Source organism: Plectropomus leopardus, chromosome 18, assembly GCF_008729295.1.
Source record: "Plectropomus leopardus isolate mb chromosome 18, YSFRI_Pleo_2.0, whole genome shotgun sequence".
In the NCBI taxonomy this organism is placed as follows: Eukaryota; Metazoa; Chordata; class Actinopteri; order Perciformes; family Serranidae; genus Plectropomus; species Plectropomus leopardus.
In genome coordinates, this window is record NC_056480.1 from 6661012 (window position 1) to 6718813 (window position 57802).

General features: G+C 38.4%; 2 protein-coding genes across 5 annotated transcripts; one reads left to right on the top strand and one right to left on the bottom strand.

Moving 5' to 3' along the window:
• Nucleotides 1–236: 236 nt before the first annotated feature.
• LOC121957609 (prolyl endopeptidase-like) lies at nt 237–39957 on the bottom strand. Of its 3 annotated transcripts, none has more exons than XM_042506275.1 (16): nt 39940–39957; nt 20651–20806; nt 15056–15130; nt 14829–14962; nt 14102–14232; nt 13782–13991; nt 13549–13670; nt 12288–12393; nt 10786–10977; nt 6631–6828; nt 5333–5436; nt 4600–4736; nt 4169–4263; nt 3902–4033; nt 2431–2587; nt 237–1090 (listed from the first exon to the last, which is right to left on the bottom strand). In XM_042506275.1, the coding sequence occupies exons 2-16, from the start codon at nt 20729–20731 to the stop codon at nt 796–798; spliced, it is 2169 nt and encodes a 722-aa protein (XP_042362209.1). In that variant the 5' UTR covers nt 20732–20806; nt 39940–39957; the 3' UTR covers nt 237–795. The 3 variants fall into 3 exon arrangements, with proteins under 3 accessions (XP_042362209.1, XP_042362210.1, XP_042362208.1); XM_042506276.1 differs by lacking the exon at nt 39940–39957 and adding an exon at nt 20889–20906; XM_042506274.1 differs by lacking the exon at nt 39940–39957 and having other exon boundaries at nt 20651–20879.
• On the top strand, nt 38337–50382 carry LOC121957610 (PR domain zinc finger protein 1-like). 2 transcript variants are annotated; one of them, XM_042506278.1, is made up of 6 exons: nt 38337–38522; nt 43204–43323; nt 44871–45111; nt 46902–47815; nt 47914–48042; nt 48506–50382. In XM_042506278.1, exons 1-6 carry the CDS (start codon nt 38352–38354, stop codon nt 49067–49069), a joined length of 2139 nt encoding a protein of 712 aa, XP_042362212.1. In that variant the 5' UTR covers nt 38337–38351; the 3' UTR covers nt 49070–50382. The 2 variants fall into 2 exon arrangements, with proteins under 2 accessions (XP_042362212.1, XP_042362211.1); XM_042506277.1 differs by lacking the exons at nt 38337–38522; nt 43204–43323 and adding an exon at nt 44370–44456.
• The last annotated feature ends 7420 nt before the right edge of the window (nt 50383–57802 follow it).

The window sequence follows — 57802 nt, forward strand, 5'->3', positions numbered from 1 at the left end:
TTTTATTTTGTGGTCCCATACTGCCTCTTCATGGAAGATGTGAGAACTGCACCCTACAGAAAAAAGCTCTCTTTCCAGTGTTGTGTGAAAGACAGTTTCCCTGCCAATACGTTTTCTTTCTTCAGTTCTAATTATGTTATTGTGCATTTTCTTTACTTTTCTAATGACCAAATTAACATCTGGCCGAGGGACAACCGTTGAAAACTGGGCTTCTGGCTAACACTGGCACATTTTGATTTAATTTAATTTCAATTTTATTTATAAAACACAATATCACAGATCACAATATGCCTCAGAGGGGTTAACAAGAAACAACATTCCTCTTTTTAGATGGGTAAAACTTTTTTAGCTTTTATCTTTAAAACATCATTTTTGATACTGAATTACTGTTACTTTTACTCTTTTAAATAAAATGCTTCTGAATACTTCTTCACCAATTATGCTGAACAACACATATCTAATTTGATCTTGTTTAGAAAACAATATTTACATTTGGAATATTATGGGTTACAACACAGATTTTATTCAAATTCTTTTGTTCAATGTTAATATTCAGTATCAAATGTAAAGCATGCAATTAAAACAAACTCAATATTTTAGTGCATTTGACTGGTTAAGGTAATCTACAGTCAAGAGTTGTTTCAAAAAGGCACTTTACCTTGCATATCTTTTTTTTCACACTAGTTGCTGGTAAAACTGTATTTTCTTAACAATAAAGAGCCAAAATCATTAATCCCTTGAATACCCTCCTTTACCTTTACCTTTACCGTGTATATCCTTAACATCATCATCTCTTTAATCATTCCAGCTGAGCCCAAGTGTCTCAGCGATGAAGGAGAAGATGTGTGTGTCCTCCAAGATGGCTTTGGAGGTGGGTTTCCCTGCACCGTGCCCACTGCGGATGTCTACCCTGACCATCAGAGGCTGACGCTGCACAGAACTGCTGCCCACTCCGTGCTGCAAAGCAGCGCAGTACTTCAGAGTGTGGAGAGGCACCACACGATCATCGTGATCTGCTGTCAGAAGCAGGACAGCAGGGTATGGAGGGCCAGAGTAAGGTGGCTGAGGGAGATTATGAAGAGGAGAATACCTGGAGAGAAGGTGAGACAGACAAGTTCGAAGGAAACTGTGAGGAAATCAGAGAGAAAACAGAATATGGGAGAGATTCCTGAACTTAAATGTGTCTCAGATGCTCTGCTGCTAATTTTTTGATGTATGTGGGAGAGTGCAAAGTTGGGAGGAAACCAACACAAACTTAACACCCAACTCACAATGACTCCTTACACCAACATACAGTTCTTCTGTCTGAAGAGTCAGATTGAAGAAAATACTGAACTGAGTGAATACAAAATGACAACAAATGATGAGGGATATGAAAAGAGATGTGCCCCGAGTCTGCTGGATCCCAACCTAGGGGTCCAGACCCCTATTAGGTGTTACCAGAGCTTCACAGGGGGCTGCGAGGCCTTCTTGATTTAAAGTTATGTTTAAAAAAAAACCCAAAAGCATAAAAAATATGCAGTTCTGACTTTTTAATGAAAACTGAATGAAATTGTTATATTTAAAGTTTAAATTATTATTTAAGATATAAAATGAAAAAAAATTATATAATATTTACAGAAAAAACTCTGCTCAAAATTTATGCAAATTGCTCAATTACAAAAAATTCATAGTTTTATTTACTATTTAAGTTATTGTAGAGTTTATCAGTTGTTCAGTACTGTTATGAATTGAGTATAATATGAAAATCAGTAAAATATATCACTTAGGGTCAACAGTTAACTTAGTGATAGTAAAGAGGTTTGGCACTAAATCCAGCAACAAGACAAGTCCGCCTGTCTGATTGTACCAACATAGAAACAGATCAGACCATCAAACAACAATTTCCTTGCTAGTTTATGCCACAATCAGAGCAGCAACGGCAACAAAATGCACTTTTGGATGAGATGGTGGATGGAGGGATGTGGGCAACACGGACTAAAAACTTTGCAGAAGAGCAGGAGGTGAGTGAGCCTCAGGTGAGTTGTAGCTTTGCACAGAAATCTGGATGAACTGTGTTATAACCTGGCTCTCATTTTCGGCACAGTGCACTATTTTATTGTTTGCTTGCAGTTTTTGGTTACTTTTTAACTTTTCTTTTTTTTTTAGTCACTTCTTCCATATTGTTGGTTCTGATTCAAGCTGTAGAAATGTTAATGTGTTCTTAATGTGAATGACAGGGAGCAAACTGATTGGGAAATAACTTATAAGAATCATGAAATGCTCAGATCTCAGATTTCTTCCTTTATGGCTACTTTTATATATTCTGTTTTATTATTTAGTCAATTTTATTGCCTATTTTATAGTTTATATTCTATTCTTATGTAAATTTTTGATGAGCGGTGATACGTTTTCTGTGTGTGCAGCATGGATGTGTGTGTTTTGTCGTACTTGATGAGCCAGTTGAACTGCTCTGGGTCGTCAGCACAGCCGTAGTCAGTGGTCCAGGCGTGTCCGATGGTGAATTTGTGGAATTTCAACATGTCCATCACCCCCACCTCCGCCACAGCACAGCCAAACAGGTCCGGACGCTGGTTCACGCATGCAGCTGTGCGTTTATGAGAAATTTGTGTCACATTTTTCATTTGCTTTCTAACACACACACACACACACACACACACACTTCCCCTTTACTTCACACAATCACTCCTAAATGGCCACTTACACACCAGGGAAGAAGGCATTAGTTGGGTTTGTGCGGTGCCATATGGCAGCCAGCCTTTGGTAAATGATGTGACTAAGCACTGTTTAATGTGCTGTTTAATGGCTAAATTAATTGAAGCTAAGCAGCTAACTACTGTTTGATGAATTTGACATTTGCAATATTGCCAAAAATGTAATTAAAAGAATACAATGTATGGCGATCAATGCAGCTGAGACGAGCAACGGACCAGTGATCTTAGCTGGCTCTAAGTGGGCTTTGAAAGGTGCGAAAACATGGAGGTTTACAGTAAATGGATTATGAGTTGCCTTGAAGGTTGAACTGCACTGGAAATAGGAGCTAAACTGTCGAGGTAGAGGTAAAGCTCCATTAACACATTTAAGCTATAAAAATGAAGAACAGGATTCCTCCACCTCCGCTGAGCGAGAGTGCCGAAATTCTGTCTCCCCCCTGTGGCAGTGAGAGTAACTACACAATTACTCTGTTAAGCATGCTTGTGAAATATGTAGTGCGCTCAACCCTTTTTGTGAAAATATTTTGACTTCTATCCTTCTTCTGGATGCCAAGTTTCTTTTTCTCTGGACCATCCACTCTAGAAACTTTTAATTGGACGCATTAGGATTTTCTGCCATAATTCCTATGTCCTTTGCTATGGTCTTTCCCTCCTCTAATTTTTTCTTTTTTAATCTTTATTTCAATCTGTCAGCATACATAAAATCAAATGTAATGTAATGTACTTTACAGTTACAATCATCTTGAGAAAAGAAACGGAAAGCAGTGCCAAACAGAAAAGAAAAGAGAAAAAAAGATAGTTCTAATGTTAAATAAATAAGCTCTCTCCCCTTCCTGCCTCCTTTAGCTCTAGCTTGATATAAAGTGCATCACTTGCGGTGCATTGGACACCTGACACTAAAACTCTGAAACCTGAGAAACAACATTGTGTGAACTCTTCTGAAATGGACTAGAATATAATGGACACTCTTTAAAACGTCCCCTACTTCATCTTGAACGTGACGCATATATCCAGGGTATTCCTTCACAACGCTGTCACTTTTTCTTGTTCTCCATTTCCGGCTTTCACACTAAAACACATTAATGCATCACACACGCACGCACACACACACACACACACACACACACAAACACACACACACACACACACACACACACACACACACACACAGTTGATCCTGTACTCACCCACTAGCAGCCCTCCATTAGAAGCTCCATTGATGGCGATGCGCCTGGCTGTGGTGTACTTCTCCTGGATCAGATACTCTGCCGCACACTGGAAGTCATCGAAGCCATTCTGCTTCTTCCCTAATGTTCCAGCTGCAAACACATGACACAGCAGGAGAATCAGACTGAAGCAAACTTATTTTAATTGTTTCTTGATTAACTGTCTCTCTCTGACACACTCCTTGGTACAGTTATGTCTCTCTGGGTGCATTCCCTGGGTGTCTGTACCTTTGTGCCAGGTGAGGCCGTACTCTCCGCCCCCTCTGATGTTGGCCACGGCCAGGATGCCTCCCAGGTGTCTCACATACAGCAGGTAAGCAACACTGACCAAAGAGAAGTAGAAATTATGCTGTAAGTGATGTTTAAGTTTAAGTGATGTTTAATGATTTGACATAATAAATGCAGCGGCATAAGTATGATACAATTAAATGTGTTAAATGATTACTTTGAAATATTATTAACATAAAATTCCCCACAATATATTTGTTTTTAGATTACGTTGTTATAAAACTCTGTAGTGTATTTATTACTCCTTTACACACACACACACACACACACACACACTTTGGACATTACTTAACTAAATATTGTTTAAAAAAGAGTGAGCTTAAGAAGGTCACACTGATTTTAAAGATTTCCAGCAGAGCAGTTGTACTCACTTGTAGAACGGTTGTATGGAAGTCTCAAAGCCCCCATAGCCATAAAGGAAGACAGGATGAGTCCCATCCTTCTTTAGGCCCTTGGCGTGAACTAAGAACATGGGGATCCTGGTTCCATCTTTACTGGGATAAAATACCTGTAAATGCATGTGCGAAAATACATTAAATCTCTTGGTCTGTTTTCCAGAATGTCTATAGCCATATCTCCCCTCTGTATTATTAACTGGCAGTTGATCTGTTCTTGTTTTTGTCTTAATTCTTTATTAATTAGATCAAGGTCTTTATGATGAATATTTGAGCAGAAATTGGGAATATTCATTTTTAAAATTAATATATATTTATAACATTAAAAAAAAAAAAATTTGCGCATTTGCTGCATTTGTCTGATGGGCATTCTGGCGTAGTTTTTATTTCTTACATTTTATTTTGTTTCCCTGTTATATTTGGCCTGATCGAAATAAAGATCTAATCACTAACTACGTGAATGTTTTCGATAAGTTTAAAATTAGCAGTGCACAAGCACCATTTACCACTTCCTCAGCCAGAGTGAAAGAGATTCTGGTAAATCTGCATCACTATATGAATATGCAATAAGTAGATATGATAAAAAAACAGGAACAAGAGTAAACGGAAAGATAAGAAAATAACAGACCTCAGAAAAAGTAATGAGGAAGTCTGAGACTGTAGACGACTTGTACTAAAGAAATAAAGGAGATAAAAAGGAGGACGTTACCTGTTTGGTCTCATAGTCCTCTTGCTTGATGCCTTTTACCTCCACCATTCTGAACACTTTAGGCTCAGGGTTGGACTCGCTCAAATCACAGTGGTAAATAATACCTGGGCACCGTAAAACAAAAGTTAAATACTTGTTAGAGGTTACTGTGGGGATTTTAGATAAACTGATTGTTCATATTTAGTTAGAAAATTTGATCATAACATACAAATTAAATTGAAAATCACAAAACAGTGACATAAAGTTACAGTGATGTCAGCTATTTTGATGCAGTAATTGGTCTCAGTATTTTTTGAGTATTAATTTGAGTCTGAGTTTTTTACTAATATTTTATGTATTATTTTTGACATTTGATGTTTGGAAGAGTCGCCTTTAATGTAACGCGTCACAGCCGTAGAGAATGGCAACTGGAAGAACAGCTAAGCCCAAACTAAATAAAAACTAAATGTAATTTTGTTTTATACATTTTCTGATTATTACCTTTGTATTAAACCAACATTTGAACAGTTGCTTGGCTGAAATATTGTTGCTCTGCCTATTTGTTAATTTGTTTATTGCGGTTTTAGCCGTGTTACAACCGTAACTCATGCTGTTATGATTAAGATTCACATTTGAAGCATCAGACAGTATCCACTTTTAGTTTCATTTATCAGCTTGTTTTCTCTATTAAAAGCTTTAAGTGGGATAGCGGGTAAATGTAGGTTGTTTTCCAGAAAATACACACATGCAGGCAAAAAAAAATCTGAGTAAAAGAGTGAAATGTGAAACATGTCACAATTAAGGCGACTTTCCCCTATAAGCATTAGAAGTAGTTGCTGAAGACAAAGGAAGTGAAGCACTTGCAACAAAATCTGATTTAAAATGTAGATCTACTATTTTTAGAGCAAAAACAACTAGTGAATTGGTGTGGCAACAGAAAATTAAGCAATATTTATTTTTAATTTTTCAGGCAAAAATGGCAAAAAGAATCCATAGTAACAGCTTCTCAAATATTAGGATTTCTTGTTATTTTTATGTTAGTGATCCAAATATAATTTGGCTTTTTGACTTTTGGATGGACAATACAAGTAATTCAAAGACAAGACCTTGGGGATTTTTCATTCTCTGACATTTTATAGGGAAAAGGAATATTTTAAAAAAGTTTCTCTGAACACTGATGGTGATTTTAATGGTTTTTAAAGATCATTTAAATGTTGGATTAATGACATTATTTTATAGTATTTTATGTTTAGATTTTAAAGCATTCATTTTGCAAATTTAAGACAACTAAAACACACTTTATGTAATGATTGAGTTACCAGGTGTAGTGAAGGAGGTGAACTTGTAAAAGACGTCAGAGTGTTTCTTCTTGCAGCTCACTCCGACCACGGTGCCGACATCCAGCGGCAGGTCCCTGACCAGCTGGCCTGTGGACAGCTCATACACCTGCAGCACGTCCTTCACGTCATGGACATAGTTGACCAGCAGGTGGTGCTGGTTCACACAGGAGACATCGCCTGCAGACAGACATAAAAAGGAAGTGATAAAGTTTTTTTAAAACACTGAATCTAAGAGAAAGAGTATCCTTGTTGTCTGTTTTCCTCACTATGTTACTACCAATGTAAACTTTTTCTCAGCTAATCCTCCCAATTCATCTTTATACTATGGCATCATCTCGAGATCCTGCAATGACAAGTGAATGGATATAGTTTGAAAATGACCTAGTTCAGTTAATTTAAATGTTACAGCACAGGTAGTGCAAGGAGTTATACATGCATGGACTGTGGATCTATTCACTGATAAATCTCGGCAGCAGCCAGCAGGGGGCAGTCTAATATACTGTAAGTGAATACCCATGAATGCAGGACATGCTTCTCAGAGGCTGGTTACTTTGTTTCATAAACACAGTAACTATGATCCCATATATGGCCTTTTGCCTTTGAGTGGTGAAGAAAACAACAACACAGAATAAACAGATGAATGAGTGACTCAGGTCTTTGTGTCACTTACATTACATTCAACAGTTAATTTTGACCAGTGATGAAAGAAGTGAAATAAGGAAAGAACGCCTTTATTGTCATTGCACAAGAAATAGTACAATGAAATTAATAGTGCTATATATGAACATTGCAGATCTTAAGAAAAACAGACAAATCATACAACATAAAAAATAAAAACCAATAACTAGACATAAGACCAATAAATACAGATCAATAATTGAGTTCTTGTACATGTTGAATATGGCACCTGAGAAACTGGATTATGCTATGTGTGAGTGTGTGAGTTGAGTGATCAATTACAAACAGATCTTACCAGTAGTGATACCACCTGAAGATCTATTTAATTTATTTTAATTTAACGCTTTTGCCAATGTGAACGCAATTTTTTCCCATAACAATAAAGCTCATTTGAACTGAGGTGAATGAAACACTGCTGTAATACCCTTAAGTAACACAACAGGGTGTTCAAAGTAGGGATCGACCGATATGGATTTTTCAGGGCCGATACCGATACCGATTATTAATAACCAAGCGAAACCGATAGCCGATATGTATAACCGATATTTATTTGCAGTAAAAATGAAAATTTTGGTGTCAAAATTTACAGAAACACACCTGGGATTAGAATGAATACAGTATACTGTTTGTTTACACTGAAAAAATCGGCCTTAACTTTTTGTAAAATAACATGAACACATAATTAACATAATAACATGAACACATAATCTTAATTGAAATGCCTATTAAAACAAAAAGTGCAGGGGCCTTCTAGTAGCTGGGGTTGACTGTGTGAAATACTGCCATACTGTACTTTTCACCCGCTTCTTTGATCCATCCATCTGTAATGAGGATTTAGAGAAAGAGAGACAAAAAAGACTGAGAATTAAAAAAGAGAAAATATATATTCATTTATTAGAGCAAAACTGTCTGTTAAACTTCCACTACACTACATAATATTCTTAATGATAGCCTACATTAATAACATTTAATTAATGATGTCTTATGTGCTCTCCCTCTCAGGTAGGATACATCTGATCCAGCCTGATTAAGACCAAACAATAAAGAGGGCGGCCAGAACCTTGGATCACTACATTCATTTTATAGATATAATAGTTACTTTTCAGATTAAAATTTTACATAAAACAGCATGAGTAAATAAAGACACAACTTTCAGTGCTCACCAGAGTTTTTCACTTATAGTTCCTTATTTATTATTATATTTATTTATTTAGAGAAATGAATTCATATTCAGAATCTCAGAACATTAAATGTACACTATTGTGCTTAGAAGTGTATGTCATATTACATAAGAATAAGGCACTTGGCAATTGTAAATGCAAACAATAAAGGCTACTTTACACACGTGGGTTCTAGACGCGACGGTAAATTTATTGATTGAAAAAACTCGACGTGTGCTCTCTGCTTGACTCACTGAAATGGCCCATAATTTCCCTGGACTTTACGAGTGACCGGCAAAAAGACGAATATTTAACGTCTATTCTGTGTGATCATTGTGTAGTGACAGCATGAGCGCTGAGGGAGAGGCGACTGTAAACAAACAAGGACACGTTAGCGTGTGGTGTTAAACTTATAGGTTATAATCGCCGCGGGTGTTGTTTATTGACAAACCAGGAGCCGCCCCACGGGCTGAGACACGTTAAGAGATTAATTATTCCCACAAAGTAATGATAACCGTAAGTGTCTCCTATTATTATTGTGCGTCTGGCCCCAGCTCTAAAGCGGCTGGTCGTGTTAATTATAATGTAGCGGTGAGCCATCATTAAATAGCCTACCCCATGTTGAAGTTGTGAAAAGTTTAATCTCAACAGCCAAACTGCAGGTTTTCCTCCCTTATACTTGCTACAGCCTACCTATGTCATATTTTATTTAATTAAGCAGGGGACTTCAGGTCATCATCACTCACATCTTTTTTTTTTTTTTTTTTTTTTTTGTGAGTGATGCTAGTCCTATCTTGCAAAGTCGTATGCTTGATGTGACTAGACAAGTAGGTTGGTGAAATGTCGACTCTGGGCCTGCATGTTATCACTAATATTGATCAAGGTTGTGGTATTTTTAAAATCATCCTAAAGGGTTTTTAAACTTCGACTGACACTGCCTTACCTTTTCTGCTGGATCAGCCACCGGAGCAGTCCTCCGTTTCTCCTCTGTGTCTGTGGCACTGCATGTAGAGGCTTCAGTGTTGATTGATTGGCTGTCACTGGCTCACTTGTGCCAAGTAGCCAATCAGTGAGGGATGTGGGCGGGACATTGTTACACAACCAAGAGAGTGGTGACTTCAGGCAGAGAGGGCTGCATCAGAGCCGAAGGAGTGCATTTTAAAATACATTAATTAATTTTATCGGTTATCGGTGAAAAAAACGGCCGATGCCGATGATCGCAAAAATGCCGAATATCGGACGATATTATCGGCCAAGCCGATAATTGGTCGATCCCTAGTTCAAAGCAGGACTGTTTCTGTTTAAATAAACATTTTGCTACATTTTATCAGGGCTGAACACAACCGCGGTGCTCCCGCACAGACAGTAGGAGAAAAATGTGTTTTTTTTTAATTAAAGCATGTAGAGATGTCCTAGTAGACACATTATATAGAAGTACAAACCTGAAAATGAGCATACTATGTCCTCTTTAAGTAGCTGTAGTGTGCTATGAGGACATTTTGAGTGATTATCAAAGTCTACTGTCAGCAATTATAACTGCTCCTTTAAAGATGTATTCTATGTCATTACAACAGTGTTATATTGTCATTCATTATTATCTGTTCATCCACCAGTTGTAATTATTGACAAATACATTAACACACACACACACACACACACACACACACACTCACACACATACCGCTTGCAAAATGCTTAATAGGAGGACTTCAGGTGTTGCCCAATTATTCAAATGACTTTCCTTAACATACTTTGCTCTGTTTTTTTCCATTCCAAAATTTCTACGAGCCTTTGCGTGTGTTATGCACTTATCTCGGTTGAAATGTGGACACTCATTGCTGAGAGTTTCATAATTGTTACCATAATTCAAATGACTCATAAAAAAAAGTTAAAGCAAACTGCTTATGGGCGAAGTTTCACTTTTTGAGCAGAGTTCCCTCTGACGAAGGTCTTTGACCACAGACACAGAACTTCCCAGTTGTTGCGGTTGGACTGTCATCGAAACATTAGGACAGATATTCTGTGAAAAAGTGTTTTGCAAGATTTTAAGAGCTGAATTGTGGAACTACGTCTCCACGTATAGGCCCTTTACGTATTTCTAAGATTTGTGGAGTTTTCACATGCTCTAAAACAAGCCCACATCTGTCATGACAACAAAGGTCTGTTTTACAAATTACTGGCCAAACTCTGAGACGTATTACACTTCTTCTCTAGAGAACTGATACCAGATAGGTGGACTACATAGCTGACTTTGTCTTCTCCTATATATTATATAAAAAATTCCACTCAGTCTCACCTAGGACATCCTTGTCATGCTGTGGGATGAGGGTAGTCCAGTGCTGCTTGTCTGGTTTCTGGATGTCAATGTTGATGAGACAGTAGCGGGGAGCGTTCAAGTTGGATCGGAAGGTGAATACAGTTCCCTCATTGGTGACGTATGAGTACTGGGCGTCAAAGTTGTCCACAAGTTTGACCCATGGCAGCAGGCCTGGTGGAAGAAATTAAAAAAAAAAAAAACAACAAAAAAACATAATCTAAAATATGCATCAAATGGTTTACATCTCAATAATTGATCATTGCATGTTAAAATACTAAATCTCTATCACAGCCACAAACAAATAAACCCCAACAAAAAAACACATATCCACCTGAATTATGTTGGCTTGTAAACACATTTCCTCAGTAGGCGTACATTTGAAAGTGTTAGAGAAAATCAACCAGAAAAGCAACAGCAAAGTGAGTTTGGAAATGTCAGCATGTGGTGAAATAACCACTGAGTCACTGGTCTCACCATCAACTCCTCTGCTGAAACAACAGGGTTATTGTCACATCACCATTTATTACAGAGAAGATGTTGATAGCACTTCATGGGAAAACAAAAAGAAAGTAACAAAACTCAAACTTGGCAGGTCTTTCTGTTTTAATGTTGCAGCTTCAGCGCTTCTAATAATTGCGTAAACACAGTAAGGATTCCAGAGCTGCAACAATTAGTAGTTTATCCTTACTAGTAAAGGGACAGAATAATAATACTACCAACTTCTCTGATAATAAACTAAACATTTCAGTCATTTTTCAAGCAGCTTCCTCATCACTCAAGTTTTCTCATATATGTGAATTTGACATATTTCTTTGTCATATACTACTGTCAAGAGAAAATCTTTGGGTTTTGGACTTTTGCTCAAACTAAGTAAGACATGTGAAGAAATATCCCTGCAAGATGGAGGTAGGGATGCACTTTTTCTTATTATTATTTTGTTGACATTCCCTAAACTAAATGATTAATGAAGTCAAAAATAAATTGGCAGATTTAGGTCCCAAACAGACAGAGCACTTTTTGAAGCTTGTTGTGCTTTTTTTCTTCTTTTTTTTATTAATTGTTGCTAGGCAATCACCTGTTTTTAATTCAAAGCATTCAGGAAACTTCTGCAAAAATGCAAGGCCCACGGAGCAGAAAATGTGAGGTGCTCATCAATGCAAAAGCAGCGAACAAAATCCTTTCCTCTCAATGATAACCGTTTTAGATAGTTGCTGCAGGCTGCTAAAAAGCACTCTGTCGTACTCGGACCTCAGGAAAACAAACATTAAAAATTACCTTTTAAAAAAGAGCTACATCTATCAATTATATAAATTTTTCCATAGCACTGATAAAGCACTTTATTCTACTTATTTACACACATCCATAGATGCTGTCAACCATCAATTTGGATAACTTTGGGAATCAAAACCCATTTGTGCTTGCAGACTTCATAAATTGTTTTCAGTTGGGAGTTTGTCATAAGTATACAGAATTATACAGACCTGTGATGCCATTGGGGAGCTGCTGAAGGTCACAGTACCACAGCTGGTTGACGGGTTCACAGCCTTCAGTGATGGACATAACAGCATATCTGCCATCATCTGATATCTGGAAAGAGGAAAGATTGTTGGAAAAGAATATTATAAGTTCATATAGTTTGTTTTTCACAAATTGAAGAGACAGCTAACCCAAATATCATATATTATGTACTTGTTTTCTTTTACCTGTAGTGCTATTTATCAGACTTATTTTGTTTTGTGTGATTTGTCAAGTGTTGGAAGATATCTGCTGCAGCGATGTCTGCATTATTTATAAGCAGAACATTTGAAAAACCCAACAGCAATGCCTCTTTCCAGAAATCATGACTCTGTTACTCAAGATAATCCCTGACCTTGTTGTGAGCAGTTTAATGTGGGAACTATTTTCTTTCTACCAAACTACACCCACTAACCATATCACTGCGCAGAAGGAAGCGTGCATCTACTGCTACCTCACCTAGCACCACTGAGCTAGCTTATGTTACAGCTCAGCCAAGGAGAACGCCATAAATGTTTACATCTTGCACCGACCCTCTCGTCCAGGACCATATGCACATTTTCTTCTGGGTGGGTGGGTTGGTGAGTGTTGTTTTGTGGACAGAAAGTAGTTTCTACATGAAACTGCTCACAAGGTTTTGCATAATCTTGAGAAACCAGATAATGATTTCTGGAAAGTGACATTGATGTTGAGTTTTTTTTATCACCACAAGCTGAGCACCACCTAGTTCTGTTATACTGAAGAGAGGGCAGACATCTGTCCGTCCGAAATCTCCAACACTCTGCAGCTCACACCTAAACAATCTAGATAGATAAATAGTACCAGAGATAAGAGGACAAATCTGTGTTTTTGAGTTTGGGTGAAACGGCCCTTTAACATCTGTTAGCGGTTCAAATGAGCCGATCCTTAAACATCTACAGCAGTTAAATGCAACATACACATTAATGCAGCAGTGGCATTAATCCGAAATCATATATAATAGTACAACACTGGGAACATTTTATGGCATGATGAATACATCTACTTAAATTCTATTACTTACATACTTTTACTTAAGTAAGGTTGTACTTGTAGTGAAGTACTTTCTCAGTGTGGTTTACTTGTACTTAATTAAAAGAACTCAATACCTTTTCTACACTGCATTAATGAATGATAATATTGATGATGATGATGATGATGATGATGATGATGATGATGAAGAGTGGTTAAAGATCACTATGAACTTACGGTTACTGAACTGAGCCATTTAGGATTTTCAGGGAACTCCGCAACCAGAATGTCTTCAGACTGTTTGGTGCCGATGGCGTGGTAGTAGAGCTTCTGATTGATGTTGCTGGTGGTTTCGGTGCCTTTGGTGGAGCAAAAGAACAACAAAAAGTAGTTGTTATTGTCTTTGCATGGCTAAAGGTGTTGTTTCTTGGGTGGAGCATGTATTTGCAAGTATGGTGACTCTCCCTAACCGTCTGTTTTGCCTTCCTGGGGTGGGTAGCAGTTGTAAAAGACGCCTTTGGCATCGTGAGTCCAGGCCAGGCAGCTGAACTTAACCCTCTCCAGTACATCTGGCAGCGTGGTGAGGTCATCAGCTTTCATGAAACTAATAGTTACCCAGTCTGAACCACCGCTGCTCAAACCATAGGCAAAGTATTCACATTCCTCTGACAGACGACCCACTGGATGCAGAAATGGAAAAAGAAAAGGAGGATGGATTAAGTGTACATCTTTTTCTTTATGTTTTCACTTCTCTTGGTTTATATATGTGTGTTTGTGCAGTTTGGCTCACTCTGCAGTGCCACAGTGCCATCTTCAGAGAATTTATTTGGGTCTAAGAATACAGAGGGTGCTCCATCCAAAGAGTCCTGCACATAGAGAACACTCTGGTTCTGGAGTCCCTTGTTGTGAAAGTAGAAATACCTAAAAATAACAACAGGAAATATCATGAGAAGCTTTTTTACTTTAGACCTGCAGTTCAAGTTATGCCCTGTTTCCACCAAGCAGTCGGTTTAGTTCAGTTCTGTTTGTCAACCCTGTTTGTCTGTTGAGGTACATAGCACACTGATCCAGAGCTAAAAGCTGAAAACACAGCAGTCTGTTTATCGGTCAGTCGAGAATCAACACTCTTGCTCAGAAGTGAGTTTGGCTAGACTCCACAGTTCATACCTGTCAAGTTGTTCATACATTAGTAATCTGTAACTATAAAATGAAAGGATGTTCTGGAAAATTGTGACTGTGGAGTTCCATGACTTTTCCAGATTCTCCATGACCATGGGAACACTGTGTATCACCACTAAAGAGGAAATACGGCAAAAGTTGGACCAAACAGTGAGTGCCAACAACCCCGCCCACATTTATGAGTATTGGCTGCAGTCCAGGTTCATGTCCGTATGAGTTGCTTTTGGTTTCAAAAGCACTATACTGAAAGTTTTTGGTGGAAATAGGGCTTTAGTCCCTCAAGTAAGATTGCACAGACTGAAAACTGTGCAGTCTTCCCTTTAAACTCCAACAAGTACCTTTTCCCTCTTTTGTAGGGGCAGCTGTATTTGGGATAGTCATAGAGCTCAGTGAGGCGCTGGTGGAACTGAGCCCGCACAGCACACTGCTCCAGGTACGGCATGGTCAGTTTGTTCTGCTCCTCAACAAAAGCCTACGATACAGTAATAGAGAGAGGAGGGATGAAATTTGGAGTTTTTTTTCCTGAAAACACAGCTTCAGCTTTCTGCAAGAGATAAACACATGCCATTGTTTCTGTGCTGTCAGGGTCCTCCAGCCATGAGTAGGGATCGCAGATCTTAGTTCCATGGTAGTCATTCACCTGCAAATTCAACAAGAAGAAACACACACAAACAGTCGTGTTCAATCTTTAGCGTTTAAATTAGATTTTCTTAACAGAGAGGATTCTTTTGTGCAGTCTCATGGTTGTTACTTCCGTCCAAAGCATGTTCTGTGGAACTGAAAAGCAGTCATATTACTGCCAATTGTCTCATCAATATTTTGCTTTATCAGCTGGTTGCTGATTGTTTTTTTTTTTACTTTTGATTTAAAATAAATGTGCGAGACACTAAGTGTTCTGGTTTATTTTCCAGTAATCACGATGAGAAATCATTTTGAGAAATCAATTTTACATGTCACCATCTTTTCAGACCGATTCCAGGGAAGCGCTGCAGTATTATTCATTCTAACTTCACCGGATCCTGGCATCACTAAAAACAAGTTATGTGTCATCGGATGAGACTGTTAGATATGTTGATCCAACATGATGGTTAATTATCTCATTCAGCTGAAAGCCTGGAGGGGCTCACATTTAGTCATGTCTGCGAGTGTATCTGTCTGCAGCTGATCTGGAAAACTAGTGGACCAATCAGCCTAATTCTGTGTTCATATTTTCTACTGTATGCTCAAGGTCCTCTCTCAGTGGTGATTCAAAATTGTTTAAAAAAACTGTTCTGTTAATTTTTTTAATACTGTCATCATTATAAACGAACAACCTTATATAGTCATTTACAGGTCAAATTTTAGCCTTTCTTGGGGCTCAAAAACTCAAATCCATAGAAAAGTTTGGTCTCATTTTGCATCTGCAGATTAATTCTATACCCAACTTGTTTTAATGGAACCACAGCTAGGCCCAATACAAGTGAATAAATCCTCTTTTTTTATCTTCACCTTCATCTTGAATGTATGGGAGCTGAAAGGGACGATTCCGACAGGTGCATTTGCATGGCTGGCATGTCTGTCTCATGTCACACGTTTTTTTTCCCCCACCTGCCACACAGCATCATACCACGCTGGGAGCATTTCAGAGGCGTAGAATTTTGATGACTTGCAGAGATTTTCTGGGGTTTCTTTTTTCCTAGATATGTTTGCTTCTGCCCCTGTTAAACAAGCTAAGCAGTTAAACGTTTTCTTTTTGGTCAGTTTTAGTTGTGCTAGTTGTATTTCTTCATTGTTTGCTGTAGCCTACAAACAAAGATAATACTTTTAAACTTCAGTTATGAATGACATGGGTTTAAGATTTTTGACTGTTTTAGACATTTAAAAAAAATTCATCCTAATAATAACACTATCTTTATTTCACATTTAGCGTCCTTTAGCAGGAGAAATCAATGTGCTCTGCAACATAGCACAGCGTCACCAAAAACTGATGAGGTCTGTATTTTTCTTAGCTTCTGGGACACTTCTGAAATGCACAAGCGGGGCGTCTGCTGGAAGTCGCTGCGATCAGCTCAGCGGACTCCTGGTGATCTGCACTCTACCAAGTGCACTTTTCTAGTTTTACACTAGGCACTAGGGACTGACAATATTGGGGAAACAATGCAAATTAGGAATGATGATGATGATAACGAACATGAAAAACTTAACCGATTAAATAAAGTTCTGATTCTGATATATAAACACAAGTGTGGTCTCTTATTACTTTCTAGCTCTTAGTAGAATGATGTATATTGAATGCATGTTTCAGTGACTTGCATTGGTAAACAAAGGGTGCAATATGACTATTTTATGATTAACTGGCTATCTTGAGGTCTGTAAGAAGAATGCTGTGGTGACCTTGGAAACTGAGGTGGGCAAGGGGAAGAATTATTTAGTTATATTCAATGTGTTTCATATGTCTAGGCACCCACATCTTTATGTTTCATTGGCTATGCAATGCTGTCAAATATAATGCATTATGTTGCTTTGAGCTTTGATTGTGGGGAAAAAGTACTTTGTATTGTTTGGTAAACACAATTTTGTTTTTAAATCACCATTAATTGATTAATTGACATTAGTTACCAATTATCAATTGCTTACAATTTGCAACACTAATACAAATGTATGCTTTTTGAGATATATATACAACGAGACATCTGCACCGAACTCGAAGCCTTCAATTCAATTATCAACCATATATTTTCTTTTACAAATTGCTCCAACAAGGGATGGATAAATTAAATTATATTTAACATTTGTCAACGCGCAAGAACTGAATAAGGCAAGGAAATGTTAAGAGATATCTGACATCTGATCAGTCAGTAGTATCAGCAGATACCTTTGCTAAGGTATTATATTTGCTTTGTAAGGGAAAATTTGTTTGGGTGCGATTCAAACTCCGAAAAAACGGTAGCATTAAAGCAGAGAACCGAGAATTCTTCATCAGGACATGCAGCACGTGCAGACCTCTGCCACTCCTGCATTCTGGTTCCCATGAAGTCCGAGAGCATTGCCAAACCATGTACCCACACATACAAAATCGTATTGCGAAATAGCTGATGGAGTGTTTCCATAACTAAGAATGGATGTCTCCAACGTATCCTCCCTTAGGAAAACAAGCAAATTACTGTGAAACCTTTAGAGAAAGTCAAGTCAAGTCAAGTTCATTTGTGTTATTTGGTAATGTATCAAGGCTTTGTAGGCTGGTTAAAGGCGGACTGTCATGCACTTTGTACATATTCATTCTTTCAAAACATTTAGCCTATCCAGTCTGAAATCGATTGTGATTGGTCATTTTCTTTACAATGTCATTAAATCTGTTTAAACTATATGATTTATCAGATGGACTAGATTGTTTCAGGATCTGACATAAAAAAAGATAACTGCTTTCTATCAAGCACTGAAATGTTGTATTGAATGTACAATAGTGAGGCTCTTTTGACTTATTTACAGCTGCAACTAATGAATATTTATAATGTTGATTAATTAGTCAATTATTTTCTTGATTAATCAATTAATCAAGATAGTCCTGAATGATTAATCGAGACCTTCTCTAAAATGTAAGAAAATACTTAAAATTATTGATAAGTCTCTGCCAAAACCCAAGATGACATCCTCAAATGTCTTATTTTGGTTATAACTCAAAGACATTCACTTAACTGTCATAGAAGAGTTGGTGGATTACTCAAACTAATTATTCAATTATCAAAAGCTCAAAACTTTGTGGCAAAGCAACAACATTACCAGTACAATGACGATTATGCATCAGACATGTCGTCATTTTTGAGTCATGTCTCGTTTCATTACATAATTTTGTTGTCAACTGATGCACCAACAATTAAGGGAACTTGTTATCTTGCAATCTGAAAGCTCAATCATTAAAATGGTGATACTGGCGTAAGGGTTGCCAACACTGCAGAGTTCTGTACTGTGGCAAAGGGCCAAGTTTCAGTCATAATAAAAGCATACACCCAGCAGGGCCATAGTTAGCACTGAGGACACTGAGGTCATGTCCTCATTTACTGGTTGTAATCACCTTAAGAGGAGTTTACATTCTGCAATTACACAGAAGTGACATATGGTGGGTTTCGAGGGCTCATTCTGATGCTTTTACCATTTTGGGCAAACAATATCAATAATTACTCATTCATTCAGTTGGGGTTGCAATTCTCATTATTATTATTATTATTATTATTATCATTATTATTATTTTTATTATGGTAATTATAATTATCATTTTTTAAATGTATTTATTCTTTTCTAAAAGAGACATTTTACGCTTGTCATTGTCATTATTAAATGCCTACAATTATTTGTCCTGGGTTTTTTTTCACTCCTTTGGTAGTGAATTGAATATACCTTTGGACTGTCGCTTGGATAAAACAAGAATTTAAAATAAGTCTGCTATTCTTGAACATTTGCGGAATATTCAATTACCTGTAGATTTGAGATTTATTATTAAAAAGAAAATAATCATAACATTAATCAATCCCTACATTACATTAAATTAAGTAGTTCTCCACTAGAGGACACAATGTAGACAGAAAAACGACTAATCTGTTGAGTGAGTGAATAAATGTATAAATTAATAAAGAAATGTGGGGGGCAACATTTATTTTTAGGGGGCTGGGATGTGCTGAGGGAATCTAAAATCATGACTCAGTATCAACGAAGTCTGAGGTACAGCCCAATGTACACCAAACGAGGGAAAACTGTATTATTTGGTAAACCAGGGGCGGATCTTCCAATAGGCAACATAGTTGAATGTTGTTTTTTTTTTTTTTTTATTTTGACAGGTACAATGAAATAAGATTAATATTAAAGACATGTTTTTTTTTTCATTTTGGGTCCCCCAGCTGCAAGCCCCACCCCCACAGTCCTAAAATCTCTACAAATGCAATTACAAATGAATAAATAAAAAAGTATATATCATAATGGTCTGATATATATTTTTATTATTGTTTTTTAATATCTAAGTTTTATATTTGAGTGGACCTCTAATTAGCTGTTGTTCTTGTTTGTAATTAATAAGAAGTCAGAATTTGCACATTTGCACATACTAGGCCTTTATTATTTGATTGCTTGTTAGACAAGTTGTCTATTTGAGCTGATTTCTAATAAGCTCTTTGTGGTAGGTCCGGCCCTGACAGGAACAGTAATGACAAGGACATCTAAACCAGTTCTTCCAAACACACCTTAACAAGGATGAACATACAACAAACAACAACGACGGTCGCGAGAGCGAAATATTGTTCCACTGAGACATTGTCAGGAGGGGTATTTATTTTACCCATAGCTGAATGACAAATGCGTCACATTGCAACAAATGTTAAAATAATCACCTTCATTTGACTTTTTCGATTGGTGTCAAAGTTTTGTTTTTCTTTCTCCACTCAGCTGCCATTTGCCTTTCTAACCCTCCACCTCACATGACTGGTATTTCTCTTCCTGCTCTCACTGTTTTTTGTTGGCACCGCACATTAGAGACGTTTGCCTTCAAGGCGGAGCCCTTTCTGCAGAATTTTTCTCACTTAAACCCCTGGTATGTTTACACCTGTCCGACAAAGTATTTTCAGGCGAAACGCTCTAAAGACAGTCTTTTGTGGTAGGTCCGGCCCTGACAGGAACAGTAATGACAAGGAAATCTAAACCAGTTCCTACAAACACACCTTAACAAGGATGAACATACAACTCTGACAGTCTCCAGAGCGAAATATTGTTCCACTGAGACATTGTCAGGAGGGGTATTTATTTTACCCATAGCTGAATGAGAAATGCGTCACATTGCAACAGATGTTAAAATAATCACCTTCATTTGACTTTTTCGATTGGTGTCAAAGTTTTGTGTTTCTTTCTCCAGTCAGCCGCCATTTGCCTTTCTAACCCTCCACCTCACGACTGGTATTTCTCTTCCTGCTCTCACTTTTTTTTGTTGGCACCGCACATTAGAGACGTTTGCCTTCAAGGCGGGCCCTTTCTGCAGAATTTTTTTCACTTAAACCCCTGGTATGTTTCCAACACCTGTCCGAAAAAGTATTTTCAGGCGAAACGCTCTGAAGACAGACCTTTGATAACAGCGTCAGCACCACAAAATTTCACCGAATGACAAAGAGAGAAATCACGCAGCAGGACTTTTGACGCTTACCTTACTGTCGTCTCTTCGGGCAGTCGGGTACACCAAGGCAGGGTGTCCTAAAGTGTTCCTCTGTTCTGCCTGAGTCTCCATTCTGCTGTTACTTTGTTTGTATTTTTCTATTTTTCAATTGTTCCGAAGGCAGCGTCTCCAGCCAATCAATGGAGCCTGGAAATGAAAGTGAAAGTACATTTTTCACACATAGCCTACACAAATGTTTATACTGACCGCGTGCGCCTGGTTTACATACAGGAAGTGAAGTGTCACTCGCGTAAGTGATGGCATACGCACAGCCGTACGTGCCCTATGACATCCCCCACCCAAAAAAAAAAAAATATAATATAATATAATATAAATTGAAAAATGCAGAAAAGGCACAAAAAACGCAATAAACACTGCAGGCTGACTTAAAAAAAAACACTTTTTGCCTTGAATAATTAAAGTAAATAAAAGTAGTGTTTGTTTGTTTGCAGGCAAGCACTGGTGAAAGAGGAAGTGGTGTCTTGATACTAAAGCTGCCGGTTTGTGGAGAAAGGGCATATGCGTTGGATCACGTTGTTAACCCTTTGAAAGCACTTTACTCATGCTGCATTCAGACGCCTTTCGCAGGTATATAAATCTTGAAAACCCTCAGCAAATTGCTTCCTTTTAAAAACATGGGGGATAAGTAACTTGGCAAGAAGTGCTCATTAGTAGTTTTAGGAAATTAGTAGTTTTAGAAAATTATTTTGTTTAAGCCAGGGGAAATTAAAATATATTTTCAATTATCATAATTATAATTATATTATATTAATAAATAAATATTTATTTTAAAAATAAATTAAAAAATTACCTTTTCAGGTAATTTCCATATTTTTATTTATTTATTTATTTTTACTTTTTCCTTATTTTTTAGGCAACTTTTTGCTTACTCTATAATTATTATATATTTATTATTTTTATTATATTGCTATTTTTGGGTCATTGTTTCTTAAGTTGCTAATTGCTTTCCTCCTAAATTATATCAGGGCAATTTGCTTTGGTTTAAAAGGGTAAAAAAAAAAGTAATTTAAATTTCATTTTTAAAAACATGAGATTCATATTGTATTCAAACATAATTTCAGCTAGCTTGCATACATGTAGGGGCTGTGGGGAGAAAACAAAGAAAAGTACATGATGGTAAACAAAACACTGCAAATCGACAAATATGAGAGCTAAATAAATGATCCCTTCTGTCACATAATGTGGAAGGTTGTCCACAGAAGACTACTGTAACAATGGCATTACACACAACAAAATTCCATGATTTTTACTAATTTCATGACTTTTAAAGCCCTGGAAAATTTGTTTGTGAATTTCCATGACTTTTTCAGGTTTTCCATGACTGTGGGAACCCCATATGTCTGAAAATACACATTAACATGAATCCAACATATTTTTCCTTTTCCAAAAACTTGTCTTTTTGAAATTGGATTTTTCTCTCACCTCCCTGACTGATCAAGGCTGCAGTTTGAGATTGATTTCTCCCTGAAAACCTCCACCGCCCCAGTTAATATGCACTCAGTTTCATACAATATAAGTAGCAGGTCAATCGTCCTCTGTTCTATCTTTTAAAAATGTTGAAGACCTCTTACATCAATGATTTACCGATTATTAAAATAGCAGATTGTTATCAGACTGATTAACCAACTGATGATTTTAGCTGTAAAGCTTTTACTAAAGGCATTCTTATTATTTCTTTGCTTGAATGAAAACAGAAGCCATACATATAATTTTAACCTGTGTTTAACAAATAAGAGTGATTTAAAATAGTCACATCCATCATACCTATCTGTCTTGTCTTTTTTTCTGGAAAGTAGCATTTCTGACGATAAATCAAATCACCAACAGTACTGACATCTGACATAAATCAGGGCCTTCATGTGTCAACAACAGCACCTGCACAATAGCCTACAATTAGCAGTTAAAGACAAAATGGCACATACAACACCAAAACCACAAGCATAATGTGTTTCTGTGTTAGGGAACAGCCACAATTGTTAGTGCCAAGCTAAAGAGATATGTCTGCATAAGTAGGCATTTCCATGTTATTTCATAAAAACAGCTTGTACAGACATGAGTCACTTTGCCACACCTAAATGTCAAACCAAAGAAATTTTTTCCCAATCTCACTTAACAGTTTTGTATTTGCCTGGTTGTACTTCACTTATTCCCAAACTGCTTTTCCAGTAAGTCACGTTGTAAATAGTGGCAGCTTTGTCTCACAATATTAACTGTGACAGACACCCACACACACCCATTGCTTGTCAACTTGTTTTTTTTTTCCCACCTTTGTAAATATCTGTTTTCACCTTGGGAGGCCAGCGCAATAAATTGCACCAACACCAATCTTTTGACTACAGCATCATTTTTGACGTATGTGAAGAGTCTGTGGTAGAACCCCGCAACATTAACATACGGTAAACCCGTGTCATCACTTAAACTTGATCTTTGGGTTGTGTTATGATGAGCTTGACTGTTACAGGTCTTTGGGTAAAACAACATGTCGAGACAGTGTGCAACTTGGATTAACATCCCTCAACTCAAGAAGGGAAGATCGGGACTGAAACGGAGAGAAAGACGAAAAACAGAGTTTCAGACGTGTAATCTGTCTAATCCATAGAGCTGTGAAAACGACTGGGGAGAAAAGGGGGAGCAAAGGAGGGGAAAGATGGAGGACAGGGAGTTAGAAGGAGGGCTAATTTCTAACTAATTTAGTTAAGGTGATTAAGTGAGACTGGCTTGATGAGAAAATAAGCTGTTAGAGGGCCCCTGACCTTGTTTAAGTGTATTTACTTCTCTGTCTCAATGGTTAGATATGTATGTGCATAATGATAGTGGATAGTAAAGCCAGAAAATCATTCAATCCTATATGACATTTTGTAATAATTCTGGTTCTGGTCATGGGCAGATCATAGACATTGGGCTCCTGGGCACAGATATGCAAAAGGACCCACCACCTCCAATCATTAGTCGTTACACGTTTTTATGGTTTCATGTGTATTTATGGTCATTTTCTGTCTCTTTGAAGTGATTTTATGTCTTCTTTTAGTCACTTTGTGTCTCATTGTAATTGTTAACCTTCTTTATAGTTCGAGCCATGTTATGATAAGCTATTTTTCTGACATGGACGGATTCCTGAACGGGCCTACAGGGCACAAGTACCGGGGCCCAGAGTGTCAGGGGTGCCCCTGGCCTGCACCTGCAAAATGTCAATCAAAGCAACGATTAATGACCAGAGAGACTCAAAACAATCACAGGGAGACATAAAATTACACCTAAGTGACACAAAAGTACCCCAAAGAGGCACAATTTTCTCCAAATTGACAAAAAACAACTACAATGAATGACAAAAAATTACAGCAGAGGGACAGAAATTAGTTAAAATGACAGATGAACAACCACAAGGAGACACACAATAAATACAAAGAGACAAAAACAATGAAAAAACACACAAAAGTAAGTTAAATTGATAAAAGACAACTAAAGGAAGCCACAAATTGACTACAAAGAGACATAAAACGACCTCAAAAAGACACAAAACAACCAAAAAGATAAAATAATTTCAAAGAGAGACAAAACTTCCTCAAATTCCCACGAAATTACCACAAGGACACACAAAATAACCACAAAGAGATGCAAAACAACCTCAAGGGGACACAAAACAACAAAAAACACACCAAATCGCCTTAAACTGACACACAATATTGCCTGACAGAGACACAAAATTACCTTGAACAAACACAAAACTACCTCAAGGTGAAATAAAATGACTACAAAGAGACACAAATCAACCACAGAGGGACACAAAGTGAACATAAAGAGATGCAAAACCACCACAAAGTCTGTGTCCTAGGTGGGAAAGGTGGTGGGGCCCTTTGCATATCTGTGCTCAGGGGCCCATTGACTCTTACGCTGCCCATGCCTTCTGAGGTCCACTAAAAAAATGTACCGCTATATCTTCTTTTTCTGTGCTACCTCTAAAACAGCAAATGTATGAAAGTCTGCATGGCATTACATTTTACGTTGTAGAAAGGGAAGCCTCTCTAAATTGCAGAAGCAATCATGATAAAAACACAACATTTGGTGCCAAAATAGCCCAGTTACTGTAGTGATGAATCATCGCTATAGTGATTACCTAACAACTGTATGGCAACAAGTGGTTTAACTAGTACTAAAGTCTGAGCAGGCTCTCTAATCTCTGGGGCCATTGGGGATGAAAGTGGACCAGGCCAAGCCACAGGCAGATGGGATGTTATGGAAGCAGATATACGGGGCCCCAGACAGCCTGAGCCCTGCTGCGGCGGCCCGACTTCGCTGGCTGGGCCCCTACGGTGGCTGGCTTTGGCCTGCATGGCGTGCTGTACAGATGGGCCCTAATTGGCTGGAGAGACCCAGGTAGTGTGCCAATCTGGGAAGACAGAGAGATTAGCCATGTCAGATTACAGCAGAGCGGAGTCAGACAGTGTCATCTGACTGCCATGCAGCTCCAGACTCACCCACTGAGAGAGAGGGACGGAGGAGAGGAGAGGGAGACGGGGAGGGAGGGGCAGTGTTGTGGATGTTATAAGAGGTTAAAAAGGATGGTGATCATAAAAGACGTGTAATAAACAGTCTTATATTAAAGACAAAATAATAAAAAAGTATGTGCCAAGGAGTCAGAATAAAATGCACAATGGGAAGAAGAAAAGTAGGTTTCATATTAAGAAGTTGCAGTCTGTGGTTACGACATGTAGCAGGGACAAAAATACACACATCATCTGCATATCTGCAAATGTGAAAGGTGAAAAAAAAATCAATGTGCCTCCCTGTAAACACACACATAAACACACACAAGTGAACAGCATTACTTATTACTACCCCCCTGCCCCACTCCCTTAACAGATGGCGCAGAGTGCAGCCACTGAAACAGATAATCCGTTATTGTTCTGAATATTTTGATTATCGTCTCCGGTTGTCATTTCAAAATCATACACAAATCACCGCCTAACATTCGCTTGATCCGCTGCTCTGAAGCTAATATCTTTGGCTCAGGGCCCAAAGCCGTATTGTAATATAACTGAGAGTAATATTCCATAAGCTTCTCATTTTAGGAATTGAGAAAGATTTGTTTTATTTAGAGAGCACAACAAGAGGCTTGGATGAAGGTGTTTACAATTTGTGCTGCTGCTGCTTTCAAGTTAATCCATAAAAGCTCAAAATGTGCATAAATGTGTGTATTCTTCTCACTATTTCCAACAGTGAAATATAAATATTAATCCCTATATTACATTTTTCTTTGTATGAGAAAAATATCAATGAACCCCATAATATGAGCCCCTCTCAATGATATATTTTTTTTTTTTTACAACAACAAAGATGATTTTTGTGTCTTCTAAAACTGACATGCCCCACCCTCTTTTTATTTTAATTAAATCCAAAAGCAGCCCGACCCTAAATAAGTGATAATCGATAAACAACGTGGTTGTAGCCGTGGCCTGATGCCAAGTATTGATCTGTGGTTAATGTTTTTGTTCTGCGGTACGCATGACGCCCCGGGGACAATAAAAGACCAGTGAGATTAAGACAATTAGGGGGTTGATTGTTATCCAAAAGACGAGAAAGAGAAGAAGAAGAAGAAGAAGATTAAATGAGGAGATTTAGGTCAAAGTGGTGATGTCCAAAGAAAGGAGGAGGGGCAGGGAAAAGGTGGGAGGAGGGGGAAGGATTGGGGTCAGAGAAACTGATCACTGGGAGGTTGCCTGTGACTGAGGAGGAGAGTGACGGTGGGAGGGAGGGCGAGCCTGATTCCTGGCATGACCACATTGGATTGATCAGAACGGTGAGGTGAGCTGTCACCTAATGCGTCTCACCTGATTTCCTTAGCAGGCACGCCTGTCTGGGGATTTTCCCTTCATGTCTAGACTTCTGAATCAGCACTAACTGATCTGATGTTTTCTTTCTTTTTCTTCTCCTCCACTGTCTCACTCTCATCCAATCCCTTCCCTCCTCCCTCTCTGGAAAGCCTAATTAGCAGACATTTTTATTGATCCGCTGGATTTGGTTCTGAAATCTCCTTCTCTGTCTGGCAGACAGATCTTGGCTAAAGTCTCTCTCTTTAGCTGGTGGTCTGTAAGGGGGGGCAGTGGCGTGTGGGCCCACCTGTTGACCACAAGGCAAAAGCGTGCAGACTTTGCTACACACTTACATCACCCCTTTCTTATCCCCCGTCTCCCCATCATCTCTAAGTCTTCCAATACCCTCTGTAGGCCCCCTCAATGTCCCCCTCACTCGACTGCTTCTGAAGCTCGTGTAATTTGGACCTGCTAGATATTAATTGTTCATGCTGAAGGGGATGGAGTTAGCAATAATTAGGGTTTTAGTCCATTAGAGTCTCATTAGTTCAGAAAGTAGGGGATTGAGATAAACACCCTCTGATAATTGAGAGGCATGGAAAGATTACGGAGGCATTATAAATCGCAAATTAGCCATAATAGCTAATCGCTAATAAACTAACATCTGTTGGCACTGGCTGCAAGTTGCTGTACAAAGCAGCAGATAAAGACAACATCTGCTTACCGAGGAAAGAGGAATACTTTTAATTTTGAAGTACTTGTACTTTTCCACATTTAAGATGGAAATACTGTAATTTTTGCTCAACTATAACCTAATCCAATAAAGGTTGGGATGATTTGTAAAATGTAATTAAAACAGAATGCAATGATTTGCAAATCATTTTTGAAATATATTCATATCTAATATTCAAACTCACAAACTTTGATGTTTTTTGTAAAGTATTCACTCACTCTGAATTTGATGCATGTACTACACTCCAAAAAGTTGGGACAGTGGCATATATACCACTGTGGTAAATCACCTTTTCTTTTCAAAATACTGTTTGGGAACTGAGACACTGTGTTTTGAGCGGGCCCTCCAAAATCTTCGAGATTTAATGAGTGTTTGTATGAAAGAATGGACAAAACTCTCATCTGAACAAGAAGAATCTAAAGGTTGGCACTGCTTTTCTAAGTATTAAACACATTTGAATTAGTGTGTTTAATTCTCTTTTCTGTGTCATTCAGCTTCATTCCACATGGTTTTTATGTCTTAAAAACTTATATTGTAAATGTTCTCAAGGAAATCACAAATCATCGCATTCTGTTTATAGGTATATTTTACACAGCATCCCACCTTTTTTGGATTTGGGGTTTAATATCTGACAGATGTAGTACAGATGAAGATGTAGTAGATGTGTGTTGTGACATTTTTTGGGTTTGACTCAGGGCGCACTTTTGAGGAACACAACAAGAGATTGCATTTTATCTCTTCTAATAATCAATAAAGCCCAGTTACGTAAAGCACATGAAATCTGGTAAATGAAATTTGTTTTCAAAGAGAAGCAAACTATTGCAAATAATATGCAAATACCCCCTACTGGTGCCATGCTGCACCATCCGTATGTTGTTCTGCTTCTGCTATTACTGGTTGATAAGTGTGAACATTCAATATCTCAAACTGAGAGAATCACAGCATGAATTTATAGATACATCTCAGATGGCCTAATTGATTGAGTCTTTTTCCATTGCAAATAGGTCCCATAATATGCACAAGCTCTTAAAGACTTCCTGAAAAGGCAGTTGAGACTGCATCACAGAGTAAGAGCTGCCAGTAAAAGCAAGATAAACATCAATACTCAGAGGGAATAAGCCACAAATGTTTGCCGTAGTGACACTGACCAAACACCGAGCACACATATGATCAAAGCTCGTTAATAAAAAAGAGAATGAGCAATGCATCTCGCTATTTGATTCATTAGAAACATTAAAAATGCAGTAACTATGAGTTTGCAGTGCAGCACGGATTGTGCACAACCTACAAAGCTGAGTAGGACAACAAAATATGATGTTTACTTCTAGAGGTGACAATGATTATAGGTAGAATGTGGGTGGTTTAGTAGAAAACAATTCATAACACCTCTTCTGCTGTCATGTTAATTTAGAAGTGTACTAAAGTCCCCAGCCAGCCCTTGTATGGTATAGAGTTACTGTATGCACAGTTAACTGTCTGATGATGATGTTGCAGATAAGGATGTTTGTTGGGGCCTGTGGCTGGTCCGTCTTCTTCCTTCCTCCTCTGTGATGGCATGCAACCCAGAGGTGTGAAAATGACAAGTGTTATTTTGGTTTGTCACAGTCAACCCCTGAGAAACTCTGGCTTATTGCAACAGATGATAGTGAGAAAGTGTGAGGTCTCACTTTGTTATAACCTTATAAGGATAAACAGTTGTGCAAAAGGCTGACAAAATGTCAGACTTATGTAAAAGTTCATTTTAAGTCACCGAGCTTCACGCTTAAATCTGTGCTGATTTTGAACTGCAGTTAATGATTGTAAATACAGTATTGTACTATGGCTGAGTTGTGAGTGTCATGCCCAGTTACAGTAAATGGACTGTCATTGTGCTTTGTCGGATTTCACTGCAATTTTGAGCCACTGATTAAACATTTTGCAAAAAGGCATGAAGACACAGACACAACCAATGCAAGCTCTGAATAAATCCAATGCCAACACAGATGGATTATGAGACAATGGGCCCCTAGGTGCAGACATGAAAAACACTCCATCACCTCTCTACAGAGGAGCAAGAAAAACACTTTCTGCTGGCTTTGCCTATTTGTCTTTTTTTGCCATCTTTTAAGCATATTATTGTGTTTTTTGGTCGTTTTGCTCTTTTGCCCATCTTTGACACCGTTTCTGTTTCAGTAAAGGTCAATTTATGTACGACTTTACAGTCGTTTTGTGTATCTTTGTGGTGATTTTGAGTCTCCTTCTTGATATGTGTTAATTTGGGTGACAATATGCAGGTTAGGTCAAGGGGGGTGGCCCTGACATTTTGGGCCCCTGGGTCTGTGCCCGGTAGGCCTGTTTAATAATCCATCCATGAGTTCCAGCAACTCATTTTGCAATGTTTATCAGTAAATAAAAGTCACACTTTGGTTTCAGGATAATAGCCTTTTTTTTTTTTTATCTTTAATCTCTACCTTCAAGTCATTTCCAGGTCACAAACCTGTTTGGCATTTTCAGTAGTGATATGGACACCAATGTCCTTGTCTTTTTTAGCTTGGGCCTTACTAAGAAAATGAAATTTCTGATTATGTTAATGCATTGTTGAAGCTTTCACATGAATCCACTTTGCTGGTATTATTGTATAACCTTTAGAGAAATGAAGATTGAACCTTACCCTACTATTTCCTCATCTACCCAGCTTTGCTGGGCACTAACATAAAAGGATGAGTAAATAAGCGGCAACCTCCAGGACTGAATGGCTGGCTCCAGAAGCGAGTCAATCTCCATAACGAGCCATGTCAAGATGCCCAACTTTACAGCAGAAATAAACATGTTTACAGCCTGGTTCAATAAACAGTTTTGGTCTGTATACTGATTTCCCTGTTACTGACAAATGTTTTTCAACAAAGCTTCATGTAACTTACCTGTTTACATTTTATAAAAGCCCAAAGTTATTTATGGTTGTGGACACTTTGCGTGACAGATTGTCTGCGTGGCATCACAACAATCTATGAGTCAGATTCATCCATCGCTTCTCCACAGCTCCACCCTTTCATCCAAAGTATGTCACTTCTGCCTCCAAAAACACCAAGATGGCTACAGTCAAAATGCGAAACTCCAAGATTCAAAACAGGAGTCCACAAACCAACAGGTGATATCTCGGTAGCTATGCCCTCTATTTCTGGCATGCTACGTGAGTGGCACTAACGTGTCAAAACAGCCCCTCCTTAAAATCGTTTTCAACTGTTTTTGATATGTTTCCAAAGAGTTGGGCGTAGGTCCACAGAATTGAACAATTAAAAAATAAAGAGGATATAAAAGAAAAGTTGATGATATCTGACTCACAAAAACAATATCTAACACAATAAACCAAACCTCAGGCAGATGGAAAGAAGTATATAAGTCTTTTTTTTTTTTAACCTCTTATCGTAACAAACGTTTGACCTCACATCTTAGGTCACTGCAGTTGCCCTCTGATGGATTGCCAAAGATTATACATTAAGATTAAAATTATGCTTTTGTGTTTCAAATCATACCTGGATTATGTATATTGACCTCCTTGACCTTTAGATACCACATAGGATTTTTTTCCTCCCGTATGTAACCATGATTGCTTACATAAGCTTGGAGGCATTTCTTGTTGATCATTTAATTGTCACTGACACAAAAACGCTTCTTCCAGTGAATTTACAGCATCCCCCGCAGCGATTAAGCAGGTCAAGCAAGTTTGGAATTAAATGAACAAAGACGAATGTTTTCCAAGCCACGCTGATTATTGTGTATCAACTAGAAATGGAACTTTTTTTAAAAAAAAAAAAAAAAAGCCCTACGGCACAAGTAGGTGCATCTTATCTGTCAGTTGACATAAAAACAATAGATTGTATTAGAATTGCAGTTGTAAGCTTAAGCAAACCAGTCAAGCTACAAAGTTCAAGTCAAGACAGTTAAAAGTTGCTCAGCTCTGCACTCACTGACCTTGAACTCTTTGTACCTGTTTTTAAGTTGACAAGCATTCACTTATGATGCGCTTTTTCATGTGGCTTTTTAATTTTGTGTTTTGTAAGTGATTTGATTTTTTGTGTAGTTTTATGTTGTATTATGTGTGTCTTCTTTGTATCACTTTACATCATGTGCTATTACGTGTATTATTTGTCTTGAGTATGTCTTTTTTTTCTCTTCTTCTTTTGCAACTTTATATTATTATGCCATTGTACTGTGTATTTGATCTGACCTGCCAAGTGGCTGGATATGCAAATAAGCTTTAAACTATAATCTAGTACAGTAAATCAAATGGTAGCATTTGTGTTTTAAACTGTACATGGTCCCTTTTAAATAAAATACATAATTAAAACAGATTTACATCCATGTCTGTCCAGCTTCATTTGTAGCCATTATATCTGATAATGCTTCAAATATGGATGCGGCCGCCAAGAGGCTGTATATTATAAAACATGGATGCTTCACAAACATCTTCAACGCAACAGAAACGAAGATCTATGCAATCAGCAAGGTTTCAAGAATGGCACCCAAGATTATGTTCACCATTTCAGTATCTGACCGAATGTCTCCCCTTCTGTACCTGAGTTAAGGCATTGAATAATGTCTAGAAAAGGTTTTGCAGATGATTGTGATAGATATGGATGGATATAAAATGTCATCACTTCATCATTTTATCCAATAAGACATTTTTTTGTCAAATTTTGTCTTAATTAGCATAGGAATTCTTGGGTGATGGCAAACAATATGTTTTTGATGCCACAGTAACCTTGACCTTAGACCACCAAATTCTAATCAGTTTATTAAGGAGTCCGACTAGTTTGTGCCAAATTCGAGGATATTTCCCTAAAGGCCTGCCCGTAATATTGTGTTCACAAAAATGAGAAGGAGGTAAGGTCACCAAAATCTAACCAGTTCTTTGATGTGTCTAAGTGACTGTTTTGCCAAATTTGAAGAAATTCAAGGCCTTCTTAAGATATCATGTTTACCACAATGGAACAAACCAGGTCAATGTGACCTTGACCTTTGACCACTGAATTCTTAGCAGTTTATTTTTGAGTCCAAGTGGACATTTTTGCAAAATCTAAGGAAATTGCCTCAATTCCTTGTTAAGATATCACATTCACCAGAATGGGACAGACCAGGTCACAATGACCTTAACTTTGGGTTAACCAAAAATGTAATCAGTTCATCCTTTGGTCCAAGTGGATGTTTGTGCCAAATTTGAAGAATTTCCATCAATGTGTTCTTGAGATATTGCGTTATCAAGAATTGAAAGGATGGACAACCTGAAAATATAATGCTTCTAACCACGACTATCACTGACGTGAAAGCATAAAAGCCCTCCCTCTGGTAAAATAGAGTTTTTGAAAAAGTGTTCACAAATGATTTGTAAAAATAAAGCATGTCAGGGACAAACACTGAATTTGGATTTCCCACTCATGCACTGACAACAATGGGACTTGCACAAAACAAAGATGCTTCCAGGAAAACAATTGCTTATGCATGTTCGTAATGAAATTCAATAATGTAATCGTCAACATATTTAAGATTCAGCCAGCAGGGATAATCCCTCTGGTTAAAGGGATCTGATGGAAAACTAAGCTGACCAGGCTCAGTAAACAACAACCCCATAAAAAGTGATGTTTCTATGGCTACTTCCTATAGGTCATCTACTTCCTGGTAAAGTGAATGTGGTTGTTGCTAGGGACAACAACAGCAGTACCACAGTAACAATGCATTAACAACCAAATAATCCTCTTTTTGTTGTCTTAGTATCTGCTGCTCAGCTGTTTACTGTTTACCAAGTGGAAAAACACCAAGGGAGGGGATCACCAATAGAATAAGAGGGATTGGGGACACCCAGGAACTAAGAAAGACAGAGCGAGTGATGTAAACATGGTCATCACCTAGCCTTCAAAAAGTTTCATATATTTCAGGGTGTGGCATGTTTCCACTAAAGAAGAACAGTGTGCTTGCATTCTGAGTCACGGCCAACAAACTATAAACACAACATGAGCTGTCATGACAGGATTATTTCCACTTTCATTATCACTCAAGGAAAACACTGGAACTGAATGTGGCTGCATTACAAACAACCTGTTATCGTAACAGCAATGTAAGCAGAGCTTTAAGTTTCTATCACCTTCTGTTACCTTTTATCCTTTAGTGGATCTTATCACATGGTTTCCTTACCAGCTTTTTCACATTCTGTGAACGTCATCTCATGATCCTTAAGTTTTGCAATAGGCTAGTGGTAGTAGTTTTTTAAATTTATGGGAAAATTAATGATTAATGGTCTAACAGGTTAGCTTTGTCACTGTGTCATATGTCAATTTCCTGTAATGTATGAGATAACTTGGTGGAATTATTCCTTTTTTATTCCTTTTTACTATCAATGTTTTGTTGTTGTTGTTTGTTTACTGCAGTTGTTTTTTACTGTGCATTTGGTGTTGGTGTGTTTGCTCTACTGTACTTTTATACTGTTCTTCAAAATCAATAAACAGATGTTTAAAATTAAACAAAGATTAATCGTACTCATTCCAAATGCACGTTTTTAAAAAAAATAGAGGCCATGATTAAAAAGGTAGACGAATGAAACCAACTCCAATGACCGCCCATCTTACAAAATCTTTTAGTATGCCTTTATCGATAAATGGATGGCCAATGCGCTGGTGCATTGGATGCTTTTCAGACTACCAACCTAAACCATGGACTTTTAGATAAGGTAAGCTGGACAGAAGCGTTGGGATATAAGGAACTGATGATTACCTTAGTATCTTAAAAATGAAGTATTGATATGATATTAATACACATATGATAATACTGTGTACATGATCTAGCGCCTCCTTGAGTTTCTTCCCATTCCCCCTTTATCTCCTCTCCACCTGCCTAAACTTTTATTTTGAGTGTAATTCATTTACCATAAAAGAGTTTAAAAAGATGCACAGTGAACAAAGTTAAATATATATTTGACTGACAGTGTTATTGTATACATTGTATACCTATTTCATCTTGAATGAAACTATACCATTAAACTTGGATGCAATAGGCAAAGGGACAATTGTTTGTTCCACAACACACATTTCATGGGTTAGTTGTTCACTGGTTGGGGTACATGCGTAATGGGGAATGGGGTGGTGCTAGTTGGTGGAATCAGTGGTTATTGATGGGTAAACAATAGGATTATTTACTTTACACTCCTAATTGCCCTATTTGTTTCTTGTAGCTTAGAGAAACAGATGTACTACATCCTGAAACGACCATTGGCTCTTTGTTGTATTGCTAATGAGTCACTGCTTTCACATGGTATCACATTTTTATGTGTCATACAGTAGGTTCACTAGTCTCCAGTACACATTATGTGGGTTGGCCGAACGCAATAGATGAAATGTAAGGGTTTTTGAGGTTTTTTTCGATTTGAGGGTGTAAATTAGTTAAGAACATATATATTAGAAATGTTACTAACTGGTGCTTTTTATTGTGTTTTACTTAATAGTCAAGTACATCAGGAGTAATCGAGGCAGGTTTGTAATGTGCTCTTGTTGGATGGCCCAATAAACTTTTAGAGTTCCACTTCCAATATCTTTGGTCACAAGTTATACTTCACTGTGTCTTCTGCACCACCATGCAGTTTTAAACATAAAACATTCAAACTAACACTATGTGTCTTGCTTAAGCCAGCAGTTCGTTTAACCTGTTTGTATGATCAGCATTTGGTAAAACAGGTTGCAGCTTTCTCCGCACTGTTACTGACGCTGGAGTAGCACAGACTTAGACTTTTGCATAGCAACAGGTGTCCTTTTAGACCAGACTATTACAAAACACCAAAAGTATCCTCAAATTAGCATTATCAGGACTCAGGTCACATCACTTTGTCTGATTTTCTCCATCTCAGACAGCTTCAATACAGCTGACCTCAGGTCTTTCCTCCACTTATCCTTTTCGGCTTGTCTGCTTGTTATCTCCCTCCCTCCCTCCCTTTTGTGCAAAGGCCCAGTTTCCTTTGCCCTGCGCTTGCAGTTTCCCTCGCTGGAAAAAAAAGCGTGTCTGGACCTATCTGATGTCCCGGATGTGATGTGTGTCAGGGAGTGAGATGAGTCGGTTAGCCTGCTATCCTGGAGTGCTGGGTCTTTAGCCTCTGAGCCCTGAGCCTGTGCCCAGACTGTCTGCAAATTAGAGAAATTAGCCCAGCCAGGCGCAGGCCAGTGAAAGAGCCCAAATCCCCCACGACACACACACACACACACACACACACACACTCCTTCCACCATCACCATTAACCCCCATGCCACACTGGACAGTAAAGCTCTACTCTTGGAATAGCGGCCTTGCCATATGGCAGCCAATTTACTATTTTAGCAGCCAAGTTAGGAAAGAAAGGAGGAGAGTAGGAGGGGTATTTGTAATGGACAGAAATAGTTAGAATGCTTGAAATAAAGATACAGCTATGTGTCAATTTATAGTTTTAAAAAATGTGTGTAAACATATATTCAATATTTGGTACTTTAACACATGTAAAATGCATTTTCTTTTCATCTCTAACTGTTATGTGAATGTTGGAAATCAAACGTTTGTCTTAAGCTTCCTAAATATCTTCTTCTTGGTTTTACACTATATTTAATATTATATGACAAAACAAAAAATACTCCTTACCCATTTTTTCAGCTTTTTATTACATTTTCTATTTTTATTTTTGTTGTTATATGTATTTGATATTAGTTTGCTATCACTTTCTATGTTATTGGATAATTTTCTGTATTTTTTTATAACATAGTAAAATTTAAAAGTTTTTTTCAGGCAGAGTCTTCAGATAAGCTCACTCAATTGTCTGCCACTCATTGGGTTTTATACTATTGTATACTATACTTGTAATTTTATATATTTTAAATTGTGCAAAAATAAATAAAACAAAAACAAATTAAAACTTTGAAAATTAACAAAAGTCTTGTACTTTTAGGAACAAGGAAATTAGCACTGTGCCTGCAATTTTGACATTTTCAATATTTTTAATATTTATCCTGCAAGTTATGCAACATTTGGTGAATTTAGATTAAGATGCATGTTGTAAATTACAATAATAAAATGGAGAAATCCATAATTTCTGCACAGTTATGTGTCACTGACAGATTATTATTATTATTATTATTATTAAATTTCACCCATCACACATGAAAACCCTCATTTCACATTTTCCAATGTACTGGGAGAAAAACATTTATTCATATGTGAAAAAAATCAGGCAAATGTGTATTTAAGGCTCATGTGTTTGTAAGGCATTTTACTTGTTTTAATAAAATTTAATTTAAAAGTGTAAGCACATGCACACATAAAAAAAAAAAAACGTGGACAGTTGGAAAATGTCCATAGATGAGAGAAAGAGAGAATTCCCACACACAGTCCTATTACTCACAATTTTTTTTTTTTTTTTTAAAGTTTAATCTCTATTTTTTCTCATCTAAGAAAACTCAATTTCACATGTGCTTTCTTGAACAGGTTGCATCTCTACATATGGAAGAGTCACATTCTCTTTTTTACCCTCCATATGTTGTTTTAACAGCTCTCTCCTGTCCTGGTGATCTTTATGCAGGTCACCAGGTGAGGTGACCCAGAGCACTATGTTATTAGACTGTGTGTGTGTCTGAAAGTAAAGGGGATGCTCACCAGACAGGTGTCTAAATCTCCTTCCTGCGTGCCAGGGTGACCTGCCCTACATCTGTTATCTGTGAATGAGTGAAGCCGCACCATTCAGCATAGGGCAGGGAAGACATGTAAGACACAGAGAACATCAGTATTACTATTTTTTTGTATTTCTTTTTACCTTTTTTCTTACTTGATTACAATTAGAATATAGATGAAAAACAGTGCTCATGTTTGTTCAGTATTCATATATGTGTGTGTGTGTGTGTGTGTGTGTGTGTGTGTGTGTGTGTGTGTGTGGCAGGGGTCTTAGGGGTCTTTAAGACGTTCTACGGTGAGATGTAGGTCAAGGAGATACAGTGGCAGCAGATTGCTCATTAAGTGCCAAACCAAGCAAAAGTCTATGAGTGTGTTTTTCAGTGGCAACAGGCCAGCCATCTGCTCTTCTTTTATTCATTCATTAACATGTCTTCTTTGTGCGTGCGTGTGTGTGTGTGTGTGTGTGTGTGTGTGTGTGTGTGTGTGAGTAAGCATTCATCACAATAGCCCCTTGCTGGCCAAGTGTACAACGTCACTGATGTTGTTGTCTAAAACCAACAGTTGTGTGTCAGATGGCTCAATCACATGACCACTGTGGCTCGGGATTGGCTGAGGCGTTGAGCTAAAAAAGCTTGGCGCAATCCAGGCTCATGAGTTTCTGGTGATGGTGACAGAGTAACCACAGCGAGAGCGGATACCCAGAGGATCTAACTGAAAAGAAACCCCTCAAGAAACACAGGGGAAAGAAGAGAGAGTATTAAGAGGGAAACCATCAAGGGATGACATAGCCAAAGAAATGAGGATCCTACAGCTGACTGAATGTGTGAAAGTAAGTCATATTTCTGTCTTTTTTTGCACTGGCAATGATAACTTTGGATCATTCAAAGATGTATAAATGATACATGATGAACAGAAAACAACAAGCTGACCTGCTGTCCTCAAGAAGAAATGGCTGGTTTAACTGAATGGCGAGCATTAGGAAGTTGGCCAACAGCAGTGTCAATAAACTTTGGTAGTTCATGAATGGAACTGACTACCTGAGTAATGAATGACTGCCAGAAGGTATTTTTAAATAATGGAAAATAGTGTCTTTTATACCGATTCCAATCAGTCATGGATTCAGTTGACATTGAATATTTAGATTCTTAAGCTTTGAGGTCAAACTACTGTCATAAACTGACTTTTTATAGAAGTTGTTTGCCACGTAAAAGATGATTTATTTCTGTACTGCGTATTTCTTTCCATAAAAACGCACTTTATCTTAAACTTATTATGATTACGACTGATTTTTATTGGTCTAAAATGTCTTTCTCTCTCTATTTTTTTCAGATCTTGAGCTTTAACCCGCGTACCTAAAACGAGGGACCTACTGAACCAAACCAAAGTACTTCTTCTATACCAAAGCAACCTAAACCAAACCAAACTAAAAGCTCTGAAGCCTGAATCCTTCACCTACACTATATTGTACAGTGTCAAGATGAAGCTGGAAAGCACACTGGGAGACATGAGCGGGTGGAGGGAGGTGGACTTTGTCCTTAATTGCACCTACATTGTGCCGGACCAGGTGTCAGACCCCAACTTTAGCCTGCCCAAAGCCATGACGTCCATCCCACGAAACCTCACCCTCGAATACGGCACAGACAACGAGGTGAGAGCAATTCAGCTCCTTATAGAACAGTTTACTCCTATGGCTGTTGATATTGTGATATAAGAGTAGAAATTGTCTTAGATTTTGGATATCGTAATGTAAGTGTTGTCTTCTCCTGGTTAAAAAGACTGTTTTACAGTAAAGTGATGGCATTTTCTAAACATACCGGACTTTTCTAGCTGTTCAATCATCAGCCTTTACCCACTTAGTCATTATATCTGCATTACTGATGATTATTTATCAAAACTTTTATTGTGTAAATATTTTATGAAAGCATTGATAGTAAACATTGCACTGTTTAAAGTAACTATTTGTTTCAACTTTATAAAGTTAGTGCTTAGACTGCCTTAAATCTTTAAGTTGAATTTGAGACGACAAGTTGAATTATCACAAACTTACCTTAACTTTTCTTTTAAAATTCAGTCAACTTCAATTTTAAGGCAGCCAGGACACCAACCTTTTTTAAGTTAAAAACAAGTTAAAACAGTTAGTTTATTTTTCCAGTGTACATATCAAAATATTGATACAGAGGCATTTGGTCAAAAATATCTTCATATCTTTGATTTTCTCCATATCACCCAGACCTATTTATTCTTGAAATTTCTTTTAGATAAAAAAGCCAATATACAACCATGTGCTGACAACCAAGCGGTTGACTGGCATTAAAGCACATATTCTAATATGACAATCTATAACTTTGACCCTACTGTTAATGAGCTGCGTTTCTTAAGTGTTTCGGTTTCAGTTTCGTTAGATTAAATCTTTAGTGTTTACACTTCTAAATACTAATTCTATGTTACATAATATTCTGTTGGGCCATCTGCATTGGGTTTCTTGGAACAAAAGATCTGCTGACTAATGAGTTCTTTGCACTTACAGTACAGTGCACAGCATTTGAGTGTGTCTGTCTGGGTGGGGCTGTGGACATGAGGCCACTGGCAGCTTGAGGTCAGGGGCCTTTTCATGTCCTCTGGCCACCTTAGCTTCCATTATGTCACCCAAATGTTTCAGCCTTTGTGTGGCCTCTTTGCACATATGGATATAATAAAAAAATGCATGCAGACACTCCTTACTCATGACACACAGAGTTAGATGTCAGGAATTAGCTTGACTTCCAGATGATCTTATAACGTCACGACTTCCCTGCTTTACGACCGTGCCTGAGCTATTTACCTTCTATGCCTTTCCTACTCAGGTGAGTCAGGAGGAGCAAACTTAATGTCCCAGGGCTATTTCAATCAGCTGACTGTTTGGCATGCAGCGCAGTAAGATCCAGTATCTGTCTGGACATGTCACTGTTGAGCACTGCAATCGTGTCTCCAAGCGAACATGGTTTTAAAAGGGAATTTGTAATGTAACAAACGTTAAAATCATCATCTTAAAAAGGAAGAGAGAAAGAAAGAGATGTCACACTCACTTGTTTTGTTGCTCTTAATGCTCGACACTGATGCTTGTGGTTGACTTCACTGTCCCCTTCCTCTTTCTGGCAACACTTTCTGCCGTCGTTCCCCTTTCTCACTCTCATACTCTCAACTCTTTCTTCTCTCTGTGCTGCATTTACCACTGCGGGAAGAGAAAAGCATGCAAATGGTAGTGATAAAAATCACTCCGAAGGCTAATGTCAAATCCCTGGGCCTTGTTTACCAGCTAACACATTTTAGACACATGTCACACTTGATGCAGCCAAACTCGATTTTTTGCATTTACTAGTGCTCAAATAGAGCAGTTCTATCTGACCAATCCTAATTATAAAAATGTCATTTAGGTATATTTTTTTTATTTCAGATTTACATCAAAACTGGCAGCTAATTAGTGTTCATGTATGTGTGTTTGCATGTGTGATCAGCAAATCAAAAAGACATCAGATAAGAAATGAAACATGAAAACAAGCACGGGCACACACACTCACATGCTTGCCAGTAATCTGCTTTCCTCACACTGGCCCAAGTCCACCGAGTGGTTTCCCTTCCTAATGATGGCATCATGTGAATCTTTCTCCTTGACTCCCTAAAGGTGGTCGGGAAATTCATTTCCTGTGATCATCATGAAACACAGCCGCTCCTTTGTTTGGGTGTGTGGGGTGGCATAATTACATACATGTGTCATCTGAAAAGTAGGGTGCAGGTCACACAGTTATCACAAAGGCTCAGAGGGAAGGGAATTTTTTTAAAACAGGTTAATGTTTCAGTTTGAAAGATGAGTCAAATCTAAAGAAAACTGTAGTCAACAAACTATCGTCTTTGCCATACTTGTTCAGCACCTGTGTGGCTGCCAGGAGGAATGCTGGGCCCACTTAACTTCTTTACATTTTTTCTAAACCTCATCTTTCTCCAAGTTTTTTCTCCAAAGTGTGCCAGGAAATGCAAAGAAGGTTGGATGGGGCACGTGGCAGATGGGGCGTTATAACAACGGGTGCCAGTGAGCTGGGAGAGAGGCAGTGGGGAGAAGCTGGGGAGAGGAGGGTGTGTTGGGGGGGGATTTAGGTTAAAACCAGATGATTAACTTTCGTTGGGGCCAGGCAGCCGGCCAGGCCTCAACCTGGCGGGTGCACGAGCTATTTCAAGAGGGTTAAGAAAAGACCAGGGGGCTGGGGGGGGAAGGCAGGAGGAAAAGGAGGGCGTTCAAGGGTGTGATAGCGTGGGTCTACTTAAGAACGCCCATCCTCCTCCCCGCTTCCTCCCAACCTGGCCGAACTGTGCGGTTAAGGAGCAGCAGCGGCCACAGCGATTCGTTAGTCACGCAACACCAGCAAAGCACAATGTCCCTGTCACACTGGTTCATCACATCCAGGAATCACTTCGCTCGCCTCCACGACCGCCTAACACACGCACACACTCTGCCCTCAGTGACCTGTTGTTCTTCTAATTAACTGATTTTACATAATTTCCAACTTTATCCGTCAAAGTGTAAAAAATAATCAGAAGGTGTTGAGGTGTTTGCAATATTTGTTGATTTGGGGTTTGACCTTTAAATGGGACGTCACGAAAATCCTTTTGAGGGTCAGTTTGTATTACAATTACTCAATGGCAGGAAGAAAGAGTGTGTCTTTATGTATGGGGTGGGGGGGTAAAGCGGGGGGTTACTTAAGGATTGAAAACAAAGCTCCTCAAGACACAGAGGCTGCGTACGCCACATATGCCACTGCCTGATGGTGTGTGTGTTTGGGTTTGCTTTAAGGAGGGTTGACCCCAAAGCCTGTGCACTTTCTATGAAAGTGTGAACTGTGAAGCTGTTCTGCACAACAAAAAAGACACTGACATATCCCGTATGTCCTCATTTTAGATTCACTATTTTTACCAATATTTTTTTTAAAATCCAACTCACTATAAAACTACCTCAGGGGGTCAGAAATGACTCGATAACCCGCAGAACAGGTTTATTCTTACCAAATATATATTATATGCCCCTGGGTCAAATGATTTGTGAAATCCCACGCAAGTCCTTGCAAAATGTTTCGGAGAAACTGTGGAAAGCACCTTTTCCAGGGAATCCAATTAAAGACAGAGGTGTGACTCAATTTCACATCTGTAGGTAACATTTTGTAATCAGGGCTTTTAGGCTGTGATGCAACATGTCAGAAGCGCAAGCAATCAGCTTTTGTCTTTGTAGTTTTCCAATTTAAAAGTGTTGTTTTGTGTTCTATGAATATTAAAACACTTAATTAATGAGAGATCCATTAAGTTCAGAGGTCAACAGGTGACCTCTCTTTCTCGTGCCTCTCTGGTGCTTATGAGGACAGCAGGTCAGAGATCAGTGGAGTAGGTCAGAGAAAGTGTAATTCTCTTCATTCGATTAACTCATTAGCGCCGAAAGTGTGTCACCTTGTGGGTTTTAACCTGGCTCTGGAGCTGTCTGGGTCAACATGACGAAGTCGCCTAAACCGCAACTCAGGCCAACTAGCTGCTGGACATAAACAATGCACAAACACAAGTTCTGTCGCTTGAAATATTACTTGAAAAGACATGTACTGACCGAGAAAAGACTCAAAACGACCACAGGGAGACACAAAACAGCGACAAAGAGATGTAAACAGCTGCAAAGAGACACAAAGAGAGTGCCAAAGACTAAAAACAGGGGCAAAACAAAGACAAAGAGAGTTACAATGCAACTACAAAGAGACTCAAAATAACTACAATGAGATGCAAAGCAACTAAAATAGATTCAAAATAATAAGAAAGAGATGCAGAATAACTACGAAGAGACAGAAAATGACCACAAACAGGTGTTAAAAAAACAACTACAAAGACACTTAAAATGACTACAAGAGACATAATGACTACAAGAGAAGCAAAGCCACTACAAAGAGAGACAAAATGACTACAAAAAGCAGCAAAGCAGAGGAGCAAGAGGATTACCACAAAGAAACATAAAACAAAAAGATGCAAAATGATAACAAAGGGACGTAAAACAACTACAAAGATACACAAAATGACTAAAATGAGACACAAATCAACTACAAAGAGACACAAAATCATAGAAAGATACCTAATAACTACAATGAGATGTAAATCATTAAAAAAAAGACTATAGACATCTAAAAAGTTTGTGTGTTTTGCTTCTTTGTAGAAGAGAGGGTAGGCCCTTCTGCCCTTCTGCATGTCAGTGCCCAGGGGCCCATTGATTCATAGAGGCGAAACATGGGAGGAAAAAAATTTAAGGATGTATTTGGTTTGTGTTCCAGGTGATGGGCGTGTTCAGCAAAGAATATATTCCTCAGGGGACTCGCTTTGGCCCTCTGCAAGGGGTCATCTACACCAAAGATAATGTCCCCAAACAGGCCAACAGGAAATATTTCTGGAGGGTAAGGGAAAAGCACATTCACATGCATGCATCTACACAAATATACTGTTTTTATAGGTGTCATTGTAGTGACAAGGCACATTGTGTTACTGGTCAAGAAGTCAAAGATTTTAAATCTAGACTAGAATATGACCCTGAAAACAGCTGTTGTTGACTTCTGTTCTTTTTCCTATGTTATCAAGAAAAAAAAAGAGACTTTTGTTGCTTAGATACGGAAGTTTCACATCAAGTCTAGGTCAATACGTCAATAAGGAAACAAAAATGCTTTCACACAGACTGCACTGATGTAGAGGGGTTTTGGTCAAAATTTTAGAGGAAGTTGCGAGCGCTGCAGGCACGTAACAATAGATTTACTCTCACACAGTCATCAGAGGCTTACTGGCACTCAGGTCCTATGCAACATGTGTCACATCCCTAAAGGAGGGACTATTGTTCACACGCACACACTCAGACAATCCTCATCTTTCCGCCCCTTTTTATTCTTCAAGTCCCATGTTTCTTTCCTGTCTCTCATCCAGCTTATGTCACTTAGGAAATTTTCTATTCTGCTGAGTCAATTCCCAAAAGGACCTCTTGCTGCCACCCTACGTATTTTTCTTCCGGCCTTATTTCCTGTAAACCTGTGCAAGGTAGTGAGAGCCTTACGTTCTTTGGTAGTAATTATGTTATCAACATTGCAACACAGATGGAAGATCGGGGCGGACGTGCCGCCAAAGGCATGCCTGCATGTGTTTGGCTGCCTGCCAGCACCTGTCAATGAGGCAGCCACTACAAACACTGTGTTTGTTTTCACAAGCCAGTGCACACTTTTGACATTTGATATGATCAAAGTTAAGAATATAACTGGCATGTATTTCATGAAAAAAAATACATGCACAGAAACAATATTAATAATATAAAAAAAAAATGAGAAAGAGAAAGAGAAAATGAGGAAAGAGGGAGAGTGAGAGAGACAGCCTCTGTGGTGAGTGTCCCAGCCACGCCTCCGTGCCTTACGCCTACTAATAGAGTGACAGTACACGCATAATCACACACAGGAGTGACACACAGAGCAGAGCAGTAGAGCGCAGACCAAAGGAGGAAAAAATATACAGCAGCTGATAAGTCAAGGACATTTAACTGTACATGGCAGAGGTGATTATTCTGTTTTTTTCCTTTATAATCCTAATAAATTTGAATTGTTTACTAGTGATTGTTTTGATGTTTTAATGTGGATTTTTGTTGATTTTTTTTGTTGAAGTTTTTAGATATACATTGTTACTTTAACATATATATTTTGCTATTTACTGTTGCACTGCTGTGGGCTGGGATCACAGCCTTTTGTCTATTTTACGTATGTAAATATGTACAAAAAATGACAAATACACCGAATCTTGAATTTTGAATTAAAGCAGGATGTGGCCAACAGACGGTCAAACAACATCATTAATTTACTACGTTAAATATTTAACAAAATTAACATACAAGTAATGCTCATTATGTTACACACAAATCAGTTGCTTCAAGTGTACATCTTTTAATCCCATTTTCTCTCTTCTTCTCCTGCAGATTTACAGCAGTGGGCAGCTTCAAAACTTTATTGATGGCTACGATGTCCACAGAAGCAACTGGATGCGTTATGTCAACCCGGCCCGTTCTCTGGCCGAACAGAACCTGGTGGCGTGCCAGAACGGCCGCGACATCTACTTCTACACCATCCGACCGGTGGAGCCCGGCCAGGAGCTGCTGGTGTGGTACAGCCAGGAGTTCGCCCAGAGGCTCTGCGGCCAGCAGGTCGACAGCAAACAAAGTGAGTGAAGCAGGAGGAGAAATGTGGTATGTTTGGACGTGATGGTCTTTTTCCACAGGTACTGGAGAAGCAGACAAGATTAACTAATATCTTGAGGCACAGAGACGCAAAACTTAAGTAGCTGATGTAATAGAATTTGCATTGCTGAGGACTGATTTTTCTTACTATATCTGACAAAATGACAGATTTAGATCTCTGGTTGTGACTAAACATTTAGCTCAAAGTCTGCATCAGGAGACGATATCAATGATCAGCAGAATGTTATCACTTCCAGGTGAATAAAGACAAATTATTCCTTTCTTGATGTTATCTTTAACAAACAGCAAAGATAGTTGATGTCTTCCTGTCTGGCTTACCGTACACAAACATGAACCAAACAAATCTCAGTATTTCATGAGATCCGGTAAATGATTTGGGATTTTTAAGGAGAGTGGAGAATAATGCCAGGTCAAAGTACCTTCATGAGTCATCTGTTCTGAGCTATTAGTAGAACGTCAAGTCATACCCTCATCATCCTGAATGATTGTCTGTTGCCACAAAGTCTGATGACTCACACCAACTGGATACACCAGATGAGTTGCCATTCATATTTGTGACTAATGCCAAGGTGGTATCACTACGTTGTTTTATCACCTTAATCCTACAAGCTTTCACCTTTATTTTAAGTACAGATATGCTCATTGTTTGTCTCCCGGGTTTGATTTTCTGAAATATTTATTGCTGACAATCTAGTTTGACAGCTCAGGTTGCTGGAGTGGCGGGTGGCAATGTTTGAACACACAAACCCGGATGTCATTTTGGCCTTTGAAATACATGACTGTGCATCTGTAACACAACATAAAAACATAAAAATAACTGGCTTGGCTTTAATCTCTGCCAGCTCATTTTCATATGAAGTAAAATGAGAGAGAGACAACCAGTGGCTGCATTTAAAATCACATTTAGATATGTAAATTACTATGGCAGCGTTTGAAAATCATCAACAGCGATTTAAAGCTATATTTGATCCAGCCGGTGGGCGTTAGGCGTTGCTTGGTGCATCGCAAGACTAAACTTCTTCGTTTAACAACTAAACAGTACACTAAAATATGTTTCTGAAAACACTTGAGGCAAAAACTATGTTAGAGACTCCTCAGGTCTGGTAGGCAATATGAGGATGAACAGGGAAACAATTTTTTTTTCACAGACTTTCGCTTTCACAGAATACTTTCTGGATCTAGTGACTATTTCAGCAAACATGGCAAAACATTACTTTCATAAAAGTTGCAAACTGTAGCTTTTAAGTACAAAATAATGGTAGAAACAAAAACACCAGTACATCCCTTTAAATTACCCCAAATGCAATTTGCCTGATGAACATTTTAGAATGACATGAAACAGTAGCTAACACGCAGTAGTGGTGACCATTTCTCAAAAAGAAAAAAAAGTGAGGGGAAAAAGGAAGAGATGTTTCACATTTTCTTGTAGCGACAGCGACAGCTATACCCAGAAAAGGTTTCGCAAATGAAACCCAGAATCTTGTCATGCGACTGAGACATGACACATGGACTCCCACACACTGAACCACCGACCTACTCTTCCACATCAAAATCACTACCGACAAACAGAAACCTCGAATGTATGATTTACGTGTCAAGTCAGATTGAAACTACTATCATTTACCATAAGAGGGAGTGCCTTCTGTGGGCGGTTGTGTGTCTGTGTTTGAAGCATTTTAACTAGGTGAAGTCAAACTTATCAAACTCATCAAACTCTGGTGACAATACTCCATTCTGATTCTTTTCTTACAGAATACATAAGTTCTGATGACGAGTTGGAGTACACCAAACAGCACCTACCTCAGCAGACGTGGCTAACTGAAAGAACAAAAGAGGAAGTTAAGGAAGAGAGGGATGAAGATGGGGAGGAAAAGATTGACGTGGAGATGCTGGAGAGAGACACTCCGCCTGACACGCCTGATGACCAGATCATGGACTTCAGCAAGAAAGTTGAGAAGGAGGAGAGCGACAGAGATCCAGAAGACCAGAGGATCATTCCTTCCCCTCAGCCTGAACACAGAGAGCCCAGCTTGGGCTTAAATCACCCGTATTTACCAGATCACCATCCTACATTCCCATCTCAGCACCGAAACCTCCCTCTTCACCTCCACGGCCTCTACAGGGAAGGTGTTTCCTCTTATCCTCTATACCCCCCATCCCGACCCATTCAGCCAAATTACCAGCTCCTTCCTCCCTACAGCCCGCACTATCCTCGCCTTCTCCTCCCCTCGTATTCCCCTCCCTTCCCTGGGATGCTTCCCTCAAGAGGACCCCTCCGATACAGCAGCTATTTGGGCACAGATGGACTCCCATATCCACCCATTGGGCCCCCAAACCTGCTGCCAGTGTCGCTCCCCTACCCTCCATCTGCACAGGGAGGTCTTAAAGAGCTAAAGCCAAATGTGTCGCCACCACAAGGCGCGCCAGCCACCCCAGAACTCTCCCCTCTCCCCAAACCCGACAGTCAGCATCAGACGTCTGAGCAGTCGTCATCTGGATGCGAAGAAGCCATGAATCTGAGCCTGGGGACAGTCAAAAGCAACATAGTGACACGTAACGGCCCCGGCCACAAGTCACTGCCCTATCCGCTGCAGAAGCAGAACGGGAAGATCAAATATGAATGTAATATCTGCTCGAAGACTTTTGGACAGCTGTCGAACCTCAAGGTAACAGCTTCAGTTCTTGTGCTCATAATGTCATTAATTGGATTCCAATTCCTGGACGCCAGAACTCATTTTTTTTCCTATGATTGGCATAATTGTAGGTCCATCTCCGAGTTCACAGTGGCGAGAGACCGTTCCAGTGTAACCTATGCAAAAAGAGCTTCACTCAGCTGGCCCACCTCCAGAAACATCACCTAGTCCACACGGGAGAGAAGCCACACGAATGTCAGGTATGCATGTTTTCTTTCTCTCTTTTACAAGCTTCTTACAAGCTCTTTCCTGATGTCACCGTGTAAAAATGAGAGTGTGAAAGACACAAAGGGAAACACACTGTATACACAATACACCCTCTGACTCACATGACTTTCTGGTAAGACAGCACCTATTTAATTTTCAATGAGCCGTTACCCACTTTGTCACGTAATTGTTTAGCAGTGTGACTCTGTGGGTGTGAGTGTTGAGGCATGAGGATAGAACTGATCCTACACTGAAAGAAAAGCTATTGTCCCATGTCATTAACCCACAGAACTGGAATAACATGGTCAACCCTGATTTGACATCAAGATGACATCATACTGGGATGCTCAGTTTTCCCAGAATAGTCCCCAAACACATACCAACTGTTTTCTTAAGGTGTTAATAATTAGTCATGTGAACTTTGCTTACCCTGACCTTTCACTTCATGCTTTCCAGGTGTGTCACAAACGCTTCAGCAGCACCAGCAACTTAAAAACACACCTGCGCCTCCACTCGGGGGAGAAACCGTATCAGTGCAAACTGTGCAACACCAAGTTCACCCAGTACATCCACCTCAAACTGCACCGCCGGCTCCACAGCAGCCGCGACCGGCCCCACCGCTGCCAGCTCTGCGCCCAGGCCTTCTTCCACCGCTTCTCCCTCCGCATCCACCAGTGCAGCTGCTGCCTGGCCAACGCTCCCGTCAACATGCACATGAAACAGATGGTGGAGCGGTTCGACGCCAGCCAGGAGGCCGACATGCTCACGGAGGCGGCGTCAGCAGCCCAGGTAGAGGAGGCGGTGGAGCGCTGGTTGGCTCGTACCTTGGAGGGTGAGGGCAAGGAGGACCAGAAGGAGGCGACCATACTGCTGAAAGCTCTGACGGGGGCAATTAACGCACCACCAATGCCCACAGCCCAATCAGCTACATCACACCACAGCCCCCAACTGGCCTATCAGGAGAGGGCAAGTGTTGTTCATCTCCACCAACGGCCGACAGTGAAGACGGAAGGACAGTGAGAAAGACGATGGAATTAAAAAAAAAAAAAGGACATACAGCATACCATTAACCAAGGAAGCAGATGTCGCCAAATAAAACTCCCTTATAGTCCACAGAGGGCGATAAAGGGAATATAAACTTTCAAAATCCAATGAGCGCAGCACCAAAACAAGAGCATTCCAAAGACTGGGTGAGGGTATTAGTGATTGTAAATCCTCACAAAACTCAGAGGAGGATGTTGTTAAACTGTGAAGTATTTAAAATTCTTTTCACTCAGGTAGAGAAATGTTTGCTTTTTTGTGCTTTAACTTATTACTTTTATTTTGAAATTTGAGTTATCTATATTTATTTAGTTGTATCATAGTTTGTTTTTACTGTTAGTGTTTATTTTTTTCCTCTGTGTGTTGATCAAATCTCCTTGGAAAACCACAAACGGTCTCAGGATGATGTAATAATGTGGCACAAACCTGTGAGCTTGTTTGAGCGTCGGGATGCATGTGTACAAGGAGTGGGAGCATTTGTGACTGACAGGGCACAAACCGGCTTCCTGTGCTTCAGCTTTTTGCAACTGTTTTTATTTATTTATAATTAAAAAAGGGAAAAATCAGGGATCTTGAAACAGTGTTAGTGAGCAATTGCCAAAATGACAATCACAGAACATGAATGTGTAGCAGTGTTTCTGGATCATTATTCAACCCATTCTGACACGGGAAAGTTCATAAAAAGCATTATTTACCATTTGCCACTTTTCACAGCTAAATTCAATCTATCAAAGACACACTGAGTGAATATGTACTCAAGATCTTCTTTCTTCTTGCAATGTTTTTATGTTGAAACTTAACGCTGAGTAACTAAGTGGAATCATTATGTAGCTTTTTACTGGATGTAAATGTTTCACATATTCTTACATACAAAGCTTTACTGTAAATGTTTGTAAACTCCAGCTTCATCCAAATCTTCATTCAGACATTGGTACCTCGTATTCAGCATCTGACATAAAAAGCTAGCAACATAGGAGCACAATTTTCTAACACTGTTCATATTTCCATCACATAGCACTGTAATAAAAATGCAATTTCTGTAGATTTGTGTGCTTTTGGTTGTTACCCAGAACCAGCAGACGGGTACTGTTCTTGAAAATTCTACTACTGAGTCAGTAATGTACTTATTTTTTCATTTTCTTAGTGTTTTTTTTATGTACAATATGTTTGTCATTGTAGTTTATTTTTTGGAAACAGGTTATTAAATGTTGAGAATTTATACGTGAGAGACTATTTTGATGATACTTTTATATTTACATGATGTAGCATATTAAAGATATTGTTTCTATACATTCAGTGTTTCGCGTGTGTTGTCATGACAGTTTTAGATTCAAAGAGTGGAATAATACTACAACTGGGAGGGCAGAAGACAAGTCTAACATTCCCATGATAAATGCAGCATTGTATTATTTCTGGTTTTGCAACAACTGTCTTTCTAAGAGTCATATGCTGAGCTAAGCAATAGCTCACTCTGTATACTCACTTCATGAAGACCAATATGAGGAGGTTGTTTTGGAAGCTTTTACCCAATATGTTTCTGCTATTAGCTCTGCTTTTCTTTTCTCCTCTCCACAACAAGTCTTTCAAATTAAACCACAAAGTATTTTGTTTTCCATGGCACCAATCAGCAGGAAGATCATAATTACACATCATTTTGATCGTTTAAAAACAGTTACAAATTACTGCTGAAAAATAAATACTTTATGATGTGGCACAGTGATGGTTAAGGTTTGATTAGGTTTGTTTTCCGTCATGCCCCCAGTAAACGAAGAATGAATAATTGGGGAAAACTCTTGATAAATTGAAGTCATAGGTGTCCTCATTTAAAAACAGCAAAACTAAATCAAAACATCCGTTTACAAACTCTTAAACAACTCATGTAGTATAATCCAAGTCTCATTTATCCAGTCATATGCACAGTACGTCCCAAACAGCCTAACAGGAAACTCAACAAAAAGTTAAACTTATATTTGCTCTCTTCACAGCCAGACTCCATTGATAAAAATAGTTATTTCACCTCGCTGAACACAGGAGCTACAGATGTACCGCAGACTCATTTAGCATTTGTCTTACTGTGTGACTTTGGTGAATCCAAACTAACCCTTTAATAAAAACAGTAAAGTCACACAATAATGCAAACAAACTAAATAATAGAGGCAGTAGTAGATGAGCAGCTCCCGTGTTCAGTGAAGTAAAATAACTGTTTTTTTCAATGGAGTGTGGTTTAAAGGGAACATAAATAAGTTTCACTTTCAGCTCAGTTTCCTGACGGAAAGGGCAGTCTTTTGGGGAAGTACTGAACAAAACAACTGAATAAAAGAGACTTAGATTATACTGCACAAGTTGTGTCAGAGTTTGTACATGGATGACTGAATACAGTTTTGCTGATGTTATACCCGGTTGCCTATGACTTCTTACCGTCAAGAATTTTCTGTTTCTGGAATCCTTGTTTCACAGAAAGCATGCAAGACAAAAAGTTTTCTTCATGGATTCAAAGTGAAACGGGGCAAGTAACTTAAGTACAAAAGATAGAGATGTATAAAGAAGAGACTTTTGTCATGGTTACAATATTAAGCACTCAGGTTAGAGCATTCAAGCCAATGGCAGACCTCTCAAACATTTCTTGAAGCCCCTGAGACTGACATGAAACACATATATTATATTTATATCCAAGGCTACTGCACAAGTGTTTATGAGGTTATAAATGACATGCTGGAGAAAGCAACTTTTGTGCCACCAATTGGGGCCAAAACATGATCTTTTCCTAACCATAGCCAAGTGGTTTTTGTGCAAAAATCTAATGAGTACTACTTGTAATACTAGTAAAATAACAACTTGTTTCTCACTCATTTAATCTCCAAATACATCAAAATGGCAATTCTTCATGTATAGATATAAAAATAAGTCATACCTACATTTACAAAATATACAGAGTTAAGTTTGGTATATTGTTTGGCCTCCTAAAATTGTTATTTTAGAAGTTATGTTACAGCTTATGTGCTACAATTCCTGTTTATATAACAGATTGCTTTTTTGGACATAGCTACCCAACTAAGATTTGTTAGACATTTAATAAAGTTTTAATGGTGCAACCTGATTTGGTCAGTCACTAGTTTATAACTAGCTGGTGGTATCAAGGATGGATTGCACACACAAACTTAGTGTTAGATTTAGAGCTGATGTAACCTGGGTGGAGTATGAGTATTACGCACATGTGAATGACTGTATGTTTGAAAGGATGTGTTTTCATGTTTTCATTTATTTACTTGTTCATCAGTCTCTTATTCATCAGTTTTTTATCATCTTATCTTTGTTTTATCCCCACTGATGTAATGTCTTCCTCTTACATTATTAATGACATTATTTTTACCGTCTTTTATTGCATTGATTCTTATATTTTCTAAAACTTTATTCATTAAGTTTAACTGCCTTTAAAGATGCACATGTTTTATTACTTTTATTAATTTTATTTGCTTTATTCAAATTAACCTATACACATTGTTATTACGGTTTTGTTTGACTTTCTAGACTTTTCTCTATTTGGCATGTTTGTTGATGTTTATTTTATTAATCCCTGAGTTCCTGCCTTTGCTTTATTTGTTTGTACTTTGTAAACAACTGCTTTTAAACGTGCAACATAAATAAAGTTATTATTATTATTATTACTATTATTATTAATATTATTATTATGCTAGCACTTTCAGCTAAAGTTAGCAATATTGGTGGACAACTCGATTGTTTCATGTGGAAGTAAGATATGTGCTTTTTTCCTGTGCGCCCTTTATTATATCCTGGCTGAGGATAGGTCGGAAAAGCTTTGTTCCTTCTTCTGTTTTCCTTTTTTTAAAATTTTTATTATAGACCATTCTCATATCAAGGTAGCCGAAAAATGTGTGCATGTATACATTCTAACAACACTCTCTTTTTCTATGAAGACAATAACTGAAAGACACTATGACATAGTTGCTGGGCCTGTAAATTGTAGGGAAGACCACAATGCATACGCCCTTGAAACATCCTGCTTACTACCCCTCTCTGCTGGTAATAAACTCTAGGAAGTCCCACACTGCGATCCCCCTGACTGGTTCACTTTTCAGGCTCTCTTTCCTAGAAAACACAGGAAATGAAACTCACCAGTGAAACTCAGAAAAAGCACTGCTTACATCACAATTTTTATATTACAAAATCACTGAGTGTGACATCACATACTCCTGGTTTGGAGTTTATCTGTCAATTAATTAAAGAGTTTGAAAGGAGGAGGTGTGAAAAACCAAAGCTGACAGTAATAACCATATTGCAGCTATTGAGTGCTACCACCTGTTTTTGATTCTTTGACACAGTGTCAGTTTCATATTTGTGTTGATTAAAGAACATTGATCCAAAAAACTACTCAGAGTTTAGAAAACTTATTAAGACAAAGTACTCATTGTTACCATTAGGATCTGTTTCTCAGACACAAAATTTCTTTATTTGAAACCTGAAACAGTTTTTCTCAAGAAGACAACAAAAGCATGATGCTACTACGGGCAGAGCAGGCACACCTAAACGAACATGAAACCCCCAAAATAAGATTCTTACTTGATCATTTTTGTCCCATGACAGTGAGACACACTTTCAATCTAGAAAATCTACAGCAAAGTTACTGTAAGCATGGTTTGTTTTTTTACAGTAATTATGTGACAGTCTCTCTCTCTCTCTCTCTCTCTCTGTCTTAACCACTTTCTTTTTCTTCTCGCTGTGCAACCACACCTCATTCTATAGTATTTCCTTCTGATCTCTGGGGTTCTCCCCCACAGCAAACACCTACATGCCACTGACCAGAATAAAGGCACCTCAGACCTTCAAAACACGCCGTCTAACTGCAGTAGTGACAGGAAATCCTTTTCTTGTGGCAGGCTGTCAGCTGCACTGACAGCTACACGTTTAGGTTATTGTGCAATTAAGAAGCCATCATTTGAATAAGAGAAAACAAAATACCAGTTTGCTGTTCGAATAAAGAGAAGAGAAAAACTTTACAATGGGAACTTCTAATATAGTCAAAGTCCTCATCACAGAGAGCTAACTTGTTGAGTCACTCTTTAACTGCACAATAGCCCCTTCACACCACATCCTTTCAAACATAAAGTCACTCACATGTACATAATACTCATACTCCACCCAGGTTACATCAGCTCTAAATCTAACACTAAGTTTGTGTGTGAAGTCCATCCTTGATACCACCAGCTAGTTATAAACTAGTGACTGACCAAATCAGGTTGCACCATTAAAACTTTATTAAATAACAAATCTTAGTTAGGTAGCTATGTCCAAAAAAGCAATCTGTTATATAAACAGGAATTGTAGCACATAAGCTGTAACATAACTTCTAAAATAACAATTTTAGGAGGCCAAACAATATACCAAACTTAACTCTGTATATTTTGTAAATGTAGGTATGACTTATTTTTATATCTATACATGAAGAATTGCCATTTTGATGTATTTGGAGATTAAATGAGTGAGAAACAAGTTGTTATTTTACTAGTATTACAAGTAGTACTCATTAGATTTTTGCACAAAAACCACTTGGCTATGGTTAGGAAAAGATCATGTTTTGGCCCCAATTGGTGGCACAAAAGTTGCTTAAAAAGCACGGATGGGTTGGTGAAAAACACCTAGGTTTCGGCAGGTCAAATGCTGCTGGTAAGCATTGCAAAGGGTTAGTAAAAACACCCTGGACTGGTGGCCCAAAGTTTGCAGAGAAATTAAAACTAACTGCAGCGAGTGTGTATTTTCGGAGAAACAGGACTTTGAAGAAATGGGCTTTTGTTTTTGGGTGAACGGGCAGTTGGAGAAATGGAGTTTTGTTACAATGGCATGGTAACGTTATTTGATTGTGCAACTTTTGCACCATCAGTGAAGCCAGGAAATGACTGTTACAAAGTATAGTTGCATTTTATGTTGCGAAAAATCACCAATAAGAGCTTATAAACACAGCTGGATATGTTCAGGAATATAATGTGAAATCACGTTTTCCTGATGTTAGCATGTTGCTACGTGTAGCATTGTACCTGCAACTGGGGAACAACTGCAACAGATTTTTGTCTCAAAAACATTTGACACTGCATCATTATAAATATGACAAAAAAAAATACAGAAAAGCACAATAGGTTCCCCTTTAACAAAATACTTTTAACCTGTGTCTGTACAGAATACAATGACCCCAGTATATATTGTACAACCTAGCAGAGAAATACACTTAGTCAACTATTGTAAATTCTTGATAAGGCTAATATATAATTTATAAAAGACTTAAAATTAGACAAAACCAAATTAATCTAAAAAACACTGTCAGTTATTTAACAAAGTATATTTGGCAGGACTGTTAGCTGCCTGGTTGGACAGGACAGGCCTCATATGACGTAGACATCCTGTTTATCATTTCTGCCTCTCTGATATCTCATGACACAAATTCTTCGAAAACAGACACTGCGGACGAAATTCATGCAGCCTGTATGAATCATAAAGGACATTGTCAAATTTCCCACATACAGTGGTTAACAAGCAATAAAGAAAGAAATCCATCCAAAACAAAAAACACCAGGTGCCCGGTCAATCACAGGGTTAAAAACAAGTTTCTCTCTTTAACAGTTCATGATCAGGTCACTCAAAAAAAGGGATGGGAACTTTTTTTTGGCACTGGCTACCCATACAGTGCATTCTTCACAAGGAAGTTTTCTAGAATACATATTCCAAGGTACCAATGAGAATTTCCAGGGAAGTCATAATCTTGTCTCAGATTGCGTCATGCAACAGATTTGCACAAGGGCTTTATCTCTTCTTATCTTAAAACTCAATAAACCACGCTTCCAGTGGGGGAACGGATGCAGAGTTTCCAGTTTCTTCAGGAAAAACGTACACTGGGGGTCATTCGTAGATCTCTTACAGGAATCATGAGCTGCAGCTTTACTGTATAATGACATGTCTACCTGGAGTCATTTCCTTGCTTTTCCAATGTGCTGTATGCCTTCAGAGCTAAGTACGCTCACAGCCAACCTCAATTCCTACTCATCAGACTAAAACGTATGACTGAGTTGCTCCAGTCTAGCTGCAATCCAAACTGTAATGCTTTCACTTTTACTTCCAAGAAGCCACCATCACCCTCCGACCCCCCCCATCAACACTGTGTGTGTGTGTGTGTGTGTGTGTGTGTGTGTGTGTGTGTGTGTGTGTGTGTGTGTGTGTGTGTTGCACTCCTCCTGTGCAACAAAGAGGAGCACAGGAGGACTATTGTGTTTATCGCCCTGAATTAATGCATGTGTCATCACCATTACTTTAACGGGAACTTTACAAGCATTGTCTGGACTTTATTAACGTCAGTGCCAGTTGCAAATGACATCCTATCCTTTTCTCAGAAACTTAGAGTTTGTTGACAATCATGAGAAAACGTAATAATACACAGACTTTTTAGCATTTGAATTTTTAAAGGTAGCACAGAAAAAGATGAAACAGCTGCATGTGTATTTAAGAATCTCCATAGGCAGGAATGGATTATGACACAAAGGGCCCCTGGGCACAGACACGTAAAAGGACCCACCACCTCTCAACTTAGTGCTGCCTTTGCCTCTTTTTTGTTGTGGTTTTGTTTCTCTGTGTGGAATTTTTTTTGTGTGTATTTGTGGCTGTTTTGTTTATGTTTTCAATTATTTTGTCTCTCTTTGAGCTTTGGTTTTGTGTCTCTCAGGGTATATCTGCATCTTCTTTGGTTATTATTCTCTTTGTAGGTGTTTTGCATCTCTTAATAGTTTTTTTGCATCTTTTTTTTAAAGTCATTTTGAGTCTTTGTTGTTTCCCTTTGCATGCCTTTAATGTTGTTTTGTGTTTCTTTGAAGGTCAATTTGTGGGACAAAAGAAAGCACGAAACAAAGTAACACGTTATTTTTGTTCAAGTCATAAAAAATGAGCTTCTTATGTCAGTGCCATTTTAGAGCTTTATGACAATTATAAGCAAAAAGTAACAATGTGCAGACTTTTTAACATATGAATTGTTAGCGGTAGCACAGAAAAAATGACACAGCATTATGTGCATATAAGAACCTCAGAAGCAGGTATGGATTATTAGACAAAGGGCCCCTGGGCACAGTAATGTAAAAGGCCCCACCACCTCTCCTTTGGGCGTTGGACACACAGGCTTTGTGCTGTCTTTGCCTCTTTTTTTGGTGTGTGGTTTTGTGTCTCTGTGTGGTAATTTTTAGTGTTGTTGTGGTAAAGACGTAGCCTTTATAGATGGGGCAGGCAGTAGTTCACCTGGTAGAGTTGGCAGCCTGTCTTCAAAGGCCATGTCCTTGCCAAAGCTATTTGTTTTTTTTTTTTTGTTTTTATGTCTCTTTGTAGGTCCTTAACATCTTTTGGTAGTTATTTTTTGTCTCTTTGTAGGTCCTGTGCATCTTTTTTGTAGCCATTTTATGTCTCTTTTAAGTAAATGTGTGTCTCTTTGGGGTACATTTGTGCTGTTTTTTGTCATACGTGTGTCTTTGTAGTCATTTTGCATCTCCTTGTTGTTCCCTTGTATGTCTTTATGGTTATTTTGAGTCTTTTGTGTTAAATTTTGTGACATTTTGAAGGATGCTCTTCAATCTGCATGATTCAGTCATCCACAGAGACAGTAATGAACATATTTTACCTTTAAAGGCCTTCAATAATGATTCTGTTGTGTCTCACCCTATATTTTTG

Coding starts and splice junctions, on each gene's coding strand:
- LOC121957609 (XM_042506275.1), bottom strand. CDS start 20,731: ATGGAGACTCAGGCAGAACAGAGGAACACTTTAGGACACCCTGCCTTG. Junction 14,233..14,828: donor CCCTACAAAAGAGGGAAAAG/GTACTTGTTGGA, acceptor TGTTATTTTTAG/GTATTTCTACTTTCACAACA. Junction 6,829..10,785: donor GCATGACAAGGATGTCCTAG/GTGAGACTGAGT, acceptor GTCTGTCTGCAG/GCGATGTCTCCTGTGTGAAC.
- LOC121957610 (XM_042506278.1), top strand. CDS start 38,352: ATGAAGCTGGAAAGCACACTGGGAGACATGAGCGGGTGGAGGGAGGTG. Junction 43,324..44,870: donor ACAGGAAATATTTCTGGAGG/GTAAGGGAAAAG, acceptor CTTCTCCTGCAG/ATTTACAGCAGTGGGCAGCT. Junction 45,112..46,901: donor GCAGGTCGACAGCAAACAAA/GTGAGTGAAGCA, acceptor CTTTTCTTACAG/AATACATAAGTTCTGATGAC.